General features: G+C 33.3%; 4 protein-coding genes across 4 annotated transcripts; 2 read left to right on the forward strand and 2 right to left on the reverse strand.

Moving 5' to 3' along the window:
• Positions 1-7227: 7227 nt before the first annotated feature.
• On the forward strand, positions 7228-7940 carry LOC127103436 (uncharacterized). The gene is made up of 3 exons (XM_051040696.1): positions 7228-7365; positions 7458-7500; positions 7588-7940. The coding sequence occupies exons 1-3, from the start codon at positions 7228-7230 to the stop codon at positions 7938-7940; spliced, it is 534 nt and encodes a 177-aa protein (XP_050896653.1).
• A 5408-nt stretch (positions 7941-13348) lies between these two features.
• On the forward strand, positions 13349-31813 carry LOC127106535 (pentatricopeptide repeat-containing protein MRL1, chloroplastic). Its single transcript, XM_051043818.1, has 19 exons — positions 13349-13828; positions 14536-15268; positions 15405-15579; positions 15755-15818; positions 15902-16046; positions 16127-16242; positions 16357-16485; positions 16591-16764; positions 16878-17042; positions 17228-17368; positions 19118-19217; positions 19827-19935; positions 20024-20115; positions 20637-20727; positions 21098-21329; positions 21436-21528; positions 22199-22247; positions 30435-30528; positions 31118-31813. Exons 1-19 carry the CDS (start codon positions 13502-13504, stop codon positions 31350-31352), a joined length of 3264 nt encoding a protein of 1087 aa, XP_050899775.1. The 5' UTR covers positions 13349-13501; the 3' UTR covers positions 31353-31813.
• Positions 31814-31972: 159 nt separating this feature from the next.
• Positions 31973-32865, reverse strand: LOC127106536 (auxin-responsive protein SAUR21). Its single transcript, XM_051043820.1, has one exon. The coding sequence runs from the start codon at positions 32599-32601 to the stop codon at positions 32293-32295; it is 309 nt and encodes a 102-aa protein (XP_050899777.1). The 5' UTR covers positions 32602-32865; the 3' UTR covers positions 31973-32292.
• Positions 32866-59996: 27131 nt separating this feature from the next.
• On the reverse strand, positions 59997-61982 carry LOC127103437 (uncharacterized). Its single transcript, XM_051040697.1, has 5 exons — positions 61685-61982; positions 61157-61586; positions 60966-61105; positions 60625-60860; positions 59997-60362 (listed from the first exon to the last, which is right to left on the reverse strand). Exons 1-5 carry the CDS (start codon positions 61980-61982, stop codon positions 59997-59999), a joined length of 1470 nt encoding a protein of 489 aa, XP_050896654.1.
• Positions 61983-72089: the final 10107 nt, after the last annotated feature.

The raw sequence follows: 72089 nt of genomic DNA on the forward strand, positions 1-72089 counted from the left end.
AAATAAACAATAGAGTTTATTTAAAATGTATTAACCTGATCTAACAAATAGTTAATTAAAATGTTGTTTTTGGTAAATATAAAATAATAAATCTACTTTTTTTAAATGATGGATAAATTACATTAAGAATGTGTGATTGGGCCTAACTCGTGGAAATAAATGGTGGATGGCCCGATAGCGGAAACCATAGTAGGTGGTCCACCGGATCTTACCATGTTAAGAATGTGTGATTGGGCCTAACTCAACCCTACAAAACCGGTTGGTAGAGTGAGGACTGCCTCCATTTATAAACACATGTTCAGACCATATATTGTCCGATGTAAGACTCTTATCAGTGACTCCAAAGGAGGAGATATAAAAACCAATTGTCTCTGTTTGGCTTCATGTTTGCTGTTGGCTTCGTATTATAAAAGTCAACAACGTCCATGTAAATTTTAATATGTATATAAAATTTAAACATAATAAATTATGAAATAAGTAAATTTGCAACAAGTTATTACAGAAAGAAATATAGATATCTTAACCTTAAGAGAAAAATGAAATGGTTAATTAAAGAATGAATAAAAGCAAAATTCCAATTTAGAACTGCAATAAACAAAATTTAATTTTTATATAATAATATTTGCGAGACCAAATTTTCAAAACAATTATTCTGTCAAGGCAGCTAGTAGTAGTAGCTCTAAATCTTGATTGCAGGTGAAATTAAGGCCCTTAAATTAGTAGACAAAAAAACCTTCAAAATAACTTACCCCATAAACTTTCATATATTAAATCTAACGTTTTTAATTAAATAACTTGTATGTTAACTTCACACAGCACAATTTCAAAATTAGTTTGTCACTCATTTCAAATCTATTTTGAATGTTGATAATAAATGTTCTAATAATTGATTAATAGAAGATGTAATCTCTAATATTGTGGATGAGATGACATAATGAATCCTATGATTAATAGAAGTAGTGATAGTGCTGCTAGTTCAGATGGTTTTAGAGCTCAATTCTTTCAAACTTATTGAAAGATTATTAAAGATGTATGTGGTTTCTTTCTTTAGGTATGTTTGGGTCTTTTCTAATTGAAATTCTAACAATATTGTGTTGATTTCCGAATTCCTTTATGCGCATCTTTATTTTATTTAAAAAATGATAAAATAAAGTATTAACGTTCATGACTCAGGTGATGTTTTGATGAAGAAAGAGAAAAATATCATGATTGTTTATGATTATGTTTTAAAGGTTGAGGAGAGCTTTTGAAATGAGAGCTAAAGTCATGTAACATGTCGAAGGCTGTTGACATATAGCAATTGATGTTATTAAATGCATAGTTCAGAAAAGATAACACAGAGAAATATTAATAGAAAATGACTCTATTAATTTGAATTGAGACTTTACTTCAACATAATTTCTCGCAATTTGTTGGTACACAAGATTGAAGATAAAGATGAAGATGAAAAGAGAAAAGAGAGAAAACAGATCTAATTAACTTTTGAGAGAAGTTCTATTGATTAATTTATACTGAAATTCTGTTACACACGTGGTTTATATATACAAATAAAAATGTCACGTAGACAAAATGCTAATCTTCCATGCAACACTGGATTCTTAGCAAGGCTTATGGTTGATTTGTTGTCAATTATCAACTCCATAGGCTTGTTCACTTTGATCTTCAGACCCTACAACAAATTCATAAGGCAATTAGCTTGACACACATACAAAGCACCTGCAATGTACTCAACTTCATAGATTGACAATGCAACCACTGGTTGCTTCTTGGAGCACCAAGAGATAGAACCTCCCAGATACTTGAAAAAAAATCCATGAAGTACTCCTTCTGTCAACTCTATCTGCACACTAATCAGAATTTGAATAGCATATTAGTTCTGATTTAGACTTAACACCATAAGGGGATAACACTGCATACTTCAGAGTCCCCTTAATATATCTCAAAATCCTGATAGCAACTTGGTAATGTAACCACTTTGGTTTGTTCATAAACATACTTACCATTCCAACTATATAACAGATGTCAGGTATGATGTTGCAGAGATATCTCAATGATCCAACCAACTGTTTAAAAGTTGTAGCATCTACATTATCACCCTCAACATCAGAATCCAACTTGTGATTCGTTTCAGCAGGGTGTGATTGCAATCTTGCAATTTGTTAGTTCGAATCTCTTCAGAAGTTCAATTCATACTTCAACTGATGCAAAATGATACCCTTCTCAAAGTACAAAATCTTCATCCTTAGAAACTATACCGTATTTCCCAGATCAGTCATCTCAAACTCACATCAACACCTTCTTGAACTTCATTATCTCATCTGAACAACTTCTTGTCAGTAATATGCCATCAATATAGAGACACATCAGAATCATATTTCCTTCAGAAGTATGCTGAACATAAACGTCATACTCCATCTCACATTTTCTGAATCCTTGGAGCTTGAAAAATGAATCAATTTTCAGATTCCAAGCTCTAGGAGCTTGTTTTAGTCCATATAACGTTTTGTGTAACCTGTACACCATCCCTTCCTGATTCTTTTTCATAAATCTAGGAGGTTGTGACACATATACCTCTTCTTGCAATGGATCATTCATAAAGGAAGAGTTCACATCCAGATGTATCAGAGGCTAATTTCTATTAGTAGCTATATCAATCAGCAATCTGATTGTTTCATGTCTAGCTACAGATGCAAACACTTCAAGTAATCTAATCCAGGTTTATGAGAAATCCTCTTGCTACTAACCTTTCTTTGTGTTTTCCAATTGATCCATATGGATTCTATTTCACCTTGAAAACCCATCTGATGCTGATGGCTTTCTTTCTCTTTGGAAGCTTAGTCAACTCCCAAGTCTTGTTTCTTTCTATAGCTTCAAGTTCTTCTTCCATGACCTTCAGCCACACTTTCTTCTTGAGAGCCTCTTCAGTACTAATTGGTTTAGAGTCTACTAATATGGTACACTGAATGACTTCTTCCTCATAGTCTACTTTAGTATCTTGTAACATGTCAAACTCTGCAAATCTCCTTGATATTTGTCTGATTCTTTGTAGCCTCTGAACTTGTTCAGAATCTTCTTCAAATGCTGGAATAATATCAGATACTTGACCACCTTCAGAAGCTCCATATTCAAAAGTTTGACCTCCTTTAGAGTCTTGACCATCAGAGTCTGGATCATCATCAAAATCTGGATTAAAAATCAGATTCACCTTCAGAGTCAGACTCGCCTTCAGAGTCACCTTCAAAATCATCTTCTGATTCTGACTCATCTTTAGAACCTTCAGATTCTAAAGTATCTTCAGAAGTTAACTCACCAGAGTTGTATTGAAACTTACTATAATCCCACGCTTCTGATTCCTTCATAATGACGTCTCTGTTGACTTCAACCTTATTAGTGACTGGACAATAAAGCTTATACACATTTGTATTGTGGTACCCGATCAGCAACATTAGTTTGCTTATATCATCCAAAAAAATTCTAGTTGCACCTGGAACATGTTTCTAACAAACTGAACCAAATACCCTGAAATGACTCACACTTTGCTTATCATCAGTCCACTTCTCAAAAGGAATAATTTCCTTCAACTTCTTTGTTGGACACCCGTTGAGCACATTTGCTGCAGTGGCAACAACTTCTCCCCACAAGGTGTGACACAACTTCTTCTTCAACATGCTTCTTGTCATATCAAAAAAAGTTTAATTTCTTCTTTCAACAAGACCATTGTGTTAAGGAATGTATGAAGCAGTCACCTCATGCTCAATTCCATTCTCCTCATAGAACTTTCTGAACTCTGTAGAGTTATACTCACATCCACCATCAGTTTTGAGAACTTTTAGCTTCTGACCACTCTATTTTTCAGTCTTCACCTTGAACTTTTGAAACTCAATAAACACCCCATGCTTAAACTTGATGAGTTTTACCCATGTCATTCTTGTGAACTCATCCACAAATGACACAAAATATTTATTTCCTCCAACTAAAGGTACTTCAAATGGTCCACAAACATCATAATGTACTACTCTCAAAGTATGCTTTTCTCTTGGGGATACTTTTGATGCAAATGGAAATCTAGGCTGCTTTCCTTTCATGCATATCTCACATGAATTCTCAGGCTTCATAATCTTAGGAATGCCATATACTAGATTCTTAGAATTCAGATGCCCTAAGCTTCTGAAATTAAGATGCCTCAATCTCTTGCGCCACAACCCACTCCCACCCCCAATGCCTTTTGCACTAAGGCATTCAGTTTCAGCTGTCTCCACATTCACCTTGAAAGTTGTGTTGCTTCCATGCTCATATTGCATAATTAGCTTCTGATTAGAATCAATCAACTTCAAGAGATTGTTCTTCATAGTAACAAAGAAACCTTTCTCAATGAGCTGACCTACATTCATCAGATTGCTCTTCATGCCAGGAACATACCAAACATCCTTGATCAGAATAATCTTGCCATTTGTTCACTTTGACTTTGACATTTCTCATACCTTCAGTGTTGCGCTATTTATCATCAACATATATGATCCTTATCATCTTTTAGAGTCAAAATCAACCAGACACTATTTGTTTCCAGTTAGGTGATTTGAGCAGTCAATGTCCATATACCACCAGTCTACCAAATACACACCATCAAATTCAGAAGTCATCAATAACACATAATCATCATCAGAATCTCCTCTGGCTATGTTTGCTTCTTCTAGTTTCCTTTTCTTGTTTGACCAACAGTCAATAAAAGTGGTCAAAATTCTTACAACAGTAGCATTGAACCTTATTCTTGTCAAAATTTTCCTTTCCCTTATGATGTTTCTTCTCATCAGAATTGGAGGCTTTTGACTTCTAAAAACCATCATCATGTCTCTTCTTGGATTTTAGCCAAGACTGCTTCTGACTCTTCTTCCCAAAATATGTAATGCTTTGAAATTTTATTATTTATTTTCTTAATATAATTGTGTAATTTGTGTGTGTTGTGATGTTATGTTGTGTTAAGGGAGACCCTTGAGTGTAGTACACTAATCTTAGAAATTAAAATTTAATGTGTTGGATGTGTGTGAGCAAAAAGGTAGAGATATGGGGTGGTGGGAGAAGTAGTGATTGCTACTATTATTTAATTATGATGATTTATATAAATAATAGTAATAGTTAATATTTAAATATTTATTTTAATTATTATTGTTACAGTGATATATTAAAATAGATATTTGATTTGGATTTATTAAAATAAATATTTAGTTTAGATTTAATAAAATAATAATATTAGATTTTAAATAAAAGTAGAAAATTGGTTGTTATAAAAGAATTGGAAGTGAGAAGAAAAGAAGTTACAGAATACGTAAAAACTTGGGAAAAAGATAGCTAGGAAGAGAAGAGGAAAAGCTAGGAGGATCAAGAAAATCACAATTGTTAAAAATTGAAAATTAACAATCTAAGGTAAGGGGGAAGAAAAATCATTTTTATAATGGGTGTATATCCATGAGAGGGTAGTGATGGGTCATTTCCTCTTAGGTTTACTCTTTACCATGTTTTGATTGCAATTCTTGGTGGTTTGTAATATTTGTATGATGAGATGATTAGATTATGATTGTTATATATAAATTCTTGATTGTTGAATGAATTTGATGTGATGATGCTTGCCGAATTTTTCTGTCATGATCATGGAATAAGAGTTTTAGGGATATGAACATGATAAACAAATAATGGGAAATTATAAAGAGATGATGTGTTGGTGTTTGGTGAATGAATTGTTGATATATGTATATGGTTGATGATGAGAATCCTTGAAAATATTGTGAGGGGTATTTATAGGATGGAAATTAAGGTTTGTGATGTGTTGAGTTCGTATTGTTTTAGTCCTTTCAAACAACATCATTTTAAAAAAATCCTTTGTACGATTTTAGTCATAACTTTTGACTTGTATCACGTTTTAAGGTGGGATTTGGTATGTTGGTTATCTAAGAATGAGTACTACAATTTTGATTCAGGGGAAAATCAGTTTAATGGATTTATAATAGGGTTACAGTCCGTGGAAGGAAGCGTAAAAATATGATGGGTATGAATGAAGTTTGTATCGGTAATTTAAGCGTTGTGTCACGAATGATTGGTATGTGTATTAATGACGTTAGTGGTAGTCCATAAGGGTGGACTACATATTATATAAGTATATTCAGTGATCAATAGTGGACCAAGATGTATTATAATATTTGCATGTGTTAGAATGAATCATAATGAAGTTCGTATCAGTAAATTATTGTGACATGGTGGATCATTTGAATTGTTTGTTCACTTGTGATTGTGATAATCTAGAATGGTGAATTATGTTGTGCATGACTATAGTTGTATGATCAATTGTGGATCACGACATGAATAATGACAAGTGTATCAATTGTATTTTTTGCCATGTCATGCATTCATAAATTGTCGAGTTAGTGGAGATAGGTTTAAGTTCGAAGGGGAACGTTAAACTTATCCGAAACTTCGAAGAGAAAGTTCTGGATTCTGAAGGGGGATTCAGGTCCATATGATAAACTATTGATAAACAATTAGTACCACATGCATCAGATCGAGTTATGGAGTCTCATTGCATTTTCATTATATTGTGTGGTGTTTAATTATGGTGAGAAGGTGGATTATGAATGGTTGTGGTGAATTACACATGAATACTATCTTTATCATGTTATACATAAATTAATTATATTAATGTATTTAACACCCCCTTTTTGTTTGTTGTGTATGTACTCTTTTGGAGTACAAAAAATCAGGTACCTGAGTAGTTGACGGTGTGTGATATGTTGTTATCGGTCGTGTCTTTTAATGAAGTCGCTCTAATACGTAACACCATGGCTTTTTTGTCTATGGGGTTGTTTTACCTATGTGTTTTTCATGTTAAGTATCTTTAAATAATAAGAATTGTTGTTTTAAACTACTATTGTTTGGATGTCTGGGTGATGCTTTGGATGTCGAACAAAAATTGTTTTTAATTTTGCTATAACAATGTGATTTATATGAGTTGAAGTAAACTTTTAAACTTCAAATTATGTGGATGTGACATCCTACTTAATTTAATTATTTATATTTTATTTATTTGAATCGGGAAGTAGGGTGTTACAAAGTGGTATCAGAGTCTGGTTGGTCCGTCCGGCTAGGTCTATAGTATCTTATAAGTTTTTAGTATGTGAATAGTGTGTGAACACTATTGATATAAGTGTCTTCTAACCATGTTGTTGATATGTTTAGAATATGGCTGAAAGTAATGATGGTGCTATTGCTTCCGCCTTGCAAGCAGTGACTCAAGATGTGGAGAACAACCAACAAGGAGGAAATGACGAGTTCTACAACTTGGCAAAGTTTCAGAGGAACAACCGCCTACCTTCAAAGGCATGTATGATCCAGAGGGAGCACAGACATGGCTTATGGACATTGAGAATATTTTTAGGGTAATGGCATGTACTGAGACATAAAAAGTGCAGTTTGGTATGCATATGCTGACTGAGGAAGTTGATGATTGGTGGGGTAACACTCGCTAGAGATTAGAAGTTGCGGTTAATGAAATTAGATGGGCTCTCTTAAAATGAGAGTTTCTGGATCGGTATTTTCCAGAATATGTACGTTGCAAGAAAGAGATTGAGTTTCTAAAATTGAAACAAGGGAACTCAATTGTTGTTGAATATGCTGTTAAGTTCGAGGAACTTGTGAAATTATGTCCACACTACAATGATACAGCTGCAGAGGTTTCCAAATGTATCAAATTTAAGAATGGGTTGCGTCCTGAGATCAAGCAGGGCATCGGGTATCGACAGATTCTCCGGTTTCCTGAATTGGTGAAAAAATGCAGAATATATGATAAGGACAATAAGGCTCGGTCTGCTCATTATAAAAGTTTGAGTGAGAAAATGGGAAAGCAGCTGGATCATGGAAAGTCGTATATTATTCTAGCTGACAAAGGGAAATAATGAATTTCATATGGTAGAAGGCCAAGTGTGGGAGAGGCTACTGCTCATATCAAGTGCTACAGGTGTGGTGGTGTAGGACATCATACCAATGAATGTAAAAGTGATGAAAAGAAATGTTTCAAATGTGGGAAGTCAGGACATATCATAATTGATTACAAAAATAATGTGCCTACTTATTACAATTATGGGGAACCTGGTCACATCAACACCATTTATCAGAAACCAAAGAAAGCCCAAACTGGAAGGAAGGTGTTTGTGTTGACTGGATCTCAGCCTAACAGTTATGATAGGTTGATTAGAGGTACATGTTATATTCACGATATTCCTTTGATTTATATTATTTATATGGGTGTAATGCACTCATTTATTTCTACTAATTGTGTACGAAAAGTGGGTCTTGTTTGTTCTACTCTGAATAGCGGACTAGTTATCAACACTCCAGCTAACGAGTTAGTGACTACTTCTTTGGTATGTCTGTTTTTTTTCCTTTGTTCAATTGCGGAAAGGACTTTGGTATTGATTTAATTTGTTTACCGCTGGAAGATATGGATGTAATTATGGGAATGAACTGGGTAGAGTTCAACCATGTTTATATCAATTGTTACAACAAAACTTTACGGTTTCTTGCTTTTGATGATAAACATGAAGATGATTTTATATCTGCTAAATAATTAAAAGAATTATTTAAAGATGAAGCTAAAGAATTTTTAATGTTTTCCTCTCTATCTGTGGAGAGTCAGGCGACTATTGAAGGGTTACCAGTGATGTGTGAATTTCCAGAGGTGTTTCCAGATGACATGTCTGAATTGACGCCCAAGAGAGAGATGAAGTTTACTATTGATCTTATATCTGATGCTAGGAAGGTTTCTATGGAACCATACAAAATGTTTGCATTAGAGTTGGGAGAATTAAATAATCAGTTGGAAGACTTACTTGAAAAGAGATTTATCAGACCAAGTGTATTGTCTTGGAAAGCTCCAATGTTGTTGGTGAAGAAGAAAGATGGTAGTATGCGACTATGTGTTGATTATCGACAATTGAATAAAGTGACGATCAAAAATAAATATCCACCTCTGAGAATCGATGGCTTAATGGATCAGCTAGTAGGGGCATGTGTATTTAGCAAAATTGATTTGAGGTCAGGTTACCATCAGATTCGAGTTAAAGGCGAGGATATTCAGAAGACGACTTTTAGAACTCGATACCATCATTACGAATATTCTATGATGCCTTTCAGAGTGTCTCATGCACCAGAGTTGTTCATGGAATATATGAACCACATTTTTCTTTAGAATGCTCAATTGGTACAACAATGTAATAAAATTGAGGAGTAATAGATCTCAATACCTTCTCAATGATTACTTGTTCTGACAAAGTTTCTCCATAAAATTTCATCTCATTGGTGATCAGAATCATTCTAGAGATGTAATCAGATATCCTCTCATTGTTCTTCATATTGAGATTCTCATACTGTTTACGTAGAGACTGAAGCTTCTCCTTTTTCACTGATGCATCACCGTCGTAACACTGTACCAGTGTGTCACACACAACCTTCACCGTCGTTATATCAATAATTTTCTCAAACACGTTCGCATTCACACACTGATGGATGTACAACATTTCCTTTTGATCTTTCTTTCTCGTTTCTCTTTGCGTGTTTCTCTGTGCTTGCGTCGCATCTTACACAACCAGAGCATAATCGTCGTTAACGATATCAATAACATCTTGAGCGCCAAACAACACACGCATCTGAACCGACCACCGATTCCAATTCTTTCCATCAAACACTGGAAGCTTTATATTCAAGCTACAGTTTCCGCCGTTCATCTTCGATTTGTGCATTGAAACTCACATAGATCTCACCAAACACTCGTGTTTCCCAATCCCTCAAAATTAAGAAATGCAATTATGTTACGATTCTGATCGTGATTTCAATGTGAATTCAAGAAACGAAATCAATCACACACGCCTCATTGTACACTCATGTTTCCCTGTGAATCTAACCGGAGCCCTAGATACCAATTGCTGGTACACAAGGTTAAAGATGAATATGAAGATGGAAAGAAAAGAGAGAGAAAATAGATCTAACTAACTTTTGAGAGAAACTCTATTGATTGCATTCTCACTGAAATTTTGTTACACACGTGGTTTATATACACAAATAAAAATGCCACATAGGTAAAATACTAATCTACATTAGCTAAGCAGTGCACCTTATGAAAACTTAAAATCAACTACAACTCAAAAGCTAAATATCGCTTCTGGAACAGTAACCTTAGAAGCTTCTGCTTCTGAGTCAGAACACTGCTTCTGAATATGAATTACTTCTAACAAAACTGATATATTATTTAGAAAAGTATTGTAACTAACTTAGTAATTATAACTAATAAAACAACTCAAATGGAGTAACTAACTTATACTAAATAAACATAACTAATGTAAAATAAAGTGAATTGATTGTTGTCATGTTTAACACCTCCCTCAAATTCAAATGTATGTTAAATAATCCAAGTTTGTATGACATAACTGTGAAGGGACAAGGTGGATAGTTTTGGTGAAAACATCAAAAACTTGGCTATGTGAATTGATTTTCATAAGGTGCATGATTTTTTTCTTGAACTTTGTTTCAAACTAGGTGATAAACTATTTTTATATGTTTAGTACATCCGTGGAAAACTGGATTGTTTCGAATATTAATTGTAGACTGATTGTTACAAAATACAGGTGATATGTTAGGGGTGAGATATACCTAAGTTTTGAAGAAGATATAATAGTCATTAAGTTTAGCATGTCGAATTAGCTAGTGCTCTGTACTCTGCTTCTGAAGATAACTAGGAAATAACTTGTTGATTCTTCCTCTTCCGATAAACGAGAGAGGTTCCTAAGTAAAAGCAAAATTCAATGACAAATCTTATTATATATATGGAAGCCCCCAATATGAGTCTTCCAAGGAGAGGGCATAACTCTATTTGAATAGTAAGCATTGTGCTAGTGCTTGCTTGATGTGCTTGATCATTCCGAGAGCAACTTATATGCGAGTTTCAGTTGGTTTGGAAATGAATTGACTTAACTTGAAAACAAAAACACTAATATAGACCTTATAAGCTTTAAGTATAAGAGCTTACCAATTAAACTCCTAAAACAAGTAGGTCTACTGAGTAATTTATAAGATACTTTTGACAATTTGTGGATAGGATTCATATGCGTGGAAGCCGACTTTTCATCGAGGAATCCAACCCCTTGAAAGAGATCAAGATTGTACTTCCTTTGACAAATAGATACCCATGAAACCATCTTTCAACCTTAAAGTCAAAAAATTATTTAAGGTTGCCTAAATCTTTTATATTGAATTTGACATCCAATATATTTTTATATTAGAAAATTCAGACATGTTGTTACATATAAGTAGAAGATCATTGACATAAATCAAAATTGTAGTAAAAGAATTATTTTCATTCTTAATGAAGAGGGAATAATCATATTTGCATTAATAAAAGCCAAATTCAAGAAGGGTGATGGTTACCTTATGATTTCACTGTATACTAGCTTGTTTTAAACTATAGATAGATCTTTTTAACTTACAAACTAAATTTTTGTTAAAAACATTCAATATAGGTGGAATTTTCATATAGATTTCTTCATCCAAATTTAAAAAAAAAGTTGTGTTTATGTCTCATTGGTGTAAATACTAGTTTTAAGAAGTTGCTAGGAAATGAAAAATATAATGGTGTTCATTTTAACCACATAGCCGAATATTTCAAGGTAATCTAGACCTTCAGTTAAATTGAATCCTTTGGAAACTAAGCATACCTTATACCTTCCAATATTCTAATTGGTTTAAAACTTAAGTTTCTAAATTCATTTACAATCAATGAGTTTCTTTTGTTAATCAACCAATGGATTTTTTCAATGGAAGAATGGTTAAATCCCAAATTTTATTGTCAAGATGGATTTAAGTTCATTCTTTTCGGCTTGTTACCGATTATCAAGAATAACATACGAATAAGAAAATAGGTTCAATAATGGAAGATAGTTTTAAATTAATAGACTTATGATAATGATATAGAGAATCATAAGAAAGAACTTTGTGTAGGGAATATAGTATGTTACATGAACAATTAGAATAAGATAAAATTTGTTTATCTTATAGTAGTGCACATATGTAGTCTTGAAGATAGGTTGAAGGTTTTGTAATTATAATTGACTTTGTAATGTTTAGAGGTTAGGAAGTGTGGTTGTGATGTCATGGAGGGGATGGATTGTTGATTATATAAGGTTAGATGTACTCTTATGAGGATTGTTGGTACGAATGTAGTCTAAGAAGAAGTCATTGGAGGTAGGGTGGTGTGTAGATCTAAAAGATGTGTTGGTAAGGGTTCTGTGAAAATGTAAGGAAATATAGTTTCAAAGAAATGAATATTTCTAGATATAAAAACTCATCTATTTTGTAAATAAGATAAAATGTAACATTTAACACCATGTCTATTACTTAGGTAGTATATGTATTTTCTAGACTTAGAATCAAATTTGATTCTATTTCTTTTAGACCTATAAGCATAAACTAAACATCTCTAGAATAGTTATGCAAATTATATAAAAAAAAACTAGAGAAAGGAGTTTTATAAACTTTTTTTTAAATAACCGACCTTTTCAAATTATATATCAAAATAATCATTTTTTTAAATTTATTTACATTATTAACTATGTTTTAAAGGATACGTCAACCCTTATGACGCGTGTATTAAATTTTTACACATATACGTCACTGCAATTGACATATATATACAAATGTAAAAGTATGTGTCACTGCAATTAGCGCATGCATATAAAAAAAATAAAGGAGTGACCATATTACATATACTCCTACATTTGCATGCATGCGCCATGATGAATAATACCTATGTGTAACTAATCAAAACATGTGCCATAAAGATTGACGCCTCTTTTTGTCTTCCAATTAAAAGATTGTTAGTTTGATAAATAAATTGAAAATGTGATTCTTTTAATACATAATTTGAAAAATGTAGTGAAGTGTAAAATTCAGAATAAATTGAAAATAAATTTTAAGAGATGGGTAGATGATGTGACATAAATAATATTGAAGTGTAAAGTTCAGAATGATATTTCCGATTCAATATACTATAAATAAATAGTTTTTATGAGAAAAAAATGATATACCGACAATACAAATTATTTTTAAACTGCCAATCAATGACAATATCATATCAGCATGTAAATTCTAAATCACTTAAATAATTTAAAACTAATGGAATTTTTATTAGCAATTAATTTAATATAATATATTTTATATGATTAACGGTATTTTAATATTTTTCCAAAAAGGCAAGTTGGAGTGAGTCTGTGGTGCCTCACAGATTAACGGAAAAACAAAAACGCGCCACGTCAGCAAAAAATAGGATCGGATGAGCAAGAAGGAGTGGTGTGTTTACCTCTGGTTTTCAAGTATCACAACAACCTCCTCTCCTTCCTGCTAATGCTTCATTTCACTCTCTCTTCTTTCTCTCTCTTCATTTTCTCCTCTCACTCTTCCTTCTCCATCCATGGAAGTTAACTTCTGTTTCAACCACCACCACCGGGCCTTCCGATTAACCTCCCCCCTCTCCGTTTCCTCTCTTCGCACACAGTTCCTCGGTTGCAATCGCAGTCTCAGACCACCTCCATCTCCAGGTTCAGCTTCAGGTTCGTCACTTCGCTTTTCAAACAAACGCAGCAATAGGTTAGCGCTTCTTCGTCTCCATTCCCCGCGCTTCGTATTCAAGGCTTCCTTCAATTCTCATCCGCTTATAGTAGTTGTCGTCGTTGTTACTTTATCAGCTGTTTCTTTGATTCACTTCACTCTCAACAAGCGAAAGAAGAATCTCAACCAGGTCAACTTACTCTACACTCTACACTCTATACTCTTCCTTTTCCTTATGCTTTTTCCATAATTCGGTGCCGCATTTTTATTTTCATTTTCGGACCGTTTAAATGTTCGTTTTCAGTTATATATATTTCAGAATATGGATATTTAAGTTCGTTTTTCGATCTTCACATGAACCTGCATATATACATATGGATATTAGTTGCAGACTTTAGATAGTTTATAATAGGTTCTGAAAACTGCGAAAACCACGACAAAATTGTATCAGAAAGTCCTAATACCGATACCATTATTCACGGTGTTTTTATGATGAAAAAGAAGTTGTAGTTAATTCACACCGCGACGGTTGCAATCAGAACCGTGACACCTGTACCAACCGAACGTGTGAGCAGTTATTTAAAACCTTATTCAAACAATCATAGATGTTGTCAAATTCGGTTTAAAATTGAATTGTATAAACTCAGTTATTTAATTAAACAGTCAGAATCTTATGGTGAGTTTTTTCTTCCTAGATGCATTTAATTTATTTAATGTTATACATATGGTGGTATTTGTCTGTTAAAACATTGCTAGCTAATGTTCAGAGTGTTCCAGAGTTTCCTTTTTTGGCCTAGTTTGAAAAGTATTTTTGAATTGATTGCATATGCTCTATACTTCTATTTTATATAATAATTAATAATACCTTAATTGACATTTTCACTACTACTGATATAGGGACGTGCGGAATTTGCATTATCACCTCAAGGAAGTAATGTTGGGAACCAGGTTATTGATAGTCAGATTCTTGATTTTCCAGAATTTCAAAGGGATAATTCACTGAACGAAGTTGGGAAGTTAAATGATCACAATGGAAAGGACAATCATGTTTTTGAGGACCAAGAGGTCCACTGTCAATTTTTGCAATCTTCCATGGTGCAGGAAACAGCCTTGAAGACTCAGACATTAGATTCATCTTCGTCTGTTCTTGACTCTAGTGTCAATGGTAACAGTTCCCATGTATTAGAGGAGCCTTTTTTATCTGTGGCTTTCAAATCTAGTCCATTGGAGCCTATAGCTTTTGCTGAGGAGATGACTCTACATGTGGAAGAAAATCAAGGTGTAGTTGACTCTAATCTCGAGTTGCCTTTGAGTATGGTCAAACCTGAGCACACTGCTTCTTCTGTTGGTTTAGATAACACGCTCGATACAATCAATGGCCATACTCATGAAAAAATTGAGCTTCATGCCATCAAAAGTGATGTCCTTTTTGGTGAATCTGTTAGGGAAGGGCTGTACATGTTTTATGAGGACAATAATTCTGCATCCGTTTCTGTTACACCCCTGAGTAGTAACAAGTCATTTTCTCCCAGTGCTTCTTCTGTGAATAGAACAAGACTGTCAGCAGCTATAAGAAATATCAGCCTGAACAGATTAGGATTATCGGCTGATGTTTCTCTACAAAATGCAGGTAATTACATAAAAGAAAACTCTAGATGATATAAGTTCTTTGACAATGTAGTTGGTCAAATCTTTTCATATTATCACTATGATGAGCAATCAAAATTTAGACAATACTTTACTATAAACCGTGTTTGTTGTTTCAGAGTACATTGATGAAGGCTACCCTCCGCAGCATAATAGTAACAATGTTTTGCCCCAGAGTTCCCACATCATGGTGCATATGGATCAGGAAAATGATCAAGTCAGGGTCCACGATAGTCAGAAAATTGATCCTTCAGAGCTTCTAAGAAAATATAATACCTTGCTAAAAGCTGGGAGGTACTCCAATAAATGCTAAAGAACATAAACATGTCTTTAGATCATTGCTTGTTGGATTTTTATGCATGTAACACATTTTCTTTGAAAGAAGTGATGTGGTCAAACTCCTCCTTTGTTTCTTTACTATTAATTTAAAGCTTGAAAAACTTATCCTGAAGTACATTGATTTTGTCAGGTTATGTGAATGTGTAGAATTGCTTAAAGATATGGAAATGAAGGGTTTATTAGATATGACTAAGGTACATGCATATTTATGATTGTTTCGGGCTATTCTGTTCTTTGATTTTGAGTTTTTCTTATATGCCATATTCACTGGTTATAGGTTTATCATGCCAAGTTTTTTAACATCTGCAAGAAACAAAAAGCTGTTAAAGAAGCTTTTGATTATGTTAGGCTTATTCCAAATCCAATGCCGAGTACATTTAATATGCTCATGTCAGTGTGTGCAAGCTCCCAAGATTCTGAAGGTAAGCTGGTGCTGGTTACCCTCCAAAAGGTTCTTTCTTTGCCGCCTTTTCAGTGCATGACATTCATGTTCTATGTTCAGGGGCTTTCCAAGTTATGCAGCTTCTTAAGGATGCTCGACTAGATCCTGATTGCAAACTTTATACCAATTTGATATCAACTTGTGGCAAGAGTGGGAAGGTTGATCTAATGTTTGAGGTACAATGTCTCTCTTATGGGCTTTCTTAATCGATCCACCCTAACCTGACATTATTAGGGATGATTATATTTTTTCTAAATCTCATATCTAGTAAAAATATTATGCGTACTTAGGTGTTTCACAAGATGGTTAATTCTGGAGTGGAACCTAATGTTCATACCTATGGGGCACTTATTGATGGTTGTGCTAGAGCTGGTCAAGTAGGTAAAGCATTTGGTGCTTATGGGATATTGAGGTCAAAGGTACAATTTTTGCAACATTTTATATTGTCACCTATCAGCAGTATTAGACAAGTTTTACTTACATTTGTTAACTGTACATACTGATGAAATGTTTGTACGCAGTAGAATGTGAAGCCAGATCGCGTTGTTTTCAATGCACTTATAGCTGCATGTGCACAGTCCGGAGCAGTGTCTCGTGCCTTTGACGTGGTAGCAGAAATGGAAGCTGAAATACACCCTATTGAGCCAGACCATGTAACTTTTGGTACATTGATGAAGGCATGTGCAAAGGCTGGTCAGGTGTGGATATTTATTCCCCTATTTCTCTCCTAGTATAATTCTTTTCTTTTGTTGAGTAATTCTTATTGTTCATGAAATGTATGAAATACTTAACAACAATGAGTTTTCTATAGGTTGAACGAGCACATGAAGTTTATAAGATGATACAACAATATAATATAAAGGGATCTTCAGAAGTTTACACAATTGCAATTAATTCTTGTAGTCAAACTGGAGATTGGGAATTTGCACGTAGTGTATACAATGATATGACCCAGAAAGGGGTGCTCCCTGATGAGGTATTATGTTTTTTGTTTTTGAATTTTTGGGTTGATATGGGTTATTGAAATCTGCATTTTTAAATTTTTTTATTTTAAATTCTGCCTTTATGTGTATGGTGGTTTCTTGAAGTGGTTCTTGCATGTAGTGTGCTGTTCTTTCTCTATCATTGTTTGCTTACAGAAGTTATTGACTCACCATGCAGATGTTTATGAGTGCACTAATAGATGTTGCTGGGCATGCTAAAAAGCTGGAGGCTGCCTTTGATATCCTACACCAAGCCCGGAAAGAAGGAGTACAGATTGGAATAATGACATATAGCTCGTTGATGGGTGCCTGTTGCAAGGTATGTATGTCTGGCCAAGTAGAATGATTTAAAGGGGAAAAAATCAAATCAAAATTGGCGCACAAGAAAATGACGGTGGAGTATAAGTGAACCATCAAAGTATAAGTGAACCATCAAAACATATAGTTCACCATGGGCCATAAAAAGTAACTTAGTATAGGTGATATTTCTCTTTTGTTTTATTGCATTTAAGTGTTCACTATTTTTCTTATTGCATGTAAGTGCCCACCATTGCTTTGTTAACACTCCACAAACTCATATCAAAGCATTCCAGTTTACCATGTTTGGCTTCACACTCATCAATTTCCATTCTATCCACCAAACCCAGCGCCTCATTTCCAAGTCTTTGCTCAACATTCAAAACGTGCTCTTTGAGAATGCCACCATGCCTGTGTTGTGATTTCCAAATCAGGCTTGAGCATTTTATCAATTGTTGTTGGAGAGAAGCAACTTTGATTCTTTCATTGAGATGCAAACTGTATCATATCCAGTCAAGTACAAAATGTCAGAACTTTTTTTTATCTTCTATGTCAGCAGTTTACTGGGTTTCTAGCATAAACATTCTATCACTGAAACAATAATGAATTCACAATAGGGGTGCAAACTTACATGTTTCTTTAGTTACGATGATGCAAACCTAGATTTCCATCTCTTTCCGAGTTTATTGTTACGAGATGATGCAATGTCTCCCCCATTTGTAAGCATCAATATCTTTGGAGGGTTCGTCTAGCGACCCTCATTTCATTCTTCTTCAGTTCTCCAGTTATCTATAGCAGCTTTGGATTCTCCTAACTTGAATTGGAGCCCGGGCTCTTCCTAAATCTGAACTGGGCGATTTCAAAGTGAATGCCTTTTTGATGTGGTAAATGGCAGCAGCTGTGGTGATAGTTGTACGGTGCATGAGTTAGTGGTCGGATGATCGAGTTAGGAACAAAAATCAGAGGCTTCCCCCAAATTCATTTAGGGTGTCTGGTCAGCTTGCAATTTCAAAGAAAAAAAATAGATTACCGTAATCTGAGCTATTTAATAAGATAGTAATATATTTGTCAGTTGAGATACGTGGTTCATTTCAAACCATATAAGTCACTGCCTCACCTTAGACTCCAGAACATGAAATAATTGCTAATAACTTCATAAGTATTGAGTCTAGTCTTACCTCGGCATCTTCTAGTCGTGCAACCCAAACAATTGGGTCACTGATTTTGCAGAGTAACAGAGTTAAATCAGGATCTGCATAAAGGATTTGAAAAGGGTTGAAGGTATACTTTGCAATGGAATCGATTGAATTATGTTTATATATTAAATTAAATATAAAAAAAAAGTTATTTTAGTTTTGAATTTTGTCTTTAATTTAGGAAAGTTTATTTCAGTTAAATAACTACTATTAGATTTTTTATTCGGATATGTATTATAAGTACTGGGTTTCACTATTCGGATATGTATTATAAGAAATAGCTTCAGTCACAAAGATGGAGCATAAATATCCTATGAGTGTGGTAGTTAAGGATTTTGTGTTCTGGTTGATGATCCTTCATCGAGAAGCTAAATATAATGAATCTAAACTTATTAACCTAATATCCCTAAGTAGTTCTTTGTTAAAATTGATATAGCATATGAAGTACAGGTAAAACCTTAGGCAACTACAGCATCCTCTATAGTTTCTTTTCCAGTTAGCTTATGTTATTTCAATACTTTTGTTGCCTGTTATGAGTTCACCATTTACTAACTAGTGATAAATGCTTATTCCAGACAAGAGATTGGCAGAAAGCGTTGGAGCTTTATGAATATCTTAAATCTCTTAAATTGGTGCAAACAGTTTCAACTATTAATGCATTGCTCACTGCACTTTGTAAGTTTGACTTGTCCTTTTTTCCAATTTCATTTTTCGTTCATTCAGGATTTTATGCTTTAACACTAAGTGATTGGTTTTGAGAAGCATTTTATAGTAAAAGTAACTACATTTGAAGGAAGATGGTAGTGCTAGTGAAGTTGGGTAACTATAAGTTAGTTGATTTAGGAAACAGATCTGAAGAGAAAGTTAATTGAGAGAAATCAAATTAATTAAGATGGTGAAGAGAGGCCAAAGAGATGTATCACATGATTAGGCAGCTGATGTTAAAGGTTAGATAAAAATTACTCTCAGTTCGTACTTGGATAGTTAGTAAGTTAGGGGACCAAGAGTTACAAGTGAAGGCAGGGAAACTGGCCACTGTTTACACAAATAACTAATCCACATCATTTTACATTTCTTTTTCTAAAACGTTTCCTGATGAAGACAGGTGAAAAGTAAAAACCCTTTAACTTAGTTACCTGAAATATGGTCACTTCTAACTTTGTTTTCAGTTTTATGTTTGCTTCAGTTGTTTGCCCCCTCCTGCTGATGTGTTCAGTTGCATTGTTTAAGTTTAGCAATTTATTAAAAAAATGGACTTCAGAACATTGTAAGAGTTCCGTACAGGTAATGGGGATCAATTCCAGAAGGCTTTGGAGGTTTTATCTGAAATGAAAGGATTAGGATTGCGCCCTAACAGTATCACATTCTCAATACTTATCGTGGCCAGTGAGAAGTAAGCAATCTACATGGATTTGTTGTCGAACTAATGATTTAGTTTGGGTTCTTACTTGACCAAATTTCTTTCCTGCTTGCTTTTGTAGGAGGGATGACATGGAAGCAGCTCAAATGCTCCTTTCGCAAGGCAAAAAGGATGGTGCAGCCCCTACTCTCATCATGTGTCGATGCATAATAGGTGAGTATTGTAGGATTTTGTCAGATTAATTAAATATTCTTTTGGTACTTGCTTCAAAAAGCATGCATTTCCCAGTATTTCTTCTTTTACTTCTCATTCGGAGCTTTGTCATCAAAAGACTATTGTCTCACTAAGTGATGTTTTGCATATACATGGAAAATTGGAGTTATATTTAACTTCTGCATTTTTCTTTCAGGCTCTTGAATATATATTGTCAATTTTGTATTTTCCTATTTGTTATTTCTGTGTTAATGACATAGGAAGTATTCATATAAACATAATTTTGTATAAATAATACATAAATATGATGAACTCTTATTCCTCCTCTTTAGTTATAAAAGAAAACATATTAGTCATATGATTTTCATAGCTTTTATTTATGGATTCAGTTCTTTATTGCTGGGAAGTTAAAACCAAAGACCATGGACTTTGGTTAACTCGTGGCCTAAATCTATTCATAAATTATTCCTTGAGAGTTTCATGGTTTGTGAATCCTGATAGTACTTTGATTTCTTTGAAAGGAATGTGCCTGCGGAGATTTGAGAAGGCTTGCCTTGTTGGTGAACCTGTTTTATCTTTTGATTCAGGACGGCCACTAGTAAATAATGAATGGTATTTTCTATATAATTTCTGATTCTGTTTTTAATATATGATTCTCTGCCATCACCAGTACAGGATCAATACTAACTATTTATATGTAGACATTCTTCTAATTCTTGTTTTTTTCAACTTTTGTATGTTAGTGTGCTAATTTTTTATTGTGAAACTACTGAGTTTATTTTAGGAAATATTTTTTTTTAATTGGTCCAATTTTTTTCCATGTATAATCAATCAACTCTGTTGAAGAAAAGAAGAACTAGTAACATAAGTGCAGTCTGTGAATCACCCCTTTCCCTATTTGTTATAGCCATTATTTTACCGGGCCTTTTCTTTTAGGTTATTTTCTTCGTGAAGTTTCTAATGCTGCTTTTTACTCTTATAGGACATCACTGGCTTTATCGGTATATCGTGAAACAATCGGAGCTGGTGAAAAATCTACAAGTGAAATATTGTCGCAAATTTTGGGATGCTTGAAACTCCCTTATGATACATATATGAAAAATAGACTTGTTGAGAACCTGGGAGTAAGCGCTGAATCCTCAACAAGTTCACACCTCTGTTCATTGATAGATGGATTTGGTGAATATGATCCTCGTGCTTTTTCAATACTTGAGGTCGGTATGGATGGACTATGGAACTGAAACTAGTATTAAAAAAATTGTGTTTTAATGTTTCCAATTGATCCTGGATATTTTTAATATGGCTTAACAAATCATGTAGGAAGCTGCTTCATATGGAGTTGTTCCATCTGTATCATTTAAAGTGAATCCTATTGTTATCGATGTTAAAGAATTACATCCTTATACTGCTGAGGTGAGTTTGTATATAACTTAAAATACTCCTACAGTAATGATTTATGTTACATAAAAGGTTGCATTTTTTAACTGTCAAACACTAGAGAAAGAGAGTAATTGCATGTCGGATTCATTATCTCAATTGTAGTTGGTAAGTAAATCATTGTATAAATCTATTGAAAGGAATTAAGGCATGTACAAGTCACATACCAAAGGCTAGCCCAAAGTTTTATAAGTCTAGTTTTGCTTACAATTATCAACAAACGAGAAGTTTCTTTGAAGTTATTGAGTGCAAGATAACAATGGAAATGTGTTTACCTACGTAAGCATGAATAATGGGTCCAATTGTTGGAATTGGTTTCAACAATAGTCTATTATTTTCCCACTTTTTCACTTTTATGTGGCTTTCAAGCGTGATTTATTATTGAAATATTTGCAAATTTGATGTAAACTCATGTGTCTATGAGGTTCACTGTGTCAGATCAATGCTAAGAGTTTGACCTTGTAATCTCAAAAGACAAAGTTTAAATCCACCGGGGATGGTTGCAAAAGTCCTTTAGTGCCACTTTAGTTGATGATAATTCCCTATTCTGTAATTTTTTTTAAGGATTAAACTTATATAAAGTAAATAAACATTTATGCTGCTGTTTTTGTAAAATTCATATCTCTAAATCCATGAAATGTTCCAGGTATACCTCTTAACTGTTTTGAAAGGTCTCAAGCATCGACTAGCAGCAGGTAATATCATCGTCTGTACTACTACCAGTCTTTTGCACTTTTTGATAAGTTTTCCTCCATTTTATTTTTTCCTTATTTTTATTGTGTGAAATATATGTTGAAATTTTTTATTTTTTATTTTTCTAAATTGAGCTTTACTTATATAGTACATTCTCTTCACTTTTGGGAATTGTTTCTGATATTTCGATATGGAAATAAGTTTACTCTAAGTGTAATTTTTAAGAATTTCATCAACAGTATGCCAATTCAATTCTAATCTGGTTACTCTTCAACCTCTAGCAAATGTAACCAAACAATCAATAATATGGTAACTCAAAGGACTAGCAAGATTCCATTAAAAACCAAGAAATTTAACAAAATTGCTAGTTTATGAATCTGTATGAATGTTATGTTCATTCTTACTCCAAAGTTCTACTTTGTTGTTTGCTCTTCTTGCCTTTTTTTTATGAATATATTTCAAAAAGTATCCAATTTCCAAAACAAGTACGATCCCGGAATTTTTAGAAAATAGTCATTAAAATGCAATCACTATCAATTACTGTTTCTCTTTATTAACTCATGTCTGTGACATGTGAATAAAACTAAGAAAGAAGTAGGATTTGATATAAGGGATGTGTCTGATTTAGAATTGAGTTTGTGGCTAGGATCCATAGGTGTTGGTGCGGGTTTGGCACCTAAGGGACCTGTTTCTTTAAGTAAATCCATGCTGGATTTTCTTTGACAAACGGATATGCCTCGAGAGGATCTAGCTAAAAAGTACTTTAAGTTGCCTAAATCTTTGATGCTTAACTTTGCATCCAGTACCGGTTTTAAATAAGAAATTTCAGTTATATTATTTTCAGCAATCATGAGACCGTTCACATAAAAAGGACAACAATAAAAAAATTAGGTTTGTTTTTAGTAAAAAGGGAGTAATCAGAGCCTAGATTGATTGTAACCAGTGTTATCAAATTGCCCCTACATGGCGGTTTTTGGACTATATGGCTGCTATTGTGGGTTTTTCCGCCATAATCTGCAATAATGGCGCTGCAATGCGGCCGGTATGGCGGGATTTTAGCTCTCCGCCAAGGACCATCTGCCATTGACAACACTGATTGTAACCTAATTCAATTAGAGTCGAAGTAAGTTTATAGTTCATTGCTGATTTGTTTTAAGCCATATATGGAACCTTAGGATAATGAGAAATCCTAATTAGCCACCGGAAGCTTGAAACGTGTAGAGAGCGAAAAGAAGAAGCTCTGCAGGAAATCTTCTTGGGCCAATGTAAAAGAGATTTGCTGAGAAAATTTGAGATAAGGGTAATAATGTTTATCTGAGCAAAAACTTGAATGAGCAGAGAGAAAGTTCCTCGTGTAGGTCAATGAACAGGATCATAATAGCTTTCACCTACTGAATAAAACCAAAAAAGAAAAAATGAAACTGAAATTTTACTCCAACTTAAATTCAGAGTACACTAGTAAATATTATTTGGGTCTTGCTAACTTATGCTCTTGGGGCACAAGTTAAAGTTACTATTATTGAAAATTTTGTGTGAAATAAAACAAAATTTTAAGTTTCAAGAAATAAAATGCACGCATTCCAAAAGAATATTTCTACAAATATATCATTAACTTGTGCCCTTGGGACACATGATAGCATTTGCCATACTATTTAGTTAATAAAACCAACTTATACTAATATTAACTTGAAATAAAAATTAAAATGTAACTATGGTTAATACTCTTCCCTAAATGCACCTGGAGATGCTATAATATCATCCAGTGTAACAAGAAAATCAGTAAGGAAAAAAGAGACTAAGCTTCCGTTTGTTTACGCGTTTCATTCACCGTAGACGCATGTTTTTCCTTAAAACTATTATTAACTTTTTGTTTTCACATCAAAACTGCCCACAGACACACGACATCAGCATTCCAAGGCACAACCAAACAATCAATAACTATAACCATTTTTTTGCCCACCCTATTTTTAAGTAGGTCAGCCCAAGTTTCACAAGTCTTACCCGATATAAAAAATAAAAAATATTCATTGGGCCACCTATTATCAGATTTTTTGGATCATGCTCTAAATATCCGGTTGTTGATGTGACTGTTGAGGAGTTTGGGTGGTGATAGAATAGAATATTTTATACTAATAATTTATCATTGTTAGTTTATGGTAATTATATTATACCATAATTATAATTAGATGGTTGACTAAACGTTATATATATATATATATATATATATATATATATATATATATATATATATATATATATATATATATATATATATATATATATATATATATATATATATATATATATATATATGGGTTTAACTTATTCCAAGAGTAAGTTTTTTTTAGCTTACTCCAAATCAGAATCTTTAAAGGAATGACTAATTAAGTACTCCCTCCTTTCCTTTATAAGTGTCACTTTCTTGCAAAAAATTTGTTTCTTTTTAATTGTCACTTGCAAAGTTCAAGGTAGTATTAATTGTTATTTTGTCAAAATTACCCCTATATAATGATTGCAGAGAGAGAAAAAGTAAAGTGAATGTAATAAATAATTAAGGGTATTATAGGTAAAAGAGGAATTATTGTTTGAAAAGTAACAATAATGATTAGCTTCCTTGGTACGTGTAAAAAGTAAAAAAGTGACACTTAAAAAGGAACGGAGGGACTAAAATGCTAATTTAATCCTTAGATTAGATTCAATTTAAAAATTATGATTTAGAGTAAGTTAAAAAAATTTACTCTTGGAGAAAGTTGAACCATACTTTTATATATATATATATATATATATATATATATATATATATATATATATATATATATATATATATATATATATATATATATATATATATATATATATATATATATATATATATATATATATTGACGTGAATGAGGAGGGCAAACATTCCATTATCTTAGATGGCATTAACCCTACCCGATCTCTTTCTCTAAAATAAATCCTTCTCTCAGCGACGTTGCCGCCTTTCTCTACGACCGCCATAAACCCTAACCAATCCCTTTCTCTAAAATAAACCTTTCTCTATGTGTCGTCGCCGTCTTTTTCTACGATCTCCTGAACCGCCGTCGTGCCGTCCTCCCAGCGCCGCCGCATAAGCATTTGCAAGATCTCTCTCCCGCGCGGCGACAGTCCTCCGTCGATCCTGCATCCTTAGTACGTGACTCTCTCTCCCACACGCAATGTCTGAGTCCGATCACAGTGATAACGACACTAACAACAGAACCATCTCTCCTGACAATTGTGATACCGGCAAGGAGACATCCTCTTCTCCCTCATCGACAGTCACAAAGATGGAGTTTCATCCTGCTCTCGATATTTTAAACATCAATAACCACATTCCTATTGTTCTTGAAATGGAGAAAGATCAATATGGCACATGATCCAAGTTTTCCGCATCCATGTTCGCTCTCATCGGGTTCTATATCATATTGTTCCCTATACAGATAAGAAACCACTGACATATGCCTTTACTGCCGAGTATGAACAATTGACTACTCTTGACTCTACCTTTCTTTAATGGATATATTCCACAATCTCCACTGCTATGGAAGCCTGGAATCGTTCGACTGAAAATTTTCAGGACAATCAAAATGCTCGAACTGTCACTCTCGAACAAGAGTTCTCTAACACTCGCATAGAGAATTTTTCCAATGTTGGCTCTCCTGTCAACAACCATCGTTTGGTTCTTCAACTAATATCTGGTCTTCCAGAAGCTTAACGCAGTGATGCTATCTTGATTCGCCAGAGTAACCCTCTTCTTACCTTCTATCAAGCCCACTCTATGCTCACTTTGGAAGAAGTTGGTATGGCTAAAATGACTAGCACTAGTTCTCATTCTGCCATGCACACCACTCAGTTGTAACCTTCCGAAGACACCTCTCAACGTGGAAACTGTGCTCGCTCTTGTGGCAACCAGGGACGAGGCGGGGGACGTGGTGACCGTCATGGTCCTCATCTTGGAGGTCACAACGACCCTCCACCATGGTTCTCTCTTCCTTGGCAACAACAACAATACTCCACCTGAAAACCATGGGGTTGGACTCCGCCATCATGGACTATGCCTCCATGCCCGTATCCCACCTCTCAGCGGGCACGCCCTACCGATCCTCCAAAATAGTCAGGGATTCTAGGACAGCGTCCTCAGGCATATGCAGCTACTACATCATCCCAGACATCGACCGACATTGAGACCGTTATGCATACCATGTCTCTGCACATTACTGAGAATCAATGATATATGGATACTGGCGTAACATCTCACACGGCAACCACAAGGTAATCTCTTGTCTTATTATCCTGAAAGTAATTCAAATAAAAAAGTTATTTTTGGCAGTGGCCACAAAATTCCAATTCACGGCACTGGATACACAGAAATAACCACCTATCACCAACCCCTTCACTTAAATCATGTCTTGCATGCCCCAAAAATTATTACAAATTTAATTTTTGGACGTCTCTAATTTTAAATTCTGCTTTTCATAAATATTATGTAATATATTTAGATGATTTTACAAACTTCTTGTGAACATTTCCTATCAGCAGAAAATCTTAAATATTTGAAACGTTCAAGTCACTTGCAAAATTTATTCAGACATAATTTTTGCAAACTGTACAACCTTTTCAATGTGACAATGACAGTGAATATAATTGTGAGCTATTTTGAAAATATTGCATTGATCACGGTCTTATTTTTCGTTTCTCTTGTCCCCACACATCCTCACAAAATAGAAAAGTGGATTGCAAAATAAGAACCATTAATAATATGATAAGTACTATGCTAGCTTATTCTTCCTTTCCCACATCGTTTTGGCATCATGCTCTTCACATGGCAACTTATCTTTTAAACATTCTTCCCTGTAAAACACTTCAAAATCAGTCACCAACAAAACTCTTATATCACCGAAATCCCACCTACACACACCTACGAGTTTTTGGTTGTCTATATTATCCTTTATTCCCTTCCTCTAACATTCATAAGTTACAACCCCGCTCTACTCCGTGTGCCTTCTTGGGTTATCCGTTGGATCATAGAGGCTATAAGTATTATGATTTGTCAAACAGAAAATTAATAATTTCGAGGCATGTTATCTTTGGTGAAACCCAATTTTCCTTTACCAAGATACACTCTCCTTCCCCTCACTCTTATAACTTCCTAAATAATGACCTACACCCTTACCTGGTACTTCAGTGACAAAATCAAATATCACCACCTGTTGCACATATCCAACCAACACCAGTAACCACAATTGGCCAGCCACCCTCATCCAGAAACCAACAATCACTATCTCATAACTCCCCTACCAACTCGCCTATTACAACCTCTTTTCCTCACCAACACCAATCTAACCACATCTACCTCCACCTACATGAACCATCACCACTCTTATCATGAAAGTCATTGTTAAACTCAACAAGATATTTACTTTATCAGTCTGTCAACCTGACCAAACCATCTCTCCTTTACCTAAAAAATCCAAACTAGCCTTACCCGATCCAAATTGGAAATCCGTAATGCAATATGAATTTGATGCTCTTATTAGAAATAAGACGTGGGATTTAGTTCCTTGTCCTTGTGATGCTAATCTTATTTGATCTATGTGGATTTTTAGGCATAAGAAAAATTCTAATGGCTCCTTTCAACGTTTTAAGGATCGTCTTGTAGGTGGTGGCATGCCACAGGTTGCAGGTGTGGATTGTGATGAAACCAGCTACTATTCGCAGAATGCTCACCATTGATCTATCAAAATCTTGGGCCATTCATCAACTGGATATACAAAATTCATTTTTAGATGATGATCTACATGAGACTGTATACATGCATTAGCCATTGTGTTTTCACGACCCTCATCATCCATATTATGTCTGTCGTCTGAAGAAGTCACTTTATGGTCTCAAGCAAGCGCCCGGAGCATGGTACCAACGCTTTGCTGATTATGTCGCCACCATTGCTTTCCACCACTGCGCATCACACCACTCCCTTTTCATGTATTGACAAAGTTCCGATATGACCTACATTCTTTTATATGTAGACGACATTATATTTATCACTTCTACTTATGCCCTTCGCAGATCAATTATGCCATCTTAATATCTGAGTTTGCGATAAAGGATTTGGGTCCCATGAGTTATTTTTTGGGTATTGCTGTGTCTTGTCATCCTAGTGGCATCTTTCTAAGTCAAAACACTTATGCCACAAAGATCATCGAATGTGTTGGCATGACATCTTGCAAACCATCCGCCACTCCCGTTGACACCAAGCAGACACTTAGCACTTCCTCCGGCTCACCTTATGAGGACCCCTCTATATAGGAGTCTTGCAGGGGCTTTACAGTATCTCACCTTTACTCGACCTGACATATCATGTGCAGTTCAGCAACTTTGTCTTCACATGCATGCACCTCGCATAGAACACATGCTTGCTCTCAAGCGCATTCTACGCTATGTTCAAGGCACAGTACAATTTGGATTACATTTATCACCATCCCCATCACACAACTTATCTCCTACACTGATACTGATTGGGGTGGATGTCCAGACACCAGACGCTCCACATCTGGTTACTGTGTTTTTCTAGGATATAATCTTATCTCTTGTTCTTCCAAAAAGGAAACCCACTCTCTCATTCTAGTGCTGAAGCCGAATATAACGGTGTTGTTAATGTTGTATCAGAGTCAAAGAAGCTCAATTTTACTATTCCTTAATCCATTTTTGGTGTATTGTAACAATGTTAGTGCCATTTATCTCTCTGGTAATCTTGTGCAACAACAACGTACCAAGCATATTGAGATAGACATTCATTTTGTTCAGGAAAAAGTAGCTTGTGGTCAGGCACGTGTTCTTCATGTTAACTCCAGACATCTTCACCAAATGGTTTCCTTGCATTCTCTTTGATGATTTTAGGACCAGTCTAAGCGCCTATGAATCATCCGTTTCGACTGTGGGGGTGTGATAGAATAAAATATTTTGTAATAATTTATCACTATTAGTTTCCAATAATTATGTTGTACCATAATTAGATGGCTGACCAAACGTTACACACACACACACACATATATATATATATATATATATATATATATATATATATATATATATATATATATATATATATATATATATATATATATATATATATATATATATATATATTGACGTGAATGAAGAGGGCAAGCATTCCATTATCTTACATGGGGAAGGCAAGAGCAACAACAAAACTAATATTCCAGGATCATAAGAGAGGGAGGCACCATATCTCCACCCAAAACCAGGACCACAAGTGTGAGTTCTCCCCTCCTATAATAGGATCCAGCTCCCTGTTTCCTCATTAAACCAAACCAAGGCTTTGATACCACTTGTTGGGGAGTCCGAAGAATGTGGGAGCAACAACGAGACCGATGTTCCAGGATCACAAGAGAGGGAGACGCTATATGTCTACCCAAAACCATAGGCATTAGGTATATCGACCCCCCACCAAGCCGACCCAGTGCTTTGATACCACTTGTTGGGGAGATTGGGAGAGGCGGGAGCAGGACCACAAAGAAACCAATGCTCTAGGATCTCAAGAGAGGTAGACGCCACATCTCTACTCAAAACCTTAAGACATTAGTTATATAAATTTTCTCTCATATAAATCCAACATTCTACCCATTCATAGGAAGACAATGTTGACTTAACCACTCGCACTTGAACCCAACAATGACAGGGTGTGTTAAAGTCACATGATGAGATATGGCCTAGATAGCCCTCGCCTTACAAAGGATGAGTCAGATAACCTAATAGTACTTTATTATTGTCCATGTTTTGCTAATAGGATTATCTCACGCATAAGTTAGCTGCTCTCCTCCATACTAGTGCACTTTTTCCCTTTCCTTCTACCTAATGATTTTGCCGATATAAAGGCTTGTTTTCTGGAATTCCATGAAAACGATTCTGATCAAAGCTTTGCTTTCATGACTTTTTGCTTGATCACTCACTTGGTGGTAGTGTGAGTTCACATCCCACAGTTGTTTTCCTCTTTGTTTTTTTTAAGAGTGTGTGTAAATGAACTTGATTAATGATCAGTTTCCATATGCTATTTACAAGTTTACTTACCCAACAGTAGGTGGAAAATATTTTTCACATTATTGCCTGCTGACTTCTTTGGTTGTTCCCCATGAAATTCTTTTCAGGTGCAAAACTACCCAATTTAATCATTTTATTGCCGGTAGAAGAAGCAAAAGTTTTGTCTCCCAATGGGGAAAAGATTATTATACTTGCAGAAAGGTGAGAATAGTCAATCACAAATGCATCTACTGCCAGCATTTTTAAAATTCATATTGTTACTTCACCTATCTACAACAATACATTTTGTTCGAACATATATATATATATATGAGCAGTATGTTTCATTTTTAGACAGCTAAATCAAATATGGAATCTTTGTGCAAATTTTTATTTTTATTTTTGGGAGAACTATTTGTCACTGGTTTATTTTGGTGACGCGTCCACATGTTAGTAGCATGATGTATATGTACAATGAATATTCTAAGTGTCCAAAGTTCATGCTTGAGCAATAGAAAATTCAAGTTTCTTTTTCAATTTTTCTCGTAGTATTAGGCAGATCATTTACCGCGTCCCTGGTAAGGTTTTGTTTGCAGGTTCGTCTTAATCTTTTTCCATTTTGCATTATGTTTTTAGGAGAAATTGTCTTAAATGTATGACCAGGATGAAATATTGGAAAATTATCTTAGTTGTTCTTGCTTGAACTTTTTAATTTATTTTTTCAGCATCATATTTTCTCTTTTATAAAAAGTCTAAATAAAATATTGTTGAAGAAGTTATGTATGACAAATATGTAATGTTTTGGCTTCAGAGGTGGCCAAGCAGTTGCAGCGCTGTTCAGGAGGCTTCATATTCCTTACCAGGGTAGTGAGTCGAATGGGAAGCTTAGAATAAATAGTCCGGGCCTGACAAAATGGTATCAGCCAAAGCTTGAATCTCCAAAGTTCGGTTTACAAGGTGACTGGAGCTCATCCCAATCACGACTCGGCAAAAACATTAGCAATCAGCAGCGAAACATTCGAACTGGCAATCTATCTTTAGACTGAGTGTACATGCATCCATTACCACAGTTAATAATTTTTCAATAGATGTTGAAATCTCCTTCATCCTAATGGAGTTATGGTATAGTAGAAGAAGAGTAATCTAGACCCAAGAAAGCTGCATATAATGCTTTCTTGAGTGCTGAGGCCATTGAATACTTAAAGAGCAGGGAAAGTGTAGGACATCTCATCAAGTACATTCTGATGAACGAATTTCATGTACAGATCTCATTCTTGTGATTACCCGTAGCTACAACGTGGCCTTTTGCAACGCGGATTAAATAAATGTTTGATGACAGAGATGCTGATTTCAGATGTATTCGTGTATTTCTACCTGTCCTTTTTTGCCAGAACTCTCTAGGTGTATACTAAAATGTAGACATATAAACAAATTATGTATATCAGATGATTTTGATATTTCCATTATATATTTCTATCAGCCAATATGAGAATGGTATGTTCATTTACATGTTTGAACTATTGTCAAAGTGACACTCTCATTTTGTTTTCTCTGTTTTCAACTGAGACGAAAAAGAAAAAACAGTGAAACCTTTGCACCTACCAGCTACCGCAGACATGGAACAAGCTATATTCGAATCTAGCCATTCGGACTTTGGAGAGAAGTGTAAGGAATGTCAATTTTTTCCAAGACTGTTTAAACTTTTCAGGTTACATAGTAACAAGAGAAGCAGAAGTTACATTTGTCATGGTGATTCTGCTTCTCTTAAAAACAAATTACTAATCCAACGAAAAAGTTATACAGCAAATTACATCATTTTGTATTGGTCAAGAAGACCAAAGCCAAAATGAAAAACCCGTATAGATGGGAAAAAAGAAAGGAAAACTGAAAGAATGAAGGGAATCATAGTAGTCTATATATAATTACACAGTACGTTTTATTTTTTATTTCTAATCTAGTATATATTATTATGTAGGAATTAATCTTTCACAAGGCACGTAGTTGAGATGTAATATTGATGAACGCATCTTCTTTGCAAGGAATTGTGAGACCACCCATAGGATGATTATATCCAAACTCTTCTTCGACTCTGTTAAGCAAGTCAAGAAAGGTAGGATGGTTCAAGTATGATATCGGAACAACAAAACGCTTCTTTTGCAACTCTCCAACATAGACTGCTATGTGCCCCTTCGGAACATTGTTGGACTGTTTCGATCCACTATGAAACTGTGGCGTCGACGTAGACTTGAATATCTGTTTTGCTTGAAGAACAAGAAACGGTAGACGAATACCCATGATGTTATTATGAATTTATGAGCTAATAACTAATAACCTTTGAAGCTTCTTTAGGACTCGAGAGAAAAAATTGTGTATACTATGAATGGAATTGAGTTGTTGTGAAATGGTGAAGATTTTGTTGGTGTTATATATAGGTTGAAAACAGCTTGAAAACGGAGTGGAAAGCCATACATCAATGTCTAAACTAATTGTGGAGTTGAACACAAGATTGAGGGACCCATGATATAAAAATCTTAAATTAAAAAATCACATGGCTTTGTTAAGCAAGCTATAAATTAGTAGTTGTTTATATCTGCCAGCGAAGTTGTAATGGAATGGTCCTTTCAAATAATGAGAGCGCTACGGACAGAGTATGCAAAACCGAGTGCCGTACGCTGAAAAAGGAAAGCGGTAGTTGTCACTTGAGTTTGTCATCTAACGAGATATTAAAAAATGACTATAAAAAGAATAAAATAAAAACTGGATAAAAAGATAAAGTGATTTTATATATTTATTTTCCTTATTAACAAAATTATCTTCTAATGGTGGTAGAGTAGAGGTACAAAACCAAAGAAAAATTTGTTGGAATATCGCCCATCTTTCCTAATAGTACTATTCTTGTTCAAACAAATTTAAGAAAATATATTTTTTATTTAGTTGGGTTCATTAGAAAGAGAAGATTATTCTTAAAATTCTGTTCAACTAAATAGTCGGTCTATAAGTCATTAAAAAAACAATCTTTTATGCTTAAACAACTCATTCGTTTTGATAGATATAAATAACATTTCTTTAATTATTATCAATATTACTATATTAATATACTTGGTAATACTTTTTCATTATCATGTATACTTGATAATTTTGTTTTTGTATAACCAAAATATATACTTGATAGTTCTTATTTTTAAAGGACCCGTGTGTTCGCACGGGTCGCGCAAGTGCAATAATTTATTTTTAAAAAAATTAAAATATAATATATTTTTTTGTTATATATATATATATATATATATATATATATATATATATATATATATATATATATATATATATATATATATATATATATATATATGGATCAACGTACACAAATTTATTGCATAATAGTTTTTTTTTAATGTAATGGATGTTACATGATCAATAAATGGGTTCAAAAAATTTTCACAAATAACTTTTTCCAGTTTGAGACATAATAAAGTAAAATATTATTAATTTATAGTAATATAATTTGTTTAATTTTTTTATATACTATATTAAGGAAATAATCAAAAAATATAATACAAAAATATTTTTACAATTTATTGATATATTGATATATAATAAACATTCCATTGTTAATGTTATGAATAAACATTCCATTTATCATTGAGATTTTGGACATAAGAAATAAAAATATATTTATTTAGTAATTGATGAAATTTTCCAATCTGTTACTAATTTGAGGTATAAAAGCGCAAATATTAACCTTCATAATAAATGATTATTTAACCAAAATACATAAACCATGTAAAAGAAATATCAGAACCTCATTTGTTTTAAAATATAGTAATGAATACTACCAAATGTTGAAATTAATTGCAATTGATACAATAAGGTTTAATGCAACAAAAGATATTGAAACAAAAGGTTCACAATTTTAGTTAAAATTGTGAGAAATAAGTCCAGCAACAAAAATGATTTAACTTCGTACAATTCTTTGGTCCTTAAAAAACAGGGTTTATACAAAACCTGCCCGCAACCTTTTAGGAAGTGATGATTCAAAACTTGCCCTCAACCTTAAAAAACTACAATAATAACTAATTTGATTTCAGGATATTGATTTCATTTTGGAATGATAAGATTGCAACAACAATAAAATAACAGTAATATTTTTTAGTAGTATAAATAGGTAATTTATTTTATCACATTTTTCACTCACATCTAGTCTAAATTTGACCAATTTATTTTATTTAATTTTAATTTTTTTGTGTACACATTTCATTTGAAAATGAACCTCAATCAACATAACACATGTTCCAATTTTATGCAAAATGATGGAAGTCCTCTTTGTATCCCAAATCAATAAAACACCCCATATTTTGGAAATCCACCTCTTATTCCAAATCCACACCATAATTCAAGATTTCAAAATTATCTTTTTATCCCAAATCCATAAAATAATTCACCCATTGGAAATTACTCATATCATACATCACCTTACCCAATGAAAAACTCTCTTTTAATGTATTTTGATATATTTGAATCAATTTTTTAATTATATTTTATATAATATATAGTGGGATTTAGTGGGGCCCATTTTCTTAGCCCACTTTAATTATTTACAATCATTTTCTTGTACAACTAAATGTATAAAGAATTGATATTCTTATTGATTTATTACAAATAATGCATAACATTAATTATCTTACGGCTGAATTATTTTAATACTCCACTGACCTAGCCAATAGAAAGGAGGCAGTGGACATAATTATTCATTTCAACCCCCAACTATATTTTGGCAAATAAATAATTTAAATATGTTGAGTTATAATACTATATATGATGACGTGAGATTGGTAAAAAAATATAGTTGCATGCTTAACTTAATCATTTCAAACAAACAATGTAGATTTTCCATTACCAATCAAAAGACAATTCACTGTATATGATAATTATACCTTGTTTTTTTTTATAAATCCTTAATTCAGTTGAATGCAAGATTCAAACATTGCTCCAACATTTCTGAACTACCTGCAATTTTAACATATGTATTAGACTTTGAAAAAAATTGTAAAAAAATGTGTTTCTATGTGTTTTCTATAATTAGTTTTGAAGGATTTCATAATAAATTTTTATGTAATTGTTTTTTTAATTTCTAACACCATTAGGCATGCTGAAACCAAACATGACATGCAATAATCTATTTATAATTTAGTCGTATACACATATTTCATAAGATGACAACGTATTTTGTTATCAATCTAAAATACTTATTAACATTTGAAGATATGATACTCATATAAATTTTGTAGTTGAAAGAACACACAAAACACAATGTTCAACATAACAACATAGGATTTTGAATAATTTCACACACATGAATTAAATACTCATTATCATCCTTTAAACCATACATGAAATATAAATGTCAATTGTAATCCCATAAAATAAACACTTCAAAAAAGTAAGAACACATCCTACAACCAAAACATATCATGTTCTTAACAACTTCATACTTAAACTCATTCTGGTGCTAAAAAGTTCATAAAATATATTTCAATATCAAATTTCCGAAAATTCTAATTAAGAAGATGGTTCTATCTTTAATTTCTTGGATGGTTTGGTGCCTGATAATTGCGTAGTGTCAGACGCTTCAAAATCAACTTCTTCACCCTTGTCAGCAATTACAACATCCTTAGCCGGAGTCATTAGAATGATTGATTCTGGATCATTTTCACCAGATGCAGATAATGTTTGCTTGCAATATAAAAAATTAATTGTCAGATATAAAATGAATTATAATAATACAATATTTATCATAGAAAATTATTATGTTAACAAATGAAGATACTTACTGCGGAAGTTTCCAAATTTTCTTTGTTAGGGACCAACTTTGCATATTCAGTTTTAGACTGATTCTGCACATTGAAACATCGAATATTTATTATACTTGTTAAATGTTTAAATAATACATGAATTAAGTGAATATTATACGTCTTCTACTATGTAGTCATTTTCAATCTCTTTAACAAAGGCTTCATCATCACAAAGCTTCCAAACAGACGCTTGGGAAAACGTTGGCTGCACCTTAACTCTAAAAGTCATTTTCTTATTCAACAACATTTCAAGCTCATCAGGATAAACCATTGGATCATCTTCTCCATTCTAATGGAAAAATAAAATATCAACCATGAGTGATAATCTGAACTTTACAACTCGATAAACTATTAACATTTTAACTTATGTATAACAATGTACCTCCACCATAGAGTTATGCATAAATTCAGCAGTCATTCCAAGTATAGCAGCACATTTGGAATCCCAGAATACATATCGATATTTTGATTCACCATTGCTAACATATATCTCAATCTTGTACCTATAGTATTTTAAACGAAGAAAATAATATGATTAATAACAAATCCATTACCAAATTTATTTGCAATTCATCTAGATTATATGTACCTTGGTATAGGCTGTTCGACTTTTTGCCCACATGAACATTCATAAGCTTTTTCAGGATTAGGTGCCTTCGAAGAACATCTTGTGCAGCCATAATAAAACCATCCATACTTTTAGACAACAAATTTCAATGTGGTTGCTACAGTAACACATAAAGTTTTCTAAAAGCAAATCAAAAATGATATTAATTTCAAAAAGTAAACAATATAATTGTAATAGTAAAGATAAATTCGGCTCTATAGTATTGAACTTACATGTTTGATTTTGCAGAACTGACTTAAGGACATACATTTCGCATTATGAACAAACCTTTCTACTGGCGAATACTGAGAACCACCAGACCAATTAGAAAGAGATTTTGCAGATTGAGTAGGCTTCTCCTTCTGTTCATTAGTAGGCAACCTATAGAAATAAGATTGTTTTTGAAATTAAAAATTATGTATAATAATCTGAATATAAATAAATAAATAAAATCCATACTTAGACATAAAATCTTGAATTTCAGGGATGTCTTCATTTATCAACAATTTAGAACCACTCCATGCATTTGACACTGTAAATTGTATAATTAATATAAAAATTATTGAACGTATAATGAAAAATACAAATCAGCTATGTATTTATAAAGTCTGATTGTGTAATACCTTGGCCATCTTTTACCATTGCATGAGTGAGCAGAATTACAATAGCTCCATTGTTTTTAGGATCATTGTAGTAAGCCAAAAATGTTGATCCATAGATTTCCCATAAATTGCAATTTATGCAATTACCCCTATTTTGCAATATAAATAAACAATATTATATGATGGGATTCAGTGATGCAAAATATATAAATTTATCAAACACATAAGTTATGAAAACAATGCGCATTACTTCAAATCTTTCAGCACAACAGAAACAACAACTTTCTTCCCCGGAGTGTTGGATTGGATATGGTTTATCTCACTAATAGCACCAATAATATCTACATTAAAGTAAGGTTCATTATTGAATGTGTTTGCAAATATATAAGTTATATAAGTTATAATAGAATTTAAATTACCTTCCAGTCTATCGGTTTTGCATTTGCCTTGAAGTATCTCACCAAAATCTTTAAAGAAATATCCTTTAGGTGGAATATTTTGAAGTTCGATTGCCTTCATTGTGGTACCACCAAGAAACACAAATTTTTTTGAATGATCACATACCTTCCACTGAAAATCATTGTTATAGACACTGCCATTGTTTATAATGCAGGTCATATTCTCCTTAATGACCTCTTTCCATTTCAGTAAATGGTCATGACGAATAAGGACCTGAATCCGATCACCCTAACAAAATGAAAATAATCTTCTTTTTATATGTTATACAAAAAAGCATTTTGTTGTAATTACTAACTATCATACAAAAATATATACTTAAAAAAAGAAAAGCAATTTACCAAGGAATCCATAACAACCATCTCCAAATGTTCAATACCCTTATTATTCACAACACTCCAAACATCCATTATTCGAACAACAAGACGCCAAGTTTCTTTTGAGTCATTGATGTCTTTCACATAATCAATCTTTCTACTCATTTTCACTGAAAAAAAATTCAAAAATTAATGTAACTGCAAATTTAGATGACTATAAAATTACAAACCTAATAACCTGGAAAAAAAAAAGAGTATATAAATTTGATAGAGGTGTGTGGCAAAATGCTGAAAAGGATCCAACCTTTGATGTTACACATATATAACATCGTTTTGATTGTATAATTATATGTTATTAAATTACAACTTTAAATTAAAAATAACTATTTAATATAGTTGATTAATATTAATTGAGTAATTTAATATTATTGTTAAATTACTCAATTAATATTAATCAACTATATTAAATAGTTATTTTTAATTTAAAGTTGTAATTTAATAACATATAATTATACAATCAAAACGATGTTATATATGTGTAACATCAAAGGTTGGATCCTTTTCAGCATTTTGCCACACACCTCTATCAAATTTATATACTCTTTTTTTTTCCAGGTTATTAGGTTTGTAATTTTATAGTCATCTAAATTTGCAGTTACATTAATTTTTGAATTTTTTTTCAGTGAAAATGAGTAGAAAGATTGATTATGTGAAAGACATCAATGACTCAAAAGAAACTTGGCGTCTTGCTGTTCGAATAATGGATGTTTGGAGTGTTGTGAATAATAAGGGTATTGAACATTTGGAGATGGTTGTTATGGATTCCTTGGTAAATTGCTTTTCTTTTTTTAAGTATATATTTTTGTATGATAGTTAGTAATTACAACAAAATGCTTTTTTGTATAACATATAAAAAGAAGATTATTTCCATTTTGTTAGGGTGATCGGATTCAGGTCCTTATCGTCATGACCATTTACTGAAATGGAAAGAGGTCATTAAGGAGAATATGACATGTATTATAAACAATGGCAGTGTCTATAACAATGATTTTCAGTGGAAGGTATGTGATCATTCAAAAAAATTTGTGTTTCTTGGTGGTACCACAATGAAGGCAATCGAACTTCAAAATATTCCACCTAAAGGATATTTCTTTAAAGATTTTGGTGAGATACTTCAAGGCAAATGCAAAACCGATAGACTGGAAGGTAATTTAAATTCTATTATAACTTATATAACTTATATATTTGCAAACACATTCAATAATGAACCTTACTTTAATGTAGATATTATTGGTACTATTAGTGAGATAAACCATATCCAATCCAACACTCCGGGGAAGAAAGTTGTTGTTTCTGTTGTGCTGAAAGATTTGAAGTAATGCGCATTGTTTTCATAACTTATGTGTTTGATAAATTTATATATTTTGCATCACTGAATCCCATCATATAATATTGTTTATTTATATTGCAAAATAGGGGTAATTGCATAAATTGCAATTTATGGGAAATCTATGGATCAAAATTTTTGGCTTACTACAATGATCCTAAAAACAATGGAGCTATTGTAATTCTGCTCACTCATGCAATGGTAAAAGATGGCCAAGGTATTACACAATCAGACTTTATAAATACATAGCTGATTTGTATTTTTCATTATACGTTCAATAATTTTTATATTAATTATACAATTTACAGTGTCAAATGCATGGAGTGGTTCTAAATTGTTGATAAATGAAGACATCCCTGAAATTCAAGATTTTATGTCTAAGTATGGATTTTATTTATTTATTTATATTCAGATTATTATACATAATTTTTAATTTCAAAAACAATCTTATTTCTATAGGTTGCCTACTAATGAACAGAAGGAGAAGCCTACTCAATCTGCAAAATCTCTTTCTAATTGGTCTGGTGGTTCTCAGTATTCGCCAGTAGAAAGGTTTGTTCATAATGCGAAATGTATGTCCTTAAGTCAGTTCTGCAAAATCAAACATGTAAGTTCAATACTATAGAGCCGAATTTATCTTTACTATTACAATTATATTGTTTACTTTTTGAAATTAATATCATTTTTGATTTGCTTTTAGGAAACTTTATGTGTTACTGTAGCAACCACATTGAAATTTGCTGTCTCAAAGTATGGATGGTTTTATTATGGCTGCACAAGGTGTTCTTCGAAGGCACCTAATCCTGAAAAAGCTTATGAATGTTCATGTGGGCAAAAAGTTGAACAGCCTATACCAAGGTACATATAATCTAGATGAATTGCAAATAAATTTGGTAATGGATTTGTTATTAATCATATTATTTTCTTCGTTTAAAATACTATAGGTACAAGATTGAGATATATGTTAGCAATGGTGAATCAAAATATCGATTTGTATTCTGGGATTCCAAATGTGCTGCTATACTTGGAATGACTGCTGAATTTATACATACCTCTATGGTGGAGGTACATTGTTATACATAAGTTAAAATGTTAATAGTTTATCAAGTTGTAAAGTTCAGATTATCACTCATGGTTGATATTTTATTTTTCCATTAGAATGGAGAAGATGATCCAATGGTTTATCCTGATGAGCTTGAAATGTTGTTGAATAAGAAAATGGCTTTTAGAGTTAAGGTGCAGCCAACGTTTTCCCAAGCGTCTGTTTGGAAGCTTTGTGATGATGAAGCCTTTGTTAAAGAGATTGAAAATGACTACATAGTAGAAGACGTATAATATTCACTTAATTCATGTATTATTTAAACATTTAACAAGTATAATAAATATTCGATGTTTCAATGTGCAGAATCAGTCTAAAACTGAATATGCAAAGTTGGTCCCTAACAAAAAAAATTTGGAAACTTCCGCAGTAAGTATCTTCATTTGTTAACATAATAATTTTCTATGATAAATATTGTATTATTATAATTCATTTTATATCTGACAATTAATTTTTTATATTGCAAGCAAACATTATCTGCATCTGGTGAAAATGATCCAGAATCAATCATTGTAATGACTCCGGCTAAGGATGTTGTAATTGCTGACAAGGGTGAAGAAGTTGATTTTGAAGCGTCTGGCACTACGCAATTATCAGGCACCAAACCATCCAAGAAATTAAAGATAGAACCATCTTCTTAATTAGAATTTTCGGAAATTTGATATTGAAATATATTTTATGAACTTTTTAGCACCAGAATGAGTTTAAGTATGAAGTTGTTAAGAACATGATATGTTTTGGTTGTAGGATGTGTTCTTACTTTTTTGAAGTGTTTATTTTATGGGATTACAATTGATATTTATATTTCATGTATGGTTTAAAGGATGATAATGAGTATTTAATTCATGTGTGTGAAATTATTCAAAATCCTATGTTGTTATGTTGAACATTGTGTTTTGTGTGTTCTTTCAACTACAAAATTTATATGAGTATCATATCTTCAAATGTTAATAAGTATTTTAGATTGATAACAAAATACGTTGTCATCTTATGAAATATGTGTATACGACTAAATTATAAATAGATTATTGCATGTCATGTTTGGTTTCAGCATGCCTAATGGTGTTAGAAATTAAAAAAACAATTACATAAAAATTTATTATGAAATCCTTCAAAACTAATTATAGAAAACACATAGAAACACATTTTTTTACAATTTTTTTCAAAGTCTAATACATATGTTAAAATTGCAGGTAGTTCAGAAATGTTGGAGCAATGTTTGAATCTTGCATTCAACTGAATTAAGGATTTATAAAAAAAAACAAGGTATAATTATCATATACAGTGAATTGTCTTTTGATTGGTAATGGAAAATCTACATTGTTTGTTTGAAATGATTAAGTTAAGCATGCAACTATACTTTTTTACCAATCTCACGTCATCATATATAGTATTATAACTCAACACATTTAAATTATTTATTTGCCAAAATATAGTTGGGGGTTGAAATGAATAATTATGTCCACTGCCTCCTTTCTATTGGCTAGGTCAGTGGAGTATTAAAATAATTCAGCCGTAAGATAATTAATGTTATGCATTATTTGTAATAAATCAATAAGAATATCAATTCTTTATACATTTAGTTGTACAAGAAAATGATTGTAAATAATTAAAGTGGGCTAAGAAAATGGGCCCCACTAAATCCATATATTATATAAAATATAATTAAAAATTGATTCAAATATATCAAAATACATTAAAAGAGAGTTTTTCATTGGGTAAGGTGATGTATGATATGAGTAATTTCCAATGGGTGAATTATTTTATGGATTTGGGATAAAAAGAGAATTTTGAAATTTTGAATTATGGTGTGGATTTGGAATAAGAGGTGGATTTCCAAAATATGGGGTGTTTTATTGATTTGGGATACAAAGAGGACTTTCATCATTTTGCATAAAATTGGAACATGTGTTATGTTGATTGAGGTTCATTTTCAAATGAAATGTGTACACAAAAAAATTAAAATTAAATAAAATAAATTGGTCAAATTTAGACTAGATGTGAGTGAAAAATGTGATAAAATAAATTACCTATTTATACTACTAAAAAATATTACCGTTATTTTATTGTTGTTGCAATCTTATCATTCCAAAATGAAATCAATATCCTGAAATCAAATTAGTTATTATTGTAATTTTTTAAGGTTGCGGGCAGGTTTTGAATCATCACTTCCTAAAAGGTTGCGGGCAGGTTTTGTACAAACCCAGTTTTTTAAGGACCAAAGAATTGTACGAAGTTAAATCATTTTTGTTGCTGGACTTATTTCTCACAATTTTAACTAAAATTGTGAACCTTTTGTTTCAATATCTTTTGTTGCATTAAACCTTACTGTATCAATTGCAATTAATTTCAACATTTGGTAGTATTCATTACTATATTTTAAAACAAATGAGGTTCTGGTGTTTCTTTTACATGGTTTATGTATTTTGGTTAAATAATCATTTATTATGAAGGTTAATATTTGCGCTTTTATACCTCAAATTAGTAACAGATTGGAAAATTTCATCCATTACTAAATAAATATATTTTTATTTCTTATATCCAAAATCTCAATGATAAATGGAATGTTTATTCATAACATTAATAATGGAATGTTTATTATATATCAATATATCAATAAATTGTAAAAATATTTTTGTATTATATTTTTTGATTATTTCCTTAATATAGTATATAAAAAAATTAAACAAATTATATTACTATAAATTAATAATATTTTACTTTATTATATCCCAAATTGGAAAAAGTTATTTGTGAAAAATTTTTGAACCCATTTATTGATCATTTAACATCCATTACGTTAAAAAAAACTCTTATGCAATAAATTTGTGTACGTTGATCCAACTATATATATATATATATATATATATATATATATATATATATATATATATATATATATATATATATATATATATATATATATATATATATATATATATATATATAAACAAAAAAATATATTATATTTTAATTTTTTTAAAATAAATTATTGCACTTGCGCGACCCGTGCGAACGCACGGGTCCTTTACTAGTATTTTTAAAATTTAAATAATATATTTATTATTTGATTTGATTTGATTTAATTGAGATCCAAACTCTATAAATTAAAATCGGTTACTAATTATGAACAATAATATAGGGTCATTCCAATGTGAATCTATTATTAATTGAATTTTACATAGATGTAATTTTGCAATAACACTCTGGCATATTGAATCTTATACCGCTGGCAAAAAAACTACAATAATAATTAATTTGATTTCAGAATATTGATTTCATTTTGGAATGATAAAATTGCAACAACAATAAAATAACGGTAATATTTATTATTAAAAAAAATTCATTTTGTCATTTAAAGATAGGTAATTTATTTAAATAGAGTTTAAATAGAGTTTAGTATGAAATAGAGTTTAGTAATAATTAAATAGAGTTTAGTACAAAATTACTTATAGGAACATGAAAGTAGCTGTATTATGGATTGTAATTAGGGTAATTAAGTAATTATGATGGTAATTAACTTTTATATATTAAAAGTAGATTTAAGTATGTTGACATATGCTATTTGTTAGATATTTAAATGGTGGTAAAATAGAATTAAAATAAGCAATCATATAAAAACATTTAAATGTCATGTTAGAGCATAAAAAAACTAGGTTATTACAAATAAATCAAAACTAGACCTTAAAAAACTAAGTTTGATAAAGATGTTAATTAATAGAAAATAATTCTTTATACAAGATGTTAATGAGATAATGTGCATCCTAACCTTTAAGGGATTCATATATCAATGAAAATTTGAAACCTAAAAATGTGTTTCTTGTGTCAAATTTCACTCCGGCTAAATTTTAACAATTTCTTTATTGAAATAGTTTATATAGAATTTTGTTTTAATTTTAAATAAAAGTCCATAAATAAATAATGAGATTGGTCTCTCGAATTAGTTGTCTTAGAGCTAAATACAACTTTAAAATAAAATAATAACCATCCTATATATTTTAATTTATTTAATATAAGTTTATAATAACATTTTTTCCACATAAATGTCTATAATAAAAAAATATGACTAATCAATAAGAATAAAAATATTGAACTATTAAAAATGAGAAGGCAACAACCTCAATCTCACATTTTAAACAAATCACACCTAGTTTTAGATGTATACTTTTAAATAACATAATTCGTTAGAGAGTGTATTGGATGAAACTATTTTTTTATGTTTAAATTTTGTTGGTTCTAAGTGTTGGCAGCAATTTTGGTAAAACAAAGAGTGTTCACAAGATGTTATGTGTGATGTCTTAACATGAGACATCATGTGTACCTGCTAGAGTTCAAGAACATGATCATGCAGGATTGTTTCAAGATGTCATACACAATGTCATGGCATCTGATATGTATGTACCTGCTGGAAGTTATAAATGGAATTATGGAATTATGCAGGAATTACTCCAGGATGTCAGACCCGATGTCATGACATCCTGTACACAAAACATTCAGTGTGAATGTCTGGTGTTTTGCAGGCGCATTCAATCATTGATTACAACCTGATTTACTTATTTTCCAATGAGATCTAACCAGCTGTCATGAGAAGATTTGATTGGAAAATAGATTTAGGATTTTCAAGATGTCCAAGCCCAGCTGAATGCTTCAATAAATAGGACATGGAAAACCTGATTTTATACACAACCAATACTGAGCGAAATATTGAGAGAGAGCTAGGGTTTGTGTCTTGTTTAGTCGTGAGACTTGTAAGCCATTCAAGTCATCCTTTGATGATTGAATTGGTCTGATTTGTGGTTGTAATTTGTCACTCTAAAGCTGTTAAGCAAGAGTGTATGTCTACTTGATCAAAGCTGTTAAGCAAGATCAAGTGTGTCTCTTCTTGATCAAAGCTGTTAAGCAAGACCAAGAGTGTGTCTTCTTGATTGAAACTGTGAAGTAAAATCAAGAGTGTGTTATTGAAAAGTGTTTTCTTTTCTCAAGGGATTGTTGTTTAAAATCACAGGTGTGATTGTAGGAAAGTGAGTGGGTTCTCATATCTAAGAGTGCTTAGGTAGAAATTGCACGGGTAGAGATTAGGTGAGAAAGACTGTAACTTGTTGAAGTGTACGGAGAGTCTTTGAACTAATTCTATTATAGTGAATTTCCTTCCTGGCTTGGTAGCCCCCAGATGTAGGTGAGTTGGACCGAACTGGGTTAACAATTGCTTGTGTCTCTTGCATTACTATTCTCTATCTTTATCCTGTTTGCATTACTCAGATATTAGTGTCGTGACATTACCTTCGACATCTCATATCTGATACTAGAATTTCAATTGGTATCAGAGCAGGCATCCTGCTCTGGTTCTGGGTGAGATCTAGGGACGATACTTTCTGGTACTATGGAGAGAGATGGAGGATCTGTTCACAGACCACCTATTTTGGATGGATCCAACTATGACTACTGGAAACCTCGAATGGTAACCTTCCTAAAATCTCTGGATAATAAGGCTTGGAAGGCTGTGTTAACAGGATGGTGTCGCATCCTGCGAAAAATCAACCGGCGAGACTCAAATAAAAACACACACAGAGCCGCCACTGCGCGTTATTTATCCCAAGATAGGGAAAGGAAACGCTCAGAGAAACCTGGAAAGGAAATGGTCTTGCGACCAAAGAGAAAGGGTAAGGGAGTCGGTTACGCAAGGGGAAGGTATTAGCACCCCTCACGTCCGTCGTACTCGACGGGATCCACGTTCTAGGATAAAGAAAAGGTTGCTAAAACATCACACACACACGGGGAACGCATGTGGGGTTAGGAGAAGGGAGCTCGATAAGGTATCGCACCTTATGCCTACATATCTTGTCTGGAACAAGAATCAGAGCCTCTGTAGTTCGGCTTACGCACGCCAAACAACACAAAACATACAAACAAGCAAGGGTGGCAAACATGGAGCCCGACAACCACTGGATGGAATTACGTCGGCATCCGAACCAAAACACACTCAAAAGGGCAAACGTGGAGCCCGACTGCCAATCACTGGGCTTACGTCGGCATCCGAACCCAAACATAACCAGATAACAAGTAAACACACGCAAAAAAAGAAAAAGGTTGCCCGGAGTGGTCTCGCACGACCACCTGCCTACATACCTCGTCTGGAACAAGGATCAGGGCGATGTAGTTCCCCTGAAAGGGATAAAGGATCTAGCCTAAACAGAAGGAGACACAACACTAGGGAGACTACGACTCGAGCCTAGATGTTGTCATGCAAAGTCGTCCCTAAGTTCAGTTTTCTATCCTACTTGCATAAGCAAACTACTCCTATCCAGGAAAGAAGCAAGCACACAAGCATACAGAATAATTCAAGCATATATCAAATGAGAACAAGCATCTCAAACAGATATCCACATAGCACGCACTATAACCAAACAAGTGGCTCACACAATAGGTTTGACTGCCTCAGCAAGTCATCTGTACGGGCTGTGTTTGCTCTTAACCTTGCCATTACGAGGCTAAGGTGAAGCAGATGAAAAGGTGAAGTGAGGATGAGACCTCACAGCTCTTATCCCTGACCAGGGAGAGCTTCTGACAAATGAGCATGGGTCCAGAATGGGGGAACCCTTCTATACTCAGAGACACTGACACAATGTGCACTGCACAAGATCTTGGGCTTGTGATCTCAATGCTACAACCATGTAATGGGAGCAAGGAGAAGACTCAACTGAATAGTGGGGGATAGATTGCTTATCCCTAACTTCCACCAATTGCCTCTTGTAGAGGACTTTCACCTGCTTGGCACGAAAAATAAACAACCACAATCATTGCCTCTTAAGGAGGACTTCAGACAGTTTGCCCGGTCAAATAACAGACCGGGTCTCCAGACTACATGAAGTTAGGAAGTTATACCTCAATGCAAGTTGCTTAAGCAAAGCAAAGCAAAAGTTCACAAGGAACTGAGCAACTAAAAGTACCTGGAAACAGTCAAACACAGTTAGTACTCAGACAAACAGTCAGAAAACAACAAGTGTTCAACCAATCAGACTATACAAACTAATGCACAACAAAGGCGAGCTATGAGCTCAAGCCCAAGCTTCACAACCTACAAAACAAAGTTGTGTTAGTGTACAAACATTAAGCAACATCAATTGAATTGATTTGGACCATTCTCCATACACATTGCACCTTTTCATCCTGAAAAAATCAATCAAACATTAGCAACTAGACCACTAGGCCAAGCCTAGGGTCCAAAAGCAAGAAAAATTCCTAAACAGCAAGGTATCTCTAACCAAAGTCAAATTAATGTCAAACAAAAGCCAACACAATTAGTCCCATGTCCATATCATTCATTATATTTATTTCATGCACAAAACAATCCAACTTATGCCAAATGGAACACAAAACATCCAAACAGAACTATTGCATTCAAATCCATATCAAAACAAATCCAAAAAATCTCAAATAATTTACACCTAAACAGGACCTAATCCAGGTATGGCACATCAAATTTCAGCTTAATTGGGCAAAGGGAACCATGTCAATGAAAATCAACAAAAACAGACACAATTACATGCTCCAAATCACAACATCAACACATGCTTCCACTTCAAAAATTCATAAGTCCATGAAAACAATAAAGAAATGACTGGGACCAAAACAGGGATGTCATACAATGTGTCTATAACATTCCTACCAAATTTCATGATCATTCAATACCATATGAGCATTTCACATTAAATCTACCAACCTATGTCACATGAACTTGCAAATTCAACCACCAGAGATGAAAAATAGCAATCAATTTGAAAATGCCACATAAAATTCCACAAAAATTCACATAGCATCTTAACATGTTAATCAACCATCATGCAAAATTCCCCATTAATCCAACAAGTATAGGTCACTCAAAAAAATCCAACAAATTGACATAATGAGGTGTGACACAAATTGTCACACCTAAGTTCCAAAATTCATAACTCAATCACCAGGAATCAAAAATTCACAAAATGTACATGTAAATCATCATCAACCAGTCTACAATTACCACAAAAATTTTCAAGAATTTCTTTTATACTATGAGAATTTCATGAACAAAATGGCACAAGGTATCAAACATAGCACATGTTAAAGAACCCTAGGTCAAATATAATTCACACCATGCACAACTTTGACCAATAGGTCAAAAAACATCTACAGTCAACAAGGAAGTCAAAGAAAAAATTCCTATATTTTTCTGAATTTTCTATGATTTTTGGTGAATTTTCTAAGGTGTTAATGATTTTTTACAATTAATTAAATTAAAATGAATTATCCAATGGCATTTCTGTAATTAGTTAAGGCGGGAGCGGGAAACACCGAGTTCAAATTTTCAAACGGATTTGAAGATCTACCACACTAATATCATCGTTTTGCCCAGGAAAATTACCAGAAATCCTATGAACACATGATCCATGAATCCTAACCAAAATGAACAAATGGATAGCCGTTGGATTCGTCTAAGCACGAGGATCTCGAATATCAACTTAATTTCATCTAAATGTTCATGTATCTCTCAAATCGAACGAGTTAGGGTTTGTTCTCAAAATTTCGAATCCAGATTTCTTCCTATATATTTATCCATTTGCAAAACCACAAGCATCACTATGATCTACCATCAATGAACTACAGAATGCATATAATAATCAAGTAATTTGTGAGATTCGAATTTTACTCACCTGGCCATGGCAGTGATGAAACTGATGGAATTCGAGCTTTTCTTCCTCAAACAGATGCACTAGATGCTTCAAGGAGTTGGATGATGCGATTATGTTCGAGTAAAACAGCTTCTAATGCACACAATTTGGATTTGCCATTGATGATGCTTCTTTGAACAGTCGAGTTTTGGTACGATTTGGATGATGAAAGCCACAAACAGTCCAAGGAAATGATGATTGAGGATTGATGCAAAAGGAATTTCGAAGATTGATTGCAAACTGATGAAGATTTTTGGATTTGAAGTTTTGGTGTTCTTGAGGGAATTGAGAGAATTGGAGAGTTTTCAGATCTAGTTTTGGAATGTGTGAATTTCTGTTATGATTATTGGATGATTAGGTTTATATATGAATGCTTAATCCAAGCTTAATCATGTTTATTAACCAACTTGCATTTGTTAGTGAAAATGTTAATTTTCAAGTGAGGGCAAAAATGGAATTTCATAAGCCAGCTCATTGCCACCTCTTTGACAGCTCACACAACTTCCAAATGCCATGTGTGAGCTGTTGCCACTTGCCTCACTCTCATTGGATGTGTATTTTTGAAATTCACCATGTAATGCCATTTTGTCCAATTTTGCAATTTCATTTTTCAAGTCAAATTCCAAACCATGAAGCCTAGCCATGAAATGATGATTCCAACAAATTTCAAATACCATTTGTGAGGTGTAGCAAAAATTCCCACTCAAAAATTCCAATTATTTCAAAAGTTGGACAATTTTGCCCTTGGTCCATTTTAACTGTCCAGTTGAAAATTGACTTTTTGCATTGACCACTTTTGGAAAAATCCAATTATGCACCATGAAAGTACATGTCAAATGGAGTTTGTGCATATAAAGAACTTGCAATTTGGACAAACCATGTGGAAATTATGGCCTCCTGATTATGGGTCATTTTTGAAATTCACTGAGCCATAATTTTCCAACCATACATGGGATTTTCAAGTTCTTGGACTTTTTGGAAAGGTGAGAACAAGATCTACAACTTTCATGTTGAACAATTTTTCATTTGAAGCTTCTTTGGACACGTGGTCTTGAGGTCAAAAACTTTCCATTTTTGGAAACTTCAATTACAAGTCACTTTCTATTTTTGGCAGTTTTTGTCCTGACTTGATTTTCTCCATTCTTGAGCTTTGAGATGTCATATAACACTTGTCCCAACATGAATGAAGTGCATCCAACTCATTTCCACCTCCACATCCATCAGATCATGTATAGTTGACCACAGTTGACTTTTTCATCTGATAGATGAATCTGGCAATGCATAGATCAACCTGAGCTCCAATCTTCAACTGAAATGGCTCAAGGGTGAAACCCTAGCCTCAATTAGCTCAATATAATCATAGAATGAACCCCACAACCATCATAAACCCCATCTCCTGATTATGCCCTGGCTGGCCCACTGCAACTGATTAGGGTTGACCAGTGGTCAAAACCCTAATCTCAAGGAATCTTCTTCAATCTCCTGATGACACCCAATCATGATGATGATGATGTATCATTGCAATCAATATGAAGACCAACATCCTTTGAGAATCATGAAACCCTAATTCACTGCCCAATCCTCAGATGGCCAATGATCAGTCAATAAACCCTAGGCTTGCACTTTGACTTCCTCATCTTCTGATCAAGACTTGGGAAGATAGCTTGCACAATGTAACCACATGATATGCAATATGCAATGCTTAATGACCTAAAAATGTATGCAATGATAATGCTAGTCCCCAGAGAGGAGGTCAAATTTTGAGGTGTTACAGATGGGAACATCCAGTTGTTACCAAGAATGGAGAAGCTACTGCTGATAAGAAGGCTGAAGAACAATGGACCAAGGAGGAGGATGACTTAGCCCTTGGGAACTCTAAAGCATTGAATGCTATATTCAATGGTGTAGATAAGTATATCTTCAGATTGGTAAACAACTGTGAAATGGCTAAAGATGCTTGGGACATTCTCAAAACCACTCATGAAGGCAGCTCTAGAGTGAAGATGTCTAGACTGCAGCTGCTCACTACCAAGTTTGAAAATTTAAGGATGAAAGAAGATGAAAATATTCATGAATTTCATATCCTTGAAATTGCTAATGCCTCAGGAGCCCTGGGTGAGAAGATGTCAGATGAAAAATTAGTGAGGAAAATACTCAGGTCACTCCCTAAGAGATTTGCCATGAAAGTGACAGCCATAGAAGAGTCTTAAGACATTTCCAATATGAGAGTTGATGAGCTAATTGGATCCCTTCAAACATTTGAGATGGGAATGTGTGATGGATTTGAAAAGAAAGCCAAAAGCATAGCATTCAAGTCAAACACCGAGGAGGAAGAGGAGGAAGGTGGTCCAGATATTGATGAAGATCTGGCAGATGATGTAGCAATGCTGGGAAGATAGTTCAACAAGCTATTGAAAAAGATGGATGAAAGATCTAAGGCTAATGTCAAGAACATCGCATCTGACATCAGTAAATCCAACAATATTGGAAGAAGAACAAGGTCAGATGAAAAGCCCAAAGAAGAAAAAGGAGTTCAGTGCCATGAATGTGATGGGTATGGACACATTAGAACTGAATGTGGGACCTACCTCAAGAAACAGAATAGGAGTCTTGATGCCACTTGGTCAGATGGAAGTGAAACAGAAGAATATGCAAATCTTATGACTACGTTGACTGGAAGATGGGATTCTGATGAAGACTCAAGTGATGGTGAAGTAACCTTTGAAGAGTTGGCCATTACCTACAGAAAGTTGTGTCTCAAAAGTGTAGAGTGGTGTAAACAGGTTGAAAGCCAGAAGAAGGAAATAACTCAACTTGAGAATGAGAAGGTAGAACACTTGGAAACCATCTCCAAATTAAAAACAGAAGCAGTGGTTCTGAAGGCCAATATAGATGAAAGTCAACAAGTTGAAAGCCAGAAGATAGTACAGTTGGAGAATGAGAAGGCAGACCATGTGGAAATCATCTCCAAGTTAAAAACTGAATGTCTGATTACCAACAAAGAAAGTGAAGTAATCATGGAAGGAGTCAGAACCAAAGACAACTGTTACATGTGGAACTCTCAAATTAGTTACTCCTCAAAATATACCTCAGTCAAGGAGAAATTGATGAAGATGATTATATCTGCTAGAGAAACTCCCAAATTGAAAGTCTGTGGGAAATGTCAGACAAGGATGCCACACCAGAAACTCAGACTTAACATCACTTCCAAAGGGTTGAAACTCCTCCATATGAAGTTGATGGGACCCATGCAAGTGGAAAGCCTTGGTGGAAAGAAGTTTGCAGTGGTGGATGATTTCTCTAGATACATCTGGACCAAAAACAAATCTGATGTGGTTGAAATCTTCAAAGATTGTTGTCTAAAACCTCAAGGAGAAAAGCTCATGGTGGCTCAAACATATGTGGATAATATTGGGTTTGGTAGGAGGTCAGATCAGATGGTAGAACATGTTGCTCGTCAAATGCAGTCTGAAGTTGGGAAGAGCTTTGTTGGACTTGGGCTACAAGTCAAGCAGATAGAAGAGTCTATTTTTCTATCTCAAAGCAAATGTGCCAAGAACAATGTTAAGAAGATTGGCATGAAGAGTGCAAGGAATCCTGCTCTTACACATTCGAAAGTATTCAAATATGAAAATGGTGTTTGTGCTATATATCAAGTTGAATACATAGCAGTTGGAAGTAGTTGTTCTCAACAGGGTTGGTTGAAACTAATGGTGGCTGAACACAATGTCACACAAGATGTCAGGGCAGTGTACTGTGACAACCTGAGTGCTATAACTATTTCCAAAAAGTATGTTTCGCATAGCAGGGCAAAGCACATTGATATTAGTCATCACTTCATTAGAGGACTTATGGAAGAGAAAATCATAGCACTGGAGCATGTTACTACTGAAATGCAATTAGCTGACATATTTAGAAAAGCTTTGGATGCTAATCAATTTGAATGTTTAAGAGGGAAATTGGGGATTTGTATTCATGAGAATTTATAGCAATTAAAGTGGAAATTTATTATACAGAGGAGAGTTGCTGTAGAAAGGGAGCTAGGGAAGGAGTCTGTAGAAGTGAAGGAGGTTATGGAATTAATCAAGTTTGCTGGTTTGATGAAAACAGTTAGTGCATTACCCCAATGTTTTGAAGGTTTAGTGGAGGAGTTTGTGGTGAATATCCCATAGGATATTTCTGACAAGAATAACAAAGAATTTTGCAAGGTCTTTGTGAGAAGAAGGTGTGTAAGGTTCTCCTCAACTATAATGAATAAGTTCCTAGGGAGAGGAACAAAAGGAGTTGTTGAGTTAGAAGCCACAGACAATGAAGTCTGTAGGACAATCACTGCTGGTCAAGTCAAAGAATGGCCAAGAAAGAAGCATGACACTGCTGAGAGAGTAATTGATTTGGAGGAAGAGAGTTCAGAAGAGGAAGATGACACCTTGGTTCATCACTTGAAACCAAGTGTTGCAAAGAAAATGAAAACCAGGAAAGGCAAGACTGTGGCTGAGATGTTGACAGCTAGCACTAGTAGGAAGGCTGCTGCTGTAGGTCCTTCTAAATCATGGAGTAAAGTAGAGGTTCAGAAGAGGAAAATCAGAGAAAGCTCTGATTCTGAAGATGATGTCGAAGACGATGTCTCAGACATCTCACCTGCTAAAAGGCAAACTGTTAGAAAGTCTCCAGCTAAGGTTACAGCTGTGAATTTAGACAACATTTCCTTCCATCTGGAAGATGGTGAAGCCAAGGAGTTAGATGCCCATACCTCAAGTGAGAGGTCTAATTCTCAAGATCAATCTAGTGGCAGTTCTGAATATGAAAGTGAAGAAGATGCTACCTCCTCAGACTAAGTTGTGGTGATGGTCCCCCTGTTATGATGACATGTGTGCTGTTCTGGATACTGTTATGACTGTTTTGGAAGCTTGGATGTTTTGTTTATGTTGAAATGTTTGTATTTTGTGGCAGTCCTTAATGATGCCTTGATGTAATATTTAGGCTCTTAATGAGTTCCATGGATTTCTAATTATCTCAGCTATTACAGTTGTGTATAATTATGGTACGTATCTCCTAGCATTTATGTTTTAAGTCACCTTTGGTCAATTTTGGCTAAAAAGGGGGAGAAGTGATTATGTGGAGAGCTGTAGTTAAATATGTGGTTGTGGAGATTTGCAGTGCTGATGTAGCTAGCTAGGCTAAACAGATGACAGCTGATGATGTTGAATAGAATGATGTTCTATGATGTTCTGTTCTGTGATGTTGGAAGAGATGTCTGATGTAAGACATAATGGTGTTCTGTTCTGTGATGTTGGAGGAGATGTTTGATATAAGACAGAATGGTGTTCTGTTCTGAGATGTTGGAGGAGATGTCTGATGTTCTGTGCAAGCTCTGTGTTGTACAGGTGATGTTGAAGGAGATGTCAGAAGGAGGTTCTAAATGTTAATATGTTGAAGGAGATGTCAGAAGGAAATTCTGAATGTTAACATGTTGAAGCAGATGTCAGAATGATATTCTGATTGTTATAGGTGCTATGATTACAGGTACTGTTATTATTAAAGGAGATGTTTGTATTACACAGATTTAGGGGGAGAAGAAGAACCCTTGTGCGTTTGTGTGTCTTACTAGTTGCATCCATAACTAGTAATTCTGTTTATGTTGCACAGATTTAGGGGGAGGAGAAGTACCCTTGTGCATGTGTGTATTACTAGTAGCTTAGCTAGTAATTGTGTTTGTTTCTGCTGCTGTTTAAACTGTTGTTTAACTACTGATAGTTTTCTTGTGAACAAAAAGGACAGATATATGTTTTAGCCAAAATTTGCCAAAGGGGGAGTTTGTTGGTTCTAAGTGTTGGCAGCAATTTTGGTAAAAAAAAGAGTGTTCACAAGATGTTATGTGTGATGTCTTAACATGAGATATCCTGTGTACCTGCTAGAGTTCAAGAACATGATCATGTAGGATTGTTTCAGAATGTCATAATGACATGGCATCTGATGATATGTACCTGTTGGAGTTTAAGGAACATAATCATGCAGGATTATTTCAAGATGTCATACACAATGTCATGGCATCTGATATGTATGTACCTGCTGGAAGTTATAAAAGGAATTATGGAATTATGCAGGAATTACTCCAGGATGTCAGACCCGATGTCATGACATCTTGTACACAGAACATTCAGTGTGAATGTCTGGTGTTTTGTGATTGCATAATTAATGGCAATCTATGTATGATTGAAGATCTGATTTGCAGACGCATTCAATCATTGATTACAACCTGATTTACTTATTTTCCAAGGAGATCTAACCAGCTGTCATGAGAAGATTTGATTGGAAAATAGATTTAGGGTTTTCAAGATGTCTAAGCCCAGCTGAATGCTTCTATAAATAGGACATGGAAAACCTGATTTTTATACACAACCAATACTGAGCGAAATATTGAGAAAGAGCTAGGGTTTGTGTCTTGTTTAGTCGTGAGACTTGTAAGCCATTCAAGTCATCCTTTGATGATTGAATTGGTCTGATTTATGGTTGTAATTTGTCACTCTAAAGCTGTTAAGCAAGAGTGTGTGTCTACTTGATCAAAGCTATTAAGCAAGATCAAGTGTGTGTCTTCTTGATCAAAGTTGTTAAGCAAGACCAAGAGTGTGTCTTCTTGATTGAAATCGTGAAGTAAAATCAAGAGTGTGTTATTGAAAAGTGTTTTCTTTTCTCAAGGGATTGTTGTTTAAAATCACAGGTGTGATTGTAGGGAAGTGAGTGGGTTCTCATATCTAAGAGTGCTTAGGTAGAAATTGCACGGGTAGAGATTAGGTGAGAAAGACTGTAACTTGTTGAAGTGTACGGAAAGTCTTTGAACTAATTCTATTATAGTGAATTTCCTTCCTGGCTTGGTAGCCCCCAGATGTAGGTGAGTTGGACCGAACTGGGTTAACAATTGCTTGTGTCTCTTGCATTACTATTCTCTATCTTTATCCTGTTTGCATTACTCATATATTAGTGTCGTGACATTACCTTCGACATCTCATATCTGATACCATAATTTCAAATTTAAAATGATTTTTTGGTGAGAAAGTTCACCCTATTCCGTATTGAAATAGAAAATGACCGGTGAATATGGAAAACGACGACCATGAACATGTTTTTGATATGATGGTGGCCGTTTTAAGTGACTTGTAAAAAGATTAACATTATGACGTTTAATTCTGTATAGACTGGGATGAAATTATGTAAGAATGAATTGAATCATATATGTGTGTGACTCTGAGTCACACTTATATAGGAGAAACGGTTAGAACCTATTGTGAAATCGATGTTCAAAAAACAGAGTATGATCGGTTTCTTGATTAATGAGAAAACTCCAAAATAAAGGAAAATAGATAAGAGAAGAGAAAGACAATTTAAAGTGGTTAAAAACTAGATTCTTGATTCAATTACACATTAAGGAACAATGTTTATAATTTAATCTCAACCACGTCACTTTCTCCCTCTAATTAGGATATCAGGATTGATGGAGAAGTGATAAGTGAGAACCAATATGCTATTTATAAGAAAACTAAACAATAGCTTTCAACTAACATACTAGACGATTGACCTATTAGACTGACCCAATTAGACATGCTAACTTAAACAACAAGCTAACACATGCCAGATCAGACTTCAACTACGACATGTACATCGTTGACTGTTGTCGAACCATGAAGCTAACCTTGTCGAGGTTAGAGTTCGATCAAAATATCACATAATCGTTTTTGAGTTGTTCGGCGTGGAACATAGAGAGCCATTGAGCAAAGTTGTTGATTTGCTGACAAAAGGGGTCACAAATGATGTATTCAAGAGGTTGAAGATGAGCATGGGCATGGTAGACTTGTAACACTTGAATTAAAGTAGTTTGTTGAAGTTTATGTGGTAATTCAAGTGTTGTAACAGGTTACCACTGGTTGATAACTGGTTACAATTGGAGCTGACATGCATTCCAGTAGTAGAGAATTGAATTTTTCGAAGGTGTAATCGGTTACCAGAAGTGTAGTAACCGGTTACCACTGAAGCTCAATTAATTTATTTTATTTTTAGTGTCAGGTGTAACTGGTTATCTGTTTTGGCATAACCGATTACAAGCCTGAGTTTTTGTTTTTTCTACTCTCTCTCTACATTCAAAATTATTCCACATTTATTCCACCAATCTTATGGTTGCTTGTTCTACCAGTTCTAACGTCTCTGCTGTTACAACAGCCACATAGATTGGTGTGAAGAACATGGGTCTCTCAAGTGTTTCTTAAAGCAACACACCATTTTTAAAATGCAAAAATACATATATGATCGGTGTCACTTTTCCTTTTGATTGAGAGGTCCAATTGAAGAGAAGTCTTATCTTATTTTTAATCATAAAAAATGACGCTAATTTAATATGTTTCACTTTTGGATGATATCCGATGAAAACCGTTGTTATAAAAATATATTATTTGATATAATGGTAGTAATAAAATATTTTATTTAGTGAGATTGCACTTAATAAAAAAAATTCCTTATATTTTTCTTTTGAAACTTCTATCTATCTATAAGAACTAAGAAGATAATTTAACCTCTCATATAATCGTAATTTCATAATCTCTTGGTAAAAGCCGTAATTAGAATTAGATTATATACTAGGGAAAAAGTAATGTTTAGTTTTAATGTTCATGGAAAGATACATATAATAAAATGCTTAAACAAAATCACATAGGTTTGCTGATTCAAAGTTTGGAGAGACAAAATTCTACTCTGGCGAAAGAAAATTTGGACCTTTTAGATTATGATAATTTGACACAAATTATAGGTTATAATAACCATCGATAAGCCGTTTTGTCAAAGAAAAGTAAAAGTAAAAGTTAGAATCCTCCATAAGTCATTTTATACTCAAAATATTATATATTCTAATTTTCTATGTAACTTCTATTTAAAATTAATATCAAATAAAATAATATTGTATATATTTTTACGTGTGTTCAATAAAAAAGAGGACAGGACACAGAGTGCCTGTCTAGACACTAGTATTCTATAAGAGTAAAACAATATATAAGTAGTGCAAATTTTTGTACATTGTTATTTAATCAAATTTCATTGCATGAATAATAGATCAGATATTTTAAACACTAGCAAAATAAGGTATTCATCATGATAAATTAATCAAATTTTTAAATGATAGTTTGTTATACAATTTATTTGAATGATTGGTGTAAAAACTTTTGTAAAGAATATGGATAAAAAGTACTTCAACTATTGTTATAATAGTTGCGAGAAAGAACATCCGAAAGGAAAAACGGAACAAAATCCAAATATTCAATTGTTTTTGGTGAATATAAAAAATGTTAAATTAACATTGCCCAAAATTATTAATTTAAAACTAAAAGTATATTGATACCCTAGATTAATGGAATAATTCTTGTATTACCATAATTTCCTTGACATAATTTCTTTGATGAAGAACCATACCTTCTACATTTAAAATTCAATGCCTAAGAGGTATGACATCTTTCCCAAATCCGACATTTCAAGTTCCTTCTTCATCAGCTCATTGAACTTTTAAAAGTTCTTCAAGCTATTTCTAGTTACTAGAAAGTCATCGATATTTAAGCAAATGATTGTTATATCTTGTGCCACAACCTAGATAAAGACAGAATACTCATATTTACATTTGACGATCCCAATTCAACCAAGTATGAGTCGATCTTCTTGTTCCATGGTCTAGATGCATTCTTGAGACCATAGAGCGCTTTGTGCAACTAGTATACTTAGGAGGTTGTGTGACATATACCTCTTCATCTAAAGATCCATTCAAAAATTCTGATTTCACATATAAGTGAAATGTCGACCAACCTAACTTATATGCCAAGGCTACCACTAGTCGAACAATTTCCAATACTGCAACAAGTGCAAAGACTTCAGAGTAGTCGAGTCCTATTCACTGAAGAAATCCCCGAGCTACTAATCTCGCCTTATGTCTTGCTATCGACCAATCAACATTGTGCTTCAACTTGAACACCCACTTCACTTTGATAACTTTTGTATATGCTGGCAATTCGGTCAACTCCCTTGTGTTGTTTTTTTCAATTGCTTGTAACTCTTAGACCATAGCAGACTTCCACGTCATATCTTTTAAAGCCTCGCTATAGTATATTGGTTCAACATCTGCAAGTAAAGAAAAATGAACTAGTTCTTCATCTATTGTGACTTCATCATCACAAACCACTTCATAGTCTTGAAATCTTGCTGAAGGAGCTTTAGTTCTTTGAGGTCTCTGACTTCTTCTAGCCATAACCTCTCTGACTTCGACTGTGTCAGGTATGTCAGCAACAACTTCGACTTCAACTGGAATATTGATAATATCTTCGACTTCGACATAATTACTTGCTTCGTCGAAATCATAGTTCATCAATGACTTGTCAATTGCATTACTAGAATTTCAATCCTAGGAAGAATTTTCATCAATCACAATATCTCGACTAATCATAATCTTTTTATTAATTGGATTGAACAACCTGTATGCTTCAGTCTTATGATATCCTACTAGAATCATAGGTTCACTCATGTCATAAAGCTTCCTTCTTCTTGCATTAAGAACATGCTTGTAACACATAGAGCCAAATACCTTCAGATGATTCACCGATGATCGTTTTCCACTCCACACTTATTCAGTATATAAACAGCAGTCTAAACAGCTTCACCCCATAAGGATTTTGGAAAATTCTTCTGCTTTAGCATGCATCTCACCATGTCCAATATAGTTTTGTTTCTTCTTTCTGCTATTCCATTATGATGAGGAGTATAAGGAGTAATTATCTCATGACCAACTCCATGTTCTGCACAGAATGCTTCGAATATATTGGATGTGTATTTGCCACCTACATCTGTTTGCAACACCTTGATCTTCTTTTCCCTCTGATTTTTGACAAGCATCTTGAATCTCTTAAAGATTTCAAATACTTTTTCCTTTCTCTTGATCACATAGATCCACAACTTTCGACTAAACTCATCGACAAACGAAACATAATACTTGTTTCCACCAATGGTATGTTCCTAAAAAAGGACCACATACGTCTGAATGTAGAACTTCGACTATACAGGAGGATCTCATTGGCATAGTCGAAACGAAAGACTTCCTTGACTGCTTTCCGACTAGACAACCTTCACAGAGTTTATCATACATCTCAAGACTTGGTATACCGGTTACCATATCTTGAGTGATCAGTTGATTGAGCGACCTAAAATTCAGGTGGCCAAACCTCATATTCCACAACCAACTATTTTTGTGGTCGACAACTATTTTCAAATATTGTACCTCAATCGAACTGATCATGGTCTTAAATATTCTATTCTTAGACAAAGGAGATTTCAAGACCAAGTTATTCTGGATGTCAAAATTTTCTAAGGCTGCATCTTTCATAACAACTGAGAACCCATTTTTGACCAGTTGTCCAACACTTAGCAGAGTGCACTTCATTCCAGAGACATAAAGAACATCTTTGATCAAGGCTTTCACTCCATTACTCCTTTGAATAACTATGTTGCAAGTATCTTCAACTTGCAACGCGTTATTATCATCAAGTTTGACCTTAATCTTCTTGGACTCGTCGAAATCTACTAACTATACTTTTGGACCAGTCATGTGATTCGAGCAACCTGAGTGGAGGAACCGTATCTCGAATTTGACATGTTCATCTGCAACTGCAGCCATAACCACCATATTATCATAATCATCTAAATCTTGACGTGCAAGGTTCGCTCCTTCATCCTTTCCTTTTGTCGATCCTTTGTATTTCCTGTACCAATAATGCTTGGCCAAGTGACCTCACTTTTCACAGTTATAGTACTGCACACCTTTTTTCTCTTCTTTGTCTTTCTGATAGGAATTTCCTTCTCCTCTTTTCGAGGATTCAGAAGCTCTATCATCGACCTTATTCTTGTGAGGATTCGACCAAGACTTCTTGCCCTGAGTCTTATCAATTTTTCCTTTGAACTTGTTGGAACCACCATTCTTCTTCCATGAATGAGCTTGTAGTGCTTGTATCGAGTCTTGGACTCCTTTCCTTTCGACAATCTTAATCTCATGCGCCTCCAACGAACCAACCAAATCTTCCAGTTTTAGAGTTTCAAGATTATTGGATTCTTGAATAGCTACGATAACATGATCAAATTGATAGGTCAACGTACGCATTACCTTCTCAACTACCATCTTATCAGTTAAGGTTTCATCACAACCCTTACTGATATGTAAAAGTTTCTGCACCTTCGACACATAACCTGCAATATTTCTGACTTCTCCCATCAACAAAAATTCATATTGTTGTCGCAAAGTTTACAACTTGACAACCTTGACTTTCTCCCCTCCTTCATATTACTTGACAAGAATATCCCATGCCTCCTCACCGATTCAGCATGAGCGATTCTGTTGAAATTAGCTGCATCAACCGCCGATTGGATGTAAAATGCCGCCTTGTAATAATCCTTCTTCTTGGCATCCTTGTGAGCGGTTCTCTGTGCGTCAGTTGCATCTTCACCAACCACATGAACACCATTAATAACCACTTCTAGGGTTTCATGAAATCCAAATAGAGATTGCATGTGTTTTCTCCATCGAAGCCAATTCTTGCCGTCAAGAGTTGGAAGGGAGTTTGGTAAATTTCCGTTACCATTCATCTTTGCAACGATTGATCAACAACAACCCACGATCCCGGAAACACAATCTCTGATGTGTGATTCTTGAAAACACGATCAAGAATCTAACCGGAGTTCTAAATACCAATTTGCTTGAGGCACTTTTAGTGAGGAAAGAAAGAGAAAATAGGGAAATAAGGATTGTATTATAGAGTTGAATAATAAAATTGAATCGCAAAGTATTTATTTATATACACCTAAGTGACTTGACTATTAAGTAAAATAACAAACCAAGTAACAAATCCTAAACCCTAATTAGTTTTAGACTTGGACCATTTGAGGTTCATCACAAATAATAACTTCCATATATTATATTTTAAAAAAATTATTTATAAGTATTTTATCTAAATATATTACTTATTCATCGAATTTAAAAAATAATTTTTTTTCATAAGTAGGATAAGAGAGTATTAGTTATTAGTATTTTATAAAAAGAAATAATCAATGTTAATGTACATTCAAAAGAAAGTTCTATTTTTAGAATTCAAAAAAAGTCTTTTTAAATATATAAATAATGATACCTAAAAATTATAAATTAAAAGAGTGTTAAAATAATAATAATTAAAAATAAAAATGAATATTAGGAATGACATTTCCAGAATTGTAAATTTAATCTATCAAACAAACACATCCATAACAATTTATAACATAAAACGTAAATTATAAATTTTAAAAATAAATAACTAAAAATAGTAATAATTAAAAATGTAAAGTGATCAAACAAAATAATGAAACTATTAATAAAATAGATAATTAGTGGTTGCATATAACATAGATTAGAACTTTTAAAAATAAATAATGATGATTAAAGTTCAATTAAAAATAATTAAAAATGTAAAGTGACTAAACAAAATAAAGATGCTATTAAAAAAGTGGCTAATTAGTGGTTGCATAAAAAAATAGGTTTTTAAAAATAAATAATGACGAATAAAAATCAATAAAAAATAATTGTAATTAAAAATGAAAAAAAATGGCTAGTTTGTGATTATTTGATTGTTTAAAAGTCAAAATTAAAGATAATAATATTTAAGAAAATTGAAAAAGGGGCTAATCAGTGTTTAGTTATTAAAAGTTAGTGGAGAAATTTTGAATAATAATAATAATAATAATAATAATAATAAATTAAATAGTAAATAAGAAAATTTTGGTGAAGAATAATTATTATATATTGATAAATAAAATTATTCAATTAATCTTAGTTTTGATGTCAAAATTTACTTCAATGACTTAAAAATAAATAATGATGATTTAAAATAAATAAAAAATAATAATAGTTATAAATGTAAAGTGACTAAACAAAATAATGAGACTATTAAAAAAATTGGCTAATTAGTGGTTGCATAAAACGTAAATTAGAATTTTTAAAAATAAATAATGATGATTAAAATTAAATTAAAAATAATATTAATAATAAAAAATAAAAATAATAATAATAATTAAAAATAAAACAAGTATTAGAAAAAAGAGAGATATAAATTGAAAGAGAGAGTAATAAGAAAATGGAATAAGAATTAGAAAAAAGAGAGAAATGAATTGAGAGAGAAGGAAGAGGAATGATGCTAGTAAGTGGTATGAGATAAAGATTAAGTGGGGTAAAAATTAAAATATGTTTAGTAAATAAATAAATAGTTAGTAAAATAATATATTATTTATATTTAATTATTAATTAACAATTATATATATATATATATATATATATATATATATATATATATATATATATATATATATATATATATATATATAATTCTAAAACTATTCTTTCATTTTTGCACCAACTAACAATTTTTATATATAAGAATAAAAATGCAAAGTGACTAAACAAAATAAAGGTACTATTAATAAAAAGTAGCTAATTAGTGGTTGCATAAAAAGTAAATTAGGTTTTTAAAAGTAAATAATGGTTTATAAAAATTAATTAAAAATAATTATAATTAAAAATGAAAAGAAGTGGCTAATAATAAAAAAAAGTCAATCAAAGATAATAATATTTTTAAAAAAGTTAAAACGGGGCTAGTTAGTGGTTAGTTATCAAAAGTGGAAATTTTTTGAATGATAATATTAATAATAATAGTTAATAAATAAATACTAAATAAGATTTTTTTATAAAAATAATAATTATTAATAAATAAAATCACTCAATTAACCTTAATTTTAACTTCAAAATTTACTTAAATGATTTAACAATTTTTATAGGTGATAGGAGAATCTTAGTTAGAAAACGATCGAATGAAAACTCCGCTTGATGCAATGTACGTGATTGGCACAGAAAATAGAACTAGATCCTGCCATATCTTATCAATGCAACCTTCACTACTTTTTTATTAGAAAATGCAAACTGCATCTTGGATTTTATCAAAATATAACTAATATTATTCATGGAGAATAAAGACTGCCCACTACCAAAAAAAAAATACCGTAATAACTATCTGTAAAAAACAAAGCTATGCCAAACTCAAAGGTAGGAAATTCTTGTGCGATATGATATAATATAATAAAAATATGAAAAAATCAGAATCATTAATTAAGTTAGGATGAGCGACAAATAGAAGTATGGGAGAGATTTCGAATATTTTGGGATTTGTAGTGTTTATTAGATGAACAGTGCCACCAAATTCTTTTCAATATATTTTTATGGGTCTCAATGAATTCAAGTGATGGGTTATCTCATCAAGTGATATGAGTTTTGTTTGACCATCGTGGTATATGATTAAAATCTACCATCATACTTGTAACTTTGAAAGCAGAAAATACATGGAAAATATATTTTAATGTCAAAGTTAAATAGTGCATTAGGTGCTAATATATTAGGAAATTTGATTATTTGATAATAGAAGTTTTGAGTTCTCTCGTATATTTGTTCTGATTCAAATGAATATGGGTTAGTAACTCATGTGTGTACTTTGTTATAATCTAACAAAGAGAATTAGATCATTTATTAAATGTGTTAGAGATAAAAAGAAGAAAAAGTTAGAAAGGAAATACCACTCTTGCGATCTCAACTCAACATAGATCAGTTCCATAAGATTGAAGTTTTCTCACAATCCAACCATCGATCGTCTTAATTTTTTGTGACGGTGCTCATCACTCATAGAGGTACATAATGAACAGTGGAGATTGGATTTTGAATTTTCTAGACCTATCTGCCGAGTGATTTTATGAGATATAGTTTTTGTGGTTGTTTTGATTGATTGTATATCTTGATTCTTGTTGTATTTCGAGATTGATTGTAACTCTTGAATATGTTGATGTATGCCTCTAACTAGTGTTAGAGAGAACCTTGATTGTACTCATTATTTGATTATAATGGAGATTTAAGTGGCCTACGAGTCCCGTGATTTCTTACTCCTAGTTAACAAAGGTTTTTCTACTCTAAAATTGTGTTGTATTGTTTGGTCTGTTTTGTTGATTGTCTCTAAATTGCATTTGATATTTGAGAGATATTGTGTTGTTGGATTATTCAGTTGCATTATGGATTTTCTCCCAACAAGTGGTATCTAGAGTCGTGGTTTAATTTGTGTAACGATGGAGACGGACACACCTAGGATGGTGAGTTTGAATGGACTCAACTATAATGTTTGGAAAGAGAAGACGAAGTTCTGCTATAGTGAAAAACCCGATGGAAAGAGTGTTGAATAACGAGCTTTGTTGCATAGATAAGTTTGTGGTTACATTCGTCAATGGATGGATGATAATGTTTTGAATCATTCGAGCTCGGTGACTCATGCTCGTTCTCTTTGGACCAAACTTGAGGAGTTGTATGCAAGAAAGACAGGGAACAATAAGTTGTTCTTGTTCAAGCAGTTGATGTCATTGAGGTATAGTGATGGTTCACCAATGAATGATCAATTGAACAATTTCCAAGGTATTCTAAATCAATTGTCGACGATGAATGTTACTTTTGTTGATGAAATTCAAGGTTTGTGGCTTCTTGGTACTTTTCCTAATTCTCGGGAGACTTTTACGACATCCTTGTCTAACTCCACTCTAAATGGTATCATCTCGATGGACTTGGCTAAAAGTAGTGTGTTGAATGAGGAGTTGATGCGTAAGTCGCAATGTTATTCTTCACATTCCAAGGTTGTGGTTACCAAATCGAGGTGGAGACATCAAAGTAAATGTTCAAGTAATCGTAGGACATCACGTGGTGAATTACAAGGAGACTCTAATAGATTCACTAATATTGAGTGTGATCATTGCAGGGAAAAGGGACACATAAAAAGGTATTGCTGGAAGTTGAAAAGGGAAAACAAGAAGAAGAACTACAACAACGACCAAAAGGAAGGTAACACTAATAAAGATGTTTCTATTGTTGATTATTTCTCTGTTGTTTGTGATCCTTGTGTAGAGAATGTGTTAGACAAGGGCAACGATCTAGAGGCGGTTGAATAAATCGATAATAAATTTTCTTTTATTAAAAATATATTTTTAAAATATTTTCTATGGCAAGCGAAAGAGGTTCCGGATCAACAGTCATCTATCACAAACCGTTATAGGAATAATGATATATGTGTATTAAGCCGTAACGAAATGAAATTAACGTACCACAATGATGAGAAAACAAATCAATAACTTTTTCAAAATTACATTTGAAATTTTTTTCACTTCGATAATCAACTTCTAATAAAATTAAGAAACAAAAATTGACTATGACAATTTGTCAAACACTTGGTTTGCAATAAACACCAAACTGATTTTTCCTTTGTGTTGTTGATGTGAACAATCCAATTGCTAGTTTATAGATTGCAATTATCTTAACAAAAACAGTTTCAAATATTTCAACACCAAATGAACTATCAATATGTGAAATTTGCACAATAAATGGTTCACAAATTGTAAAGAAAGTGTGGAAAAGTTTCTTCTTTAATTCAGAAAATTTTCCCACTTTAGTACATGAACAAATTATGAAAAATAAAGAGAGAGAGAGAGAGAGAGAGAGAGAGAGAGAGAGAGAGAGAGAGAGAACATAAGAATTTTTTTAGGCAGCTCCCCAATTGTCCTCACTATGGGTACGTCTGCCCCAAATTCCAAAGGAATTGAGATATTCAATAATCTTTGCAAAAGGTTGAATACAAGAGAGAAATAGAAATTCAAACCCCCAAATCGCAAACTTGATATTGATTCTATCTTCTCATCTTCCCTCGATCTTAAGCAAAATCTAGTGTCTTAAGATTTTTAATTTGATTCTCTGGTTGCACTACTTCTTTGACAGAAACCCCTTTCTTCCAAGCTTCCGCTCGGCTGAATCCTAATTGCAAAATCTTGTGTCCAAAACCCCTAAATCACAATTGATATTGGAGAGACCAACTGGTTTTATCAATGAAACCCCCAAAGTAATCTCAACCCAATTGATTTTAAAAATCCTAAATTTGACCTTATCAAACTTGAATCTAGATGACACCTAACAAAAATTATTATGTGTAATTGTTATGTGTATGTATAAAGAAAGTTTGAAGATGATGAAGATTGCTTTGTATATTATTTGATTTCATCGTTTTAAAAAAGATGCATAAATGTACGTGTGTATATATATATATATATATATATATATATATATATATATATATATATATATATATATATATATATATATATATATATATATATATATATATATTAGATTTCATCGTTTTAAAAAAGATGCATAAATGTATGTGTGTGTGTGTGTATATATATATATATATATATATATATATATATATATATATATATATATATATATATATATATATACACACACATACACACACACACACACATACACACACACACACACACACACACATTTATGCATGTATATGAGAGTGTGAGTATGTGTGTGTGTGTGTGTGTGTGTGTGTGTGTGTGTGTGTGTGTGTGTGTGTGTGTTTGCGTATGCGTATGCGTGTGCATGTATGCGTGTGCGTGTGTGTGCCTTGTATGAATGTGCATGTGTGTGCATGTAGGTTGTGTTTTAGAATCCCATATTTCTCTTTTGTTGATGTTGTATGCCTTGTATGAATGATCTTATCACTATAACCTCATAGAAAATCAACAAAACTGTTATAGGCGATCCCTTACGAAATAACTCACTAACCACTACTCAAAGATTTATATCCCTAGTCCGCCAGCGTAGGCAGGGTTAGGTGATGCACAAGATGTTAATTCCCTATTCCACTACTCGGGGTCTCCTATTCCTATTCAACATGTGTAACTACAATAATTTCCCTTGGTCCAACACATAGGCTAAGGGTCAGTATTCCTTATGTGCCCAAAATCAATTTAAAAGAGTATCTCACATAAAAAGCATTAAGAACAATAACCAATTGAATGACATTATAGATCAAAAGGCCAATACAAAGTTAAATTAACATATTACCCAACAATATTGAAATAGATTAATCATAACACAACCTAAGCTAGAGGATCTTAGCAACTCATAATTCAGATCACAATACTATAATTGGTGGATGAAAATAACATATGAATTCCCTTGAAGTAATGGCCTTCAATGGCTTCAAATTCCCTAAAAATTTGCTCACTTCCAAGAGAAACCCCAAACTTTATCTTTTTCATACACTTTAGGAACTATACTTATACCTAAATCCAAAGAGAAGGTGGAAAACAAAGATCTTTCAAGTCATATGGCTATGATATTTAGGCTATGTTACCAAAATAAAGGCTAAATCTAAAAGTGGTTAGCAATGGATATACCTATTACTACATGGTGGTTAAAAAAGGCTCAAAGTTATAAACAAAAAATTTCCTCAGTATGTGTGAGTCAAACCATATGAACTTAATTGAAAATAGATCAAACTAGATAAAATAATAATGGATGAATACACTCATAAAGAAAGAAAAGTGAACAATGGAAATTATTTGGCTCAAACCTTACTAGATGAGGTATTTGTAGGTTGAGTATAAATCCGTGGATTCTTTTCTCATCCTTCGCCTTCAAGTTTCTAGTTGCTATTGTGATGATCAAGTTTCTATTGGATCATCTGTTAGTGCTAAAGTGCTAAACTTGGAAATCTGAAAAAACAAACAGCTACAAACTCGTTTATTAAAGAAATGAACTTGATAATACAATGTAAAAGAAAGAGCACTTATGATAGCTATTGCTCTTTTCTAGGTTACATTTGAAAATAAAAATAAAATCTTGTAAAATTTAAAAACAAACTACATGTCCTTTCACATGTTATTGTTGCGGAAAAGATCATGCATATTATTCATTGTGTTGTTGAAGTCATTATTCTGCCTCTTCCATTTTGCACGTATTTGGTCTCTCATTCTTGCTTGCTCTTGATATTGGTTTGTGAAGTAATTCTTCATTTCTTTAGCTGATGCAAACCAGGATCTTAAGCTTTGAGCCGACATATGGTCTTCTTGCTGATTATATAAGTCTCTGAACACAGGGGCAAATCTTGAAGGTTCAACATACAAAGTGGGTGAAACTTCCGTTATTCACCTTGTAACCCCCATTGCGTGAGCTTCCATTCTTATATGAAATTATGTTGGTTGTTGACCTTACATTTTCTGGGGTTATTGTTGCACTTGTGGTTGGTTGAATCCTTCATCATTTCTTGTTGATTATCTTGTTGATCATTCTGAGCAACTTCTCCTTGATGCATATTTTACAACCTCTTAATGTCCAAGCATTGAGCGGTGCTTTCAGACTGATCTTCTTATCATAGTGGTAAACTGGCACAACTGCTATCCTACATAATTTATTCATAACACAAACATGCCCATAAGCCTTTTGTGCAACGTTAGCCATATATTTGATATTATCAGCAATTAACAACCCCAAATTAATAGGTCCCCCATTCAAAAGAGCTAACAAACTTAAACATCGCTTTACAATGAATTATGATTGATTAGATGTAGCCTCTAAAGTTTGAACAAAAAATGAGGCCCACATCATCAAGATTTGGCGGAATTTGACGGTTTTGAGACGTAGTGCTAAACCACGCTCTATCACCCATGCCGCCTATGGCCTACAAAAGTATCTAACATTACCTAGGACATTTCGTCATTTATGACATTGTTCTCTTGCCTATAGTTCATCATAGGACACACCGGAGGAGATTGCAAATTAAAAAGAAAGTTTATAGTAGAAGGAGAATAGTCAATATACTTGCCTCGCACATAGGAGGTATATGAGTTTGCATCTCCAAATGCCGCATTCGCATAAAATTCTAGACCGATACTCTTATTTGTTTTATGAATCAAATTATTAAAACTTACCCATTTTCTTTGTTGCAAAAGATCCCCTATTTCTCCAAAACCTTACAAATCATTCAAGTTGAATGCCATTTCCTTCACAATATGGTAATCCACTAGCTTGAGAAATTTTTCAGCATGTGCCTCAGATAGAAATTTGAGGTTTGGGAAGGTTGGAGCGCTAGGCTTTGGGGTAGCCCTTGATGATGAGCCTCTTGACATGCATCCTCTTTTGGAAGTCATGATACCTACAACAACAAAGAAAACAATACCACACAGAGAAAAGAAGAAAATTTCACATAACTTTAGCTCAGAGGAAAGAATAGAAAGGAAATGAGTATAAGAGGATTGTGAGAAATAGTTATTTGAAAATCCCTATTTATAGGCCAAGTAGTCGTTGCTCATCGTGCACAATATACCTCCATTGCATGCACGATAACAACAGTTACCTCCAACATCTCTCTCCAACGTTCATATCGCGCACGTCATATCCTCATCACGCGCGTGATGCCATTATATTTAAGAATCTCCCCAACGTCTCTATCATGCTTGTGATGCCTATATTGTGCGCTAGATGGAGTCCCATCACGCGCGTGATAGCCTACATGATTATATCAGGGTCTGTAGCTTTTTCTTTTCTTTTTTCTTCCCCGTTGCTTTTTCTTTTTTTCTTCTTCTCTTACCTATTTTATCTTCCAATAACATAACACATAATTGGGCAATGTTACTAAATATTAAAATGCACTACAATATAAAAATAAATTCTTACTGATTGGTTGCCTCCCATCAAGCACTTCTTTTCCGTCATTAGCTTGACAGTTCGTGCCTAAGGCACGTTAGGCGCAAGGGATACCCTCACACCGGTCACTTCACTTCTTCTTTTTCCTTTGTCTACTTTACTACCTTTTTCCTCTAGATGGTAGCAAATATCCAAGTTCTCTACATACGGTGTCCAGTCATACACCTTGAAAACCACTTTTTCATTATTGAACTTCAAAATAAGTTCACTAGTTTCGACATTTATCTTTGCTTTCCCAGTTGCCAAGAATGGCCGTCTGAGAATAACGGATCCTCCTGAATCTCGTTTTGTATCAAGCACTACAAAATATGTAGTAAACACTAATTTGTCGACATGTACTAACACGTCACATAAAATACCAAGCGATTGAGTAACAGATGAGTCAGCTAGAGTGAGAATCATGTTACTCGATGTGATCTCACCCACTTTCAATTCTTTAACCTTTTTTAGTGGCATGAAATTTATGCTAGATCCAATATCACATAGAGCATGCCGAATCTTCACTCCACCGATATTATAAGAAATATTAAATTTACTTGGGTCTTTTGAATTTAGTGGAAAGGATTGAGGTATTACCATATCATCCTTTTCGGTCATGTTTACATGTTCCTTGACAATTTTCCCTTTCATCCTCTTTAGCAATTCCTTCATAAATTTAGCAAACTTAGGAATTAGTTCTAAAATTTCATGGAATTAAATACTTACCTGAAGTGCAACTAGCATTTCCTTGAACTTTGCAAACATCCCTGCCTCATCATCTTGAACCAATATCTTTTTAAGTATCGGGTACGGTGGTTTTATGTAATCCGGTAAAGAAGGGTTTGGTTCAGTCAGGATCTGCTTCTTTATTCTTCTCCAATGAGAGTTTTTAACAATAAGTTGATCAATGGTGACTCCTATTTCCTCTTGGTTACCTTGATTTCCACTCTCCTCTTTTTCAATTCCTCATTATTTTTTCTCAATCACATTACCTTTAACTGTTTCAGCTTCACACTTTTCAATAATCACCCCCGAAACCTATGTCCACAACCTTGCATGATTTATTCTTAGGATTATCTATAGTGTTACCTGTGAATCCTTCACTTGAG

The sequence above is a fragment of the Lathyrus oleraceus genome, chromosome 7, assembly GCF_024323335.1.
Source record: "Lathyrus oleraceus cultivar Zhongwan6 chromosome 7, CAAS_Psat_ZW6_1.0, whole genome shotgun sequence".
In the NCBI taxonomy this organism is placed as follows: Eukaryota; Viridiplantae; Streptophyta; class Magnoliopsida; order Fabales; family Fabaceae; genus Lathyrus; species Lathyrus oleraceus.

What these genes read in the sequence shown, in the direction of transcription:
- LOC127103436 (XM_051040696.1), top strand. Translation starts at nt 7,228, where the DNA reads ATGGCTGAAAGTAATGATGGTGCTATTGCTTCCGCCTTGCAAGCAGTG. An exon ending in ACAACCGCCTACCTTCAAAG is followed by an intron (nt 7,366 to 7,457) that starts GCATGTATGATC and finishes TAAAAAGTGCAG; the next exon opens with TTTGGTATGCATATGCTGAC. An exon ending in GGAAGTTGATGATTGGTGGG is followed by an intron (nt 7,501 to 7,587) that starts GTAACACTCGCT and finishes GGTATTTTCCAG; the next exon opens with AATATGTACGTTGCAAGAAA.
- LOC127106535 (XM_051043818.1), top strand. Translation starts at nt 13,502, where the DNA reads ATGGAAGTTAACTTCTGTTTCAACCACCACCACCGGGCCTTCCGATTA. An exon ending in GTTTATTAGATATGACTAAG is followed by an intron (nt 15,819 to 15,901) that starts GTACATGCATAT and finishes CACTGGTTATAG; the next exon opens with GTTTATCATGCCAAGTTTTT. An exon ending in CAAGCATCGACTAGCAGCAG is followed by an intron (nt 22,248 to 30,434) that starts GTAATATCATCG and finishes AATTCTTTTCAG; the next exon opens with GTGCAAAACTACCCAATTTA.
- LOC127106536 (XM_051043820.1), bottom strand. Translation starts at nt 32,601, where the DNA reads ATGGGTATTCGTCTACCGTTTCTTGTTCTTCAAGCAAAACAGATATTC.
- LOC127103437 (XM_051040697.1), bottom strand. Translation starts at nt 61,982, where the DNA reads ATGAATGGTAACGGAAATTTACCAAACTCCCTTCCAACTCTTGACGGC. An exon ending in GAAGAGAAAAAAGGTGTGCA is followed by an intron (nt 61,106 to 61,156) that starts GTACTATAACTG and finishes TTATTGGTACAG; the next exon opens with GAAATACAAAGGATCGACAA. An exon ending in GATACGGTTCCTCCACTCAG is followed by an intron (nt 60,861 to 60,965) that starts GTTGCTCGAATC and finishes TGCAAGTTGAAG; the next exon opens with ATACTTGCAACATAGTTATT.